This window comes from Hibiscus syriacus, unplaced genomic scaffold (assembly GCF_006381635.1).
Source record: "Hibiscus syriacus cultivar Baekdansim isolate YM2019G1 unplaced genomic scaffold, ASM638163v2 tig00018968_pilon, whole genome shotgun sequence".
NCBI lineage: Eukaryota > Viridiplantae > Streptophyta > Magnoliopsida > Malvales > Malvaceae > Hibiscus > Hibiscus syriacus.
Window position 1 is genome coordinate 1 of NW_024062457.1, and position 63368 is coordinate 63368.

The 63368-nt window shown below is 35.2% G+C and overlaps 5 protein-coding genes across 6 annotated transcripts; 2 read left to right on the plus strand and 3 right to left on the minus strand.

Moving 5' to 3' along the window:
* The first annotated feature begins 1571 nt into the window (after positions 1 to 1571).
* On the plus strand, positions 1572 to 21116 carry LOC120209472 (ferrochelatase-2, chloroplastic-like). Of its 2 annotated transcripts, none has more exons than XM_039208467.1 (11): positions 1572 to 1639; positions 1742 to 1903; positions 1999 to 2278; positions 3262 to 3405; positions 4116 to 4217; positions 5363 to 5466; positions 5569 to 5695; positions 17973 to 18125; positions 19561 to 19661; positions 20032 to 20233; positions 20745 to 21116. In XM_039208467.1, exons 2-11 carry the CDS (start codon positions 1791 to 1793, stop codon positions 20967 to 20969), a joined length of 1551 nt encoding a protein of 516 aa, XP_039064398.1. In that variant the 5' UTR covers positions 1572 to 1639; positions 1742 to 1790; the 3' UTR covers positions 20970 to 21116. The 2 variants fall into 2 exon arrangements, with proteins under 2 accessions (XP_039064398.1, XP_039064397.1); XM_039208466.1 differs by lacking the exon at positions 1572 to 1639 and adding an exon at positions 1644 to 1685 and having other exon boundaries at positions 1716 to 1903.
* A 6827-nt stretch (positions 21117 to 27943) lies between these two features.
* Positions 27944 to 28807, minus strand: LOC120209473. The gene has a single exon (XM_039208468.1). The coding sequence runs from the start codon at positions 28805 to 28807 to the stop codon at positions 27944 to 27946; it is 864 nt and encodes a 287-aa protein (XP_039064399.1).
* A 1893-nt stretch (positions 28808 to 30700) lies between these two features.
* Positions 30701 to 31969, minus strand: LOC120209471 (E3 ubiquitin-protein ligase CHFR-like). The gene is made up of 4 exons (XM_039208465.1): positions 31910 to 31969; positions 31355 to 31415; positions 31053 to 31116; positions 30701 to 30919 (listed from the first exon to the last, which is right to left on the minus strand). The coding sequence occupies exons 2-4, from the start codon at positions 31402 to 31404 to the stop codon at positions 30794 to 30796; spliced, it is 240 nt and encodes a 79-aa protein (XP_039064396.1). The 5' UTR covers positions 31405 to 31415; positions 31910 to 31969; the 3' UTR covers positions 30701 to 30793.
* A 111-nt stretch (positions 31970 to 32080) lies between these two features.
* LOC120209474 (E3 ubiquitin-protein ligase CHFR-like) lies at positions 32081 to 37611 on the plus strand. The gene is made up of 10 exons (XM_039208469.1): positions 32081 to 32123; positions 32230 to 32291; positions 32409 to 32500; positions 32584 to 32707; positions 34107 to 34193; positions 34755 to 34863; positions 36292 to 36399; positions 36766 to 36866; positions 37427 to 37492; positions 37576 to 37611. Exons 1-10 carry the CDS (start codon positions 32081 to 32083, stop codon positions 37609 to 37611), a joined length of 828 nt encoding a protein of 275 aa, XP_039064400.1.
* A 314-nt stretch (positions 37612 to 37925) lies between these two features.
* Positions 37926 to 40545, minus strand: LOC120209470. Its single transcript, XM_039208464.1, has 3 exons — positions 40283 to 40545; positions 39550 to 39700; positions 37926 to 38765 (listed from the first exon to the last, which is right to left on the minus strand). The coding sequence occupies exons 1-3, from the start codon at positions 40332 to 40334 to the stop codon at positions 38657 to 38659; spliced, it is 312 nt and encodes a 103-aa protein (XP_039064395.1). The 5' UTR covers positions 40335 to 40545; the 3' UTR covers positions 37926 to 38656.
* Positions 40546 to 63368: the final 22823 nt, after the last annotated feature.

Below are 63368 nucleotides of genomic sequence, written 5' to 3' on the forward strand. Positions count from 1 at the left end.
GTTCCTTTAGAATAAAGTAGTCCGGATATATCTTTAGGTAGGGCACGAGGCCCTTCTGAGTAACTATGTTTGTCAAGGCCTTAACACTCTTTAGAAGAAAGGGTGGGTTAATTAGGGGTATGATTTCTGATGCAGAAAATTTTGGGGGCCGTAACCAGAGTAGACTAGAGCGGAGTGTGAGCTCCAGAGATACAGAATCCTCAACCGCACCATGATGTCTACCATAGAGTAGAGAGTGAGTATATAGGTATACTCACTAAAGTAGAACAAAATAGACCAGTAGACCTTATAACAGTAGACTTGATAGCTTGAGCATTTCAGTGATAAATTTTTAGTATGTTTTAGTTATTAGTGTGGATGTTTCAGTGGACAGGTTGGTAGATCCAACAATTGAGAAGCTTTAGAGTGATTGAGGTCCAGATCCAGTGCAGAGCGGAGTACGTCATCTAGTTTCTTAAAGTGCATGTATATTCATAAATTCAGCTATATTGAGTTGTAAAGTCAGTTAAGAGTTAATATGTAGGTTTATATATATATTGAGTGCTCTCATATATAAAGAGTCGTTCTAAAGTACAAGAAAGTAAGAATAAATTGGTTATTATTTCGATTATTTCGTGTGACATCTTACATCGGTTGACTGTGTGTCGTACTGGTCTAGGGTTTTACATGCGAGACTCAACAGAGAGCAGAGGTGTTTTATATGTGCCGCTTCAAATACGTTCATCGAGGAGGAAATCAGGTGGCCCACTTCCTGGCAACGGATGGCGACTCTGGTGAAGATGACCGATACTGAATCGAGGAGGCGTCTCAAAGAGTTGAAGAACAGTTGGCAGCTGACTGGCGCTGCTTGGATCCTCCTTAGATGCTTCTCGAAGGAAAATGCTCTATAGGGTCTATGTCTTTGTTTTTGCATCCTTGCTTGGAACGAACATTGGTTTCACCTGAGTGTGCAAGGAGTTGAAAGGTCAGCGTTTATTATACATTTTTTATTCATTGTTTAGTCTTGGAATTCTTTCTGGTGCGATGCACTTGACACATTTATGGTTTTGTTTTGTGGTTTTAATATATTAGAGCTGATATTTCCTAGTAAAAAAAGTCTTTTAATCATTTTTAGGATAATTTTTTTGATGTTTTACAGCTGTCCCATTTAAGTTTTAGGCGTGAGGTTCACTCTAGGACCAGGTTCTTTTACTGTTGTTTCATTTGTTGTTCCCTGTATCAAATGAATTGTTTTCCTAATATGAAAATTTAATAATAATAGTTGGCATTTCGGTTTAAAAAAATAAAAAAATATATTAGATATCTAAAATTAATAAAAGATAATTTAAATTTTTATTAAATTCAAAAATAAAAATTTCAATGTTTATTTTTTCATTAAGCTAAAATTAATTATTAAACCTTAATTCAATCGTTATCATTGAGAGTGGATTTTTTAATTGAGAAAAAATAAAAAAATGGGGAGAATGGTAGGCAATGAATAAAATGGACGGATGAGGACGAGAACGATAGAAGAAGATTATAAAGACTGGTTGTGTCATTCAGTTCTCAAGTGTCCCTCTCCCAACTCCCACCCACTCCTTCCCTTAGGACTAAAAATAGAGGACAACGCTTAATCATTATCTGTCCAAGAAACTAAAAAGCAAGTGATTGGCCTGCTTTGCACCTTTCATCTCTGGTTCCTCACTTACTCTTTGATTGCTTTTGTTTAGGGCTCACTTACTCTTTGATTGCTTTTCTTTAGGGATTTGGGATTCCATTTCTTCGTGTAATTAAAGACTTAATACAACGCAATGAGAAGAGGAAGAATTCAGAGCTCTGCTTCCTGTTCAGCATCATCTTCTTCCACATTCCCTCATCCTTCATGCCTCACCTCTGCTTCTCGCCATTGCAAGTTCCCTCGTCTGTATGTTCTTTTATCCACTTACGTTTGCTTCCCTTTTCTTCGTTTTTACTTTACGCTTACCCTTGTTTTTCCTTTGATACTCTGGATTTTCTCAGATTGTCGCCTCGAGCTCTCTCTGTCTCTCAAAGGGTGTCCGGAAATTGCCTAGTGCCCGAGACGACTCAGTTCTCATTTTCTAAACAGTCTAATATCATTACCAATAAGAAACATTTGTTTCACGCGGGCGTTGGAGCTTTGGAGACTTCAAACACTCAAGCTGTCTCCCCTGGGCCTCTTATTGGCGAGGAAAAGATTGGAGTCTTGTTGCTGAACCTTGGAGGTCCCGAGACCCTTGACGATGTGCAGCCCTTCTTGTTTAACCTTTTCTCCGACCCGGTTTGTTTCATTCTTCGCTCCCGTTTCTTATTCTTTAGCTTCTTTAGTAATTATTATGACCTCTCTTCAACATGATAACAATACAATTGAGTTTATCATGTGAAAAGAAAATAACATAATTGTATAAGAAAACCCCAAAATCAATTGGCAACTGTGGAGATATCCAACATTAATATAAGGCCACGAAAAATCTGAAATGGCTGCATAACAACACTGAAAATTTTGGGTATCATGTTGAAAGTGTAGATCCTTTGTTTCAGGTTTACTTGCTTCCGTGTACTAAGTTCACCATGATAAAAAAAAAATGTTAGTTAGATTGTCATTAACGCTGTGGTGAATCTAGTACAGTATCACTTCTTACAAGAACTTGAAGAGCCCTAGATTCTTATTAAAATAAGGCTTAATACACTTTTAGGTTCCTAAATTATACCTCAAATTGACTTTTGGCGTCTAAAATTTTTTTCGTTACAAATAGGTGGATAATGTTTTCTCCGTTACATTTTTAGGTGCCTACCGTTACAAAAATCGTTAAGTGACATCTGTCACGTTAGATTTTTTTTTAATAAAATATTATTCAAAAATAATTTTTTTAAAAACCTGGGTGTGACATGTGTCACTTAATCCTTTTTTTTAACGGTAGGCACCAAAAGTATAACAAAGAAAATATTAGATACATATTTTTAACGAAAAATTCTTTAGGCACAAAATTCAATTTGAGGTATAGTTTAGGCACCTAAAAGTGTATTAAGCCTTAAAATAAGTAGCGGAAGAGATTAATATTGTGACATTGTAACCTCTATTTACAAGAAGATAAACCCTCCTTATCTATTTCCATGTATAGTTATATGTTTCGGGTTGACCAAATAAGAATCCAAAAACCCCCCGTTAAATGAATTTGGTAATTTCTTTTCCCTCTATCAAGTTAGTTTGACAAATTTTTTCGTTCCATTCTCCTTTCTAGTGTTAATTACCTAATTGGACAGGATATTATACGGCTACCAAGGTTGTTTCGTTTTTTGCAAAGGCCCTTGGCAAAGTTTATATCTGTTCTTAGAGCACCTAAGAGCAAGGAAGGATATGCTTCAATTGGTGGCGGTTCTCCTCTTCGACGAATAACTGATGCTCAGGCATGATTGTTTTTGTTATCATTAGAATTTCTTATGGACACATTTATATGTTATAGAACTACCATTTTGAGTTTACTATGATGCTTTCATTAAGTAATGTGGAAGAGAAAAAGATAAATTGCACCTGAACTATTCTGAAATAATTTTCTGGTGACCGAGTATGTTGCCATGCACAAACATATGCTGTAAACATTCACTTTTCGTTAAATCTTTTATGCTGTCATCTGAGTTTACTTTTAATGGCAATGTTTTATTCCTTTTCCCCCTCATTAAGGGTCTGTCAGAGACATGTATCCTTTATGTTGCAACCTTGACTCAAATAGTGTTCGAAATATTAAAATGAAATTATTTAAATGTTGGAACTGCTAATGGCAACTATCAACCTAGAGAGTAATTCTTCTAGTTTCAACTTTTATAGCTTTGTTCATTGTGTCGACCGATTATTATTGTTTTAAATGTATCGTTTTATGTGTAAATGGAAAAAACGATGGTTCCAGATTACTGAAATTGATTTATTTGTTTGTTGTTGGCTTTTAAAATTTCTGCCTTCATAGAGCAGATATGTATTTGACCTTGTTTTGGCTGATGGTTTGGATGGCTCCTTCGCCAGAAAAACTGGAATATGTAGCTTAAGCAATCTTCATCTCATACATGTTAGTATCTCTTATGTAAGTCCTTGATTTGTATTGCCTTGTCACTATGCATTTCAGGCTGAAGAGTTGAGAAAGTTACTTTGGGAAAAGAATGTCCCTGCTAAAGTGTATGTTGGTATGCGTTACTGGCATCCATTCACTGAAGAAGCAATTGAGCAGGTATTTGTTAACTTTAGTCTTTTTTTACATATATTTTTTGGTGACTATTTGGAAATTGACGTGGATGCCTTTCCTTATTTATCACCGACTTTGTATTGCTTTTCTTAAATGCTTGACATTGGGTATGTCAATGATATATGAAACTTTGTAATTGGCAGAACTTCATTCCGATGGTAATTTACTATCAAAATCTGATTTATCATTTTCTAAATAAGCAATCGCATGATCCTTTGGCATTTCCAATGCTCTTCCTAGATCCTACATATCAGAAACCTAGCTTTAGATGTTCTTCTATCTATTGCCACCCTCTAATGTTTAGAGAGAATGCGTTCTTGGAAATGTGCATTTATCTAGATCTACTTCTGTAGTTTGAAGGTTATGAAGGGGTTTTTAACGAGGCCTCCTATTTTTATCAAAAATCTAGATCCAGCCACTACCATGAGAGACAAAAAGTGAATGGAGCAAAGAAAAGTAATTATTAGATACACTTGTGATAAGTAATGAATATGAAGTTTGAATTGTTATTGAAGGATGGAGGGACTAATCTACATGTTTCCTTGTGCTGCTTTCCTGTTTGTCTGAGGAAGGATGGTCTATATTTAGTTATTACATGTCTCTTGAAGCAGTTAACTCTAGCCTCCGATTCTAAATCATTTGAATTTATTGGATGAGGATATAACATTACATTTTCGATTCTTCGTGAAAAATTTTCAATCTTTATTTAATATTTCATGATGCAGAAGTAAGTGAAACCACCAAAGTGTTGTTTAAGTATTGTAATGCTTCAACTGTAAGTTATCATTTCTATGTGCACATTTTAAACTTTATCGTTTGTTTTTTAAATTTATGGATTGCTACTATATGCTTGCTTTTGTATAATTATATTTAACCGACTTGACTGCTTGTTTTCTTCTATTCCTAAAACGAGTCTACTTTTTCACAGATAATATTGTGTATTTTAAGAGTTCCATTCAGGTATTACTTATATAATCTGCGGGTTTCTTCTGGTCGTTATGTCTATCTGGTGGCTGTGAATGCATCATCGATCTGGGTTAAAGATAATATTTGTTTCCTCTGCCTTCTATTATATGACATTGATTCTAGTTATATATAATTATTTTACTTTCCTCCTAACAATACTGTAGATAAAAAAGGATGGAATAGAAAAGCTTGTTGTACTTCCACTTTATCCTCAATTTTCAATATCAACTAGTGGTTCAAGTCTTCGGCTCTTGGAAAGTATATTCCGGTGAGGAATGAGGAAACTTCTCTTGCATTCCTTGATGTAAATTTGAAATATAATCTTAAATCAATGTTCTTCCTCTGACAATATAACCAATTGGTTCTTCAGTGACGATGAGTATCTAGTGAACATGCAACATACAGTCATACCTTCTTGGTATCAACGGGAAGGGTACATAAAATCTATGGCAAATTTAATTGAAAAAGAACTGCAAAAGTTTGATCATCCTGAAAAGGTATGTCCTTAAAACCTTTGTTGTATTCTTGTTGACTGAATTTTGGCAAATTGTTCTTTCACGGCTGGTCTTCATCTGGATTAATATGTGATGTGGCTATATTTTATGTATTTGTCCCTCTTTTTTTATTTTCACAAGAGAAGAAAGGATGTTGCACCTAAATTTTATATGGAACTGATGCAGTGGTTCTAAGTGAGTTTCTAATTCCCGTCATGTTTTGCTTTACTATATTGTAAACTTGAAAGCTACCTGGTGACAATCCTAAATGGATCTGGTTGACTTCCTCTTATTCTTCAGAAAATTATCCCTTTAAAGTTGGGCAAAACTATTTTGAGTGAGCAAATGGTTTTCAAACTGCTGACCTTTTGCAGCATTGGATTTTAGTATTATTAGACTTGTGTGAATTGCTTGGTTATTTATTGGTTTGTAATGATCTTACACAGTTAGCTTTATTTGTACCAAAACAGAGAAGAAAAAAGGCTTAGGGGGTGTTTGGTTCAAGGATTGTGGATGGGAATCCCACATTCCCATGTTTGGTTGGCCGGGAATCTCATTCCCGGTAATATTTTATTACCAATAGTAGATTTTTTGGGGTATATTACCGGGAATGTCATTACCTCCCTTCCCTTAGGTATTGTAACATTATCGGCATTTTAGACTAAAATGCCCTTGAATTTTTATTTTTTTCAAAAATATCCTTCTTCTGTCATTGAATAATAAAAATTCTACGAAAGTTAAATTACAAATTTATCCTTAAATTATTTTATATTTACAAAAAAAAGTCTATAATTAAAATTTTATATGAAGTTCAGGGGTTAAAAAAAATTTATCCTTTCATCAAACCTTTTTTATATTTTTAATTTTGTAAAAAAATTATATAAATATTATGAATTTAATTTTTTAAAGAAAATATATAAATATTTTACAATTTGTAATATTATACAAATATATAATAAGGACAATTTAGTCAAATATATATTCCAATAATCTTTTATTCCTTTAACCAAACACGGTAATCTTACATTCCTGCTAAACCAACCAAACACAAAATACAACATTCCCAGTAATCCTATTCCCTGGTAATCTTTTGTTCCCACTGGTAATCTTACATTCCGTGAACCAAACGCACCCTTAGTGTATTACTTGTGCAATATGAGGAGGAATATGTCCCCAGGGAATAAAATCTGTCTTTTGTACACAAAAGTCAGATCATTCTTTTGCTTGATTACTGACATACTAAAATAGGTTTCATTGTGGTTCATCTTAGGTATCTGATATATACTCCATATCCTATTTCTTGGGATGCCCATGCTGGTTCAGCTATTTGGCAGTTCAAAAAAGTTTGAAGACATCTTTTTAGGAAAGCTGGTTGGTTATTAGTTTTATATTATATAAATCAATCTTAAGGGTATAGTTGATTTCACCAAAAATATCTACCGCAGAAATTTAACTCATGTTGGAAATTTTAGCTCAAGCATTTGGATATGCAATTTCTGTTTTATACTATGGCCACATAGCTAGAATATTGGTTAGTAATTGATTTCTAGAAGCACATGGTTTAAGTGAATTTTGTAAAATATTGGCCACATAGCCAAACTGTACGCAGCCCGGTTTGAAAAGCTAAGTTATAGCTTGTATGCAAGAAAGCAACTGTTGTGATAAGAAGGAACTTGAGGCAATTGTTATAGTGGTCATGCTTATTGACGTGAAGAATGTGTTTGGAATTTTAAGATATAGTTTTGGGTAAAGAAGGTTTCTTTACGAATTTTGTGGGGTCAATTCTTTTTTTTTTGATAAAAATTGGAGGTCTCATTAAAAACTCCCTTCATATTCGTCCACATACTAACAAGTATGTTAACGAACTTTGGAATGAAGAAAAGAGTACCTCATATTTCATTAAATAAAACACCCAGTACATTTGAAAACATAGAATACCCTCATGCAGGGATAGGCACCATTACAAAAAACTAGAATCACCTAAAACTCTCACCTCAACCACAAAGCCCCATAAACAATCATCCTATTCCTAAGTTACACCTCTAGCAAAAGAAAAACCACCCAACACCTAAAGACATAACAGAACAGTAAAACAACACCTGCAATCGTTAAAACGAATTCATCCGCCTCTGAAGAGAACTCCCCTAAATGAACCATCACTATCCAATGCCACCAAAACGAATTCAGCTCCTAAAGATATCTTCAATGGAATAAAACCAAACTTCCTTCCCAACAATCAATCTGTCCTTGAAACTTTATTCAAAACTCCTTTTGCTTATCTTTCTTCACCACATGATTTCTACTTAATTTCCCAGGGAAAGGGGGCACTGCTGAGTTATCTTCCTGTAATTGTATTGGGTCACCGAGTAGACCATTAGAAGGAAAGAGACCCATCATAAGAACATCTTCCGAGGCCCGGGGGTTGACTCCATCAGAAGGGTCAACTGATTTATCAACTTGATGCTCCATGATATTTATGTCTGAATGATCTAAAGCCTTCATTGAATGAAACCCTGAATCTGAACAAGGGAATGGAGACAATCCTAACCCAACACCGACAAACTCGCTTTTAATTAGATCATCCTCACCAAATTTGTTACTTGAATTCTCAACACCTTTAGCACTCTTCAGGAGTGGAACCTTTTCTAGGTTGTTCGTCAGTGCAATTTAAACAGAGGATTCCTGACTGAGAAGTGTCCGGTGAAGCCCCAAGAGAACAAACAAGATCTAAAGAATCATCGACTTCCTCAAGGACCCAAGGCTTTGGTTTGAAGGAAAGCTCAACTTCATGCACCAGGATTTTAAAGAAATTAGCATCGACCTTCAAACCCACCGACTTATCAATTATCACTTGAGCCTTTGTGAGGATTTGAATTTTTGCCCGATCAAAAGACGAAAGAAATTGAGAGCTTTCGTCGATTGCTAATAATTTCCCCCACCTTGCTACAATGTTCTTGAAAGTACCCTAATTCCAAGTGTGAAAAGGATTCGTTCGCAAACTACCCACACTCGACGACACTCCACCACCAGACTCTCCGACCAATCTGCAACTCTGGAAAACCACTCTGCAAGAGTATCTGATTTTTCATTCTTCACACTTCTCAACGTAACATAGTTTTCAAAAATCAATATAACTACATTCCCAGCAGCTCTCATTAACGAGAAACCAGCGAGGCCTTTGTTTTGCATTTGGCTAGCAAGATTGCCGATTTTGATAAAGTTCTTGCACCACCTCATTAGATAGTTTCCCAACACTTGAAGTTTAGCTTCGTCAACACCACCTTCTACTGCATAGAGATTATTCCTTGTAACTACTTCCATCCCAGTCTTTCGGACGACTGGCGAGGACTTTCTCCAATAAGACTATCGAGGCTTGTATTTAGCCAAAGAGAGACCAATTTTGCTATCATCAATGTGATAACCATTCATTTTTGAGATCACTTTCCTGGCTTCTTCAAATGTTGCAAAGCTTATGAACCTTAAACGAATCCCCTTTGTATTTCTTTTGGTTGGAATGAATGCATCAATTACTTGACTGTGGGTACAAAATAAAGATCCAAACCTCTTCCAATGGATCTTTTCTGGTAAGTTTTCAATGTATAACATATAACATATAACATCCAATTCTGTACCCATTACTATTTTTTGGGTGGCCTTCATTCCACCAATTATTATTACCGATTCTCCCATTTCTTACTACTGCATCAAACTTGTCACCACAACACCCATACTCCATTGAGACACACCCACGTTAGAAAAGACCAAACGGACGCCACCACCAGGTTATAGAGAAGAGCTGAGAGTAGACAGAAAAGCACACGCAAGACGAGAAATTCTTGGGTCTTCTACTGGGACGCTGTGAACCACAAAAGAAAATGTGCAGTGGGGCTTTTACCAGGACATGCACGAGCTATATCTTATGGGTCTTGGACGGGGACAACAAAAAACACCAAAACGCGTCGGAGAAGGTGAAAAGTTGCAGCCTACAACTTGGGATCTACGTCGGAGAAATTTTCATCTATACTCATGTAATCATCATTTTCCTGATACTTAAATTTAACACCAATGCAGAAAGTTAGAGAGAGAGAGAATGAGTTTTCGAAAAGCAAGTTTTCTGTTAACAAGTTTAGAGAGGTCCATGGAGGAGTTTTATGGTCAGCTTTTGTTGACAATCTTAGTAAGCAAGTGCGTCGTAGTGAGTTATGGAACCGTTTTAGTGTTTATGGGAAAGTTATTAAGGTGTTCATTCCTCTTTTTAATAACAGACCGAAGTATAAGGTTAGTACGTTTGCTTTTGTCCACTTCGCTTATAAGGAGGATCTGTGTAATGCAGTGGAAAATATGAACAATGTCCTGTTTGATGGAAGGAGAATCTCAGTGTCTATAGCTAAGTATCAGAAAGCCTCTCCGTTGAGGAGGCAGGTAGATGAGAGGGTAGATGGTTCATCTAGTGGGGCATCAAGGAGGGAAAATGTGGGAAGAGTTTTGTCTAATACTGAAAGGGCTAGGAAGATGGAGTTGATGAGTAGGTTTTATGATGGTAGGACTTTTAAGGATACGGTTGTTGGGGTGAACAAGGTTCCAGAGGTTGTCAAGAAGGACAATTTTTTACCTATGGAGGAGAGGAGAAAACCTATGGATGTTTTTATTCCGGTGGATGATAGGGTTTGTTGAGATCGTCTCTTACCGGGATTTGCAAAGCAATATTTGAAGTAGATTTTGTGCAGAAAGCGTTAAGAAATGAGGGTTTCGATGTTAAGGTCGTTCGATGGGGCTTTGCGAAAAATGCTTGCCTGGTTGTTTTCCAGTCGGCGGAGGAAAAAGGAGGGTGACAGAAGGAAACTGGGAAGCTCTATCTTTCTGGTTTGAGTATTTGGAACCTGTTTTGGATGAAGGTGGCATCCCCCAACCTTTTTGTATGGTTTCCATTATTAGAGTTCTATTAAATTGCTGGTCGTTCCTTTCTTTACTAGTTTGGCATCTAGGTGGGGGGAGTTAGTGAAGATCAAAGACGAAACTGCCCAAAGAGTGGACTGCAGGGTGGCGCATCTGCTGCTTAGGGTCGTCAGTCCTTTTGACATCCCTGACCATATGAGCGTGAACACTTATGGGAGGAAATTCCTGATCAAAATTAAGGTGGAATGTGGTGATGATTTTTTTCCTGAGTTGTCAGGATTGGTGGAAGAGGATGTTCCAGAGGTTCCTGGGGCGGGGAGTTCCGCTAAGTGCAGTCAAGAAGATGTTCAGGTGCAGAATGGTTGGCACGTGGGTTGTCAGGACAAGTCAGGAGCTCATTCTAGGCTGTTGGAATGGGCCCAAGGCTCCCACCATGACAATGTCTTGGGAAATGGGAAAGGTTTCAATGGGTGTTCAAATTCAATATTTAATTCTTCGGTGGACAAGTGTAGAGGAGTGGAAGATGCAGAGGTTGTCTCCACCCAGCATGGAAAGTCGGAAGGCTTTATTGGAGGAATAGAAGGTGGAATGTGTATGGGGGGTGAGTCTCTTGAGCATGATAAAGTTGACTGGGAGAATGGGCTTCGGATAGGTACATCAAGTCCAGTGTTGAGTGGTCTGGACCCAGTTATTGGCCAAAAATTCTGTTCTGCTGCAGATAAGATTAACGATCCAGCTGGGATTGATGGTATGGGGTCTGTTAAAGTGGTTAAGGTGGCAAGTTCATCAGGTGGTTCACAGCCTCGGTCTGCAAGTTCTTTGAAGTCCGGCCCGGTTCGCAGGAAGTTAGTTAGGAGTTTCAAGAGGTTTTACTGCAGGTCTAAGAGAAGAAAGTTGTGGATTAAAGACGTGCAGGCTTGTAAGAAGGGTTCTCGAAGGGAGTCCAGTAAGGAGTTAAGTAGGGCTGCAAGTTCCAAGGGTGGGAATTCTGAAATTCCAGTAGTTGCTGGGTCTTCAGAAAGAGACAATGGTGGTCCAAGGATGAGGAGTCTTAATAGGAGATTTAGAAGATCACTCTTTAGGGAAGCTGTGGAACATGCCAGTGTGTCCACATTATCCTCATCAGCTTTTCCTGTGTTGTTGGAAGAAGCTGTTGCTACATGGGAAATTAGTAAGATTCTGGGTGTTTCTTTCAAGGAAGGGAAGGATGCTTTTTTACAAAAGATTATGGACTTGGAAAAAGGCTCGAGTGCGGTCAGCTGAGGTCGGGGGCAATTCATAGGTTTTTTCTGGTTTTGTCATATAAGTTAGAATGCAAAGGCTTATTATTTTGTCTTGGAACGTTAGGGGGTTGGGTAAAAAAGAAAAGCAGAGAGCTGTTCAGAAATTAATCTCAGAGAAAAAACCATCTTTTCTTTTTCTTCAAGAAACAAAACTTGAGAAGTTACCTTTCGCTTTTTTAAGGAGTGGATTGAATAAGTTGCAAGGTTTTGTTGTGTCTCCAGCAGAAGGCTCTTCAAGAGGTATTTTTAGTTGTTGGGATGAGTCTGTTTTTGTGTTAGAAGAGCATCATATTCATAAGAGTTTTAGCAGTGGTCGGGAAATTTAAGTCCAGCCGACTTAAATGTGGGTTTATAAACGTCTATGGTCCTTCTGTGGAAGAAGAGAAGGCAAGGTTTTTTGAAGAACTGGGACTGTTCATTAATGTTTCCAATGTCCCTTTGTGCGTGGGAGGAGATTTCAATGCCTACTTAACAGAGGATAAGAAGGATGGTATGGCTCAAAATAGGAACTCGATGGAAATCTTTAGGCTTTTTATTCAGCAAACGGGTCTTATTGATTTGCCTTTAATAGGGGGGAAATTTACATGGAGCAGCAATCGGGATGTTCCAACTGTTGTTAAACTAGATAGGTTCCTGGTTAATGTCAGTTTCTCAGAAGAATTTCACTGTATCAACCAATTTTTACTGCCAAAGTCTATCTCGGATCATAATGCTATTGTTCTTGAGAGTGGGGAAGATAATTGGGGAAGAGGCCTTTTAGATTGTTCAATTATTTAATGTCTGAGGATGGTTTTGAAGAGAAGGTGGTTGAGTCTATTAAGGAGTTCAAGGAGGAGAAGAAAAAAGCTGGAATTTTGAGCATTCTAAGTAATACAAAGTCAGCCATTAAGAGCTGGTCTGGGGTAAGGAAACAGTTTCCACGGCTGGATATTGCTGCTCTGGAAGATAAAATTCATCAGTTTGAATTAAGTTTGCAGCAAAATCAGAGTGCCAATGTAGATGTCAATGCGGCAGAGTTGAGGAAATGGAGAAATGAATTGTGGAAACTTTACAGAGTTGAGGAGCAAATTTGGTTTCAAAATTCAAGAGAAAAGTGGGTGAAAGATGGAGACCGGAATTCTAAGTTTTTCACACAAGTGCTTCCATTAGGAGGAGGATGAATTCTATGAATGCAATTCATGTTGATGGTAAAATTATCAAAGATCCGGTTATTATAAAGTCTACTGTCAGAGAACATTTTTTTAAAGCTTTTAATCATCGTTCTACCTTGGAGGTGGAGGATATTAATTTGAACTTCTCAAGAATTTCTCTGGAGCAGAGTCTGTTGTTAGAGAAGGAGTTTACGAAAGAAGAGATTTGGGATACCATAAACTCGTGTGATAGTAACAAAGCTCCTGGGTCAGATGTTGAATATGGGTTTTTTCAAAAAATTCTGGCCTCACTTGAAGAGGGATATTTTGAAGTTTTTCCATAATTTCTTTTTGGGAAAGGAGTGGGAGAATGGCATTAATCATTCTTTCATTACCTTAATCCCAAAGGTTCTAATATTGGGGGTCTGGATGATTTAAGACCTATTTCTCTCGTAGGAGGGATGTACAAGATTCTGTCCAAGTGTCTGTCGAGAAGGTTGAGAGGTTGCATCAAGGATATTAACAGTGACTCACAATTTGCTTTTATTTCGGGTCGACAAATTTTGGATTGTTCTTTTATTGCTAATGAAGGTATCGACTTGTGGAGGAAGAAAGGTTTGAAGGCTTGTGTCTTTAAGGTGGATTTTAAGAAGGCTTATGATACGGTAGATTGGGACATTCTCTTTAAAGTTTTGGATAAAATGGGTTTCGGATCAAAATGGTGTAGCTGGATTCGGACTTGTGTCACTACAGCTTCGATGTCAGTGCTGGTTAATGGTGTTCCTACGGATGAATTTTCGTTGTCTAGAGGTCTTAGACAGGGCTGTTCCCTCTCCCCTTTGTTGTTTAATCTTGTTGGTGAATTGCTTAATCTTCTGATTATCCAAGCAGTCCAGTCAGGCATGTTTTGTGGCCTGACAGTTGGCAAAGACGAGAATGTTGTTAATTTGTCTCATCTGCAATTTGCAGATGATCTCATCATCTTCTGCAATGCATCGAAGACTCAGATTCTTAATGTAAAGAGGGTTCTTCGAGTTTTTGAAGTTATGTCAGGCCTTAAATTGAATCTCACTAAGAGTAAATTATTTGGGATTAATATTTCTGAGGAAGTGTTTACTCAGTGGGCTAATGCTATAGGTTGTTTGGTAGGACATTTCCTGTCCGAATATTTGGGGCTTCCTCTTGGTGCTAAGAGAAATTCCCAGCAGATGTGGGATCCGGTAGTGCAGAAGTTTTACAACAGATTAACAGGCTGGAAGGCTAAGACAATGTCTATGGCAGGCAGATTGGTCTTATTAAAGGCAGTTTTGTGTGCGTTACCAACCTACTATATGTCCTTGTTCAAGATTCCTGTTTCGGTATATGATAAACTCAATGCTATCATGGCTAGATTTTTATGGGGAGGAGAGGTTGAGGCCAAAAAAAATCATTGGGTTAATTGGTTGACAGTTTGCTCTGATAAACGGGTGGGTGGTCTTGGTGTTGTGGATCTTAATTTTATGAATAGAGCTCTACTTGGGAAATGGAGTTGGAGGTTTGCTAATGACTGCGATTCAGTGTGGAAAAAGGTAATCTGCAGTAAATATAAATTGGACTCTAGTTTTTTGTCGTTCAATGAAAAACTACCTACTAATGCTTCTTGGATCTGGAAATCGATGGTTAAGAACCATTTCAATGAGGATCAATTTGGAACTAAGTTTCGAAGTTTGTTTAATGTTAGGATGGGGAATGGTGGGAGTATCAGATTTTGGTTTGATAGTTGGGCGCTTGATGTCCCTCTTAAAGTGGTTTTCCAAAGATTGTTTGCTCTGTCGATAAACAAAACTGGGAAGCTTAATGAGTTTGGGGAGTTTCGGTCTTCAGTTTGGGTTTGGCATATTCAATTGAGAAGGAATTTAAGTGATTGGGAATTGGATCAGTTTGCTGAGTTAATGGATGTTATCCATAATTTCACACTAAATAATGAGATGTCAGATGGTATGGTTTGGAGAGGGAATGGGGAAGGAATTTTTTCTGTTAATTCGTGTTTGAAGTCTTGCTGTCCTGTTTTGACAGCAGATTCTTTTTGGATGAAGCACATTTGGAGGGGTTTGGTGCCTCCTAGAGTGGAGATCTTCATGTGGCAGGTCGTGTATCAAAGGCTGCCAGTTAAACTTGAATTACAGAAGAGAGGAGTTTCAGCAATTGTTGATGTTGTTTGTCCTTTATGTAAGAAGGTGGATGAATCCTCTTCTCATTTATTTTTTACTTGCTCGGTCGCGTGGTCTGTTTGGAATAATTTTTTGAGATTTTGGGGAGTTTGTTCAGTTTTACAAGCTAATGCTAAAAGTTTTTTGTTAGCTTGGGGAGATTTGGTGCCTAGTTCTATAATTTGGTCCTTCATTCCGGGAGTGGTGTTTTGGACAATCTGGAAATGTAGGAATGCGATTGTGTTTGATAAGGGGAGTTTAGATCAGACTGATCTTTTCTTTATGGCAAGATGTCGGCTGGCTGCATGGTTCTTAGCTGTCTATAAGGAGACGTCTATTCTAATGGACTGTCTTATTTGTGATCCTTCGCTTGGAGATTGTTGCGCTAATTCTAGATCTTCAGTCATTAAAATTAAGGCCTGGACTCGGCCTCCAAAGGGCTATATAAAGTTGAATGTGGATGCATCTGTTACTGCAGATTGGAGGAAAAGTGGAGTTGGGGGAATTCTAAAAGTGGAGAATGGCTCGGTGGTGGGGTCTTTTCAAGAGGCTTCTGGTCCGGGTCCTCCCATTTTGATAGAACTAATGGCAATTAAGAAGGGTTTGTTTTTCTTTGCTTCAATCCAGCAACAGTTTGAGGATCGCTTGATTGTTGAAACTGATAGTAAAATTGCGATGGACTGGATCAAGAACTATGATAGATGACCCAATGTATATGTAGACCTTGTGAACGAAATTGTTACTAAGTTAAGAGGTTTGGGAGGCATTATTAGATGGGTTGCTAGGTCAGCTAATGTTGAGGCTGATGCCTTAGCTAAGGCTGGTATTGGCTAGCTTTAAAGTCTTTTGGTTATGTTTGGGTTGTTATTTTTAAGCTATGGGTTGGTGTGTATAGGGAGTCTACATGATTGTTCCCTAAGTATTATGTAATTTATGCGTTTTAATGAATTATAAGGCACTCTTTCCCTCCTTCCGCTGATTAAGGAGCACTTTATGTTCCATTAATCATGAAGGGGTTTTAACGAGGCCTGCCATTCCTATCAAAAAAAAAAAAAAGGTTCAGATTCGGAAACACGGTGAAGAGACGAACCTCCCTGTGAAATTTGGGTTCGAACGACGGTCGGAAAGTGGCGGCGGACGACAGTGAGAAATGTCGGAGGATAGCGACGGCGGAAGACGTTGAGGAGCACTTAAGGGGGACAAACGACTGACACCTGATTCTTATGAGGAGCTAGAAGATCGCCTGGATTCTAGAGAGAAGCGGGAGCTTCTCTCATTTGTGGGGTCAATTATGAAAATCTCCTTACTAACAGTCTTTTATAGTTATGGGATTTCAAAGGTTTTTCATTAAGAATCTGGTGCTACATGTTAAATAAAATGTTTGGAAATGTCATTGATTGAGTCATTACTGCTAGGCATGTGCATTTTTTTTGTAATTAAATATGACTTCTCCAAGGACAAGTCGAATTTCAATGTACAGGTCTCTCTGTTCAATCATCTTAAAGGCTAGGAGAATTGGAAACTCTGATGAAAGTTACATTAGGATGTATGGTGTCCCTCTTGATATCTCCAAAATTGGCCCTCATTCATTATCTTTCTATCTGAGCTACGGCAACTTAGTTATCAGCACATCTTCAAAAACTTTGTAACACCCTAATCTGATCCGACTCAAATTTCGAAAAATCTAGGTATCACACGGAACTACCGAAACGACTAATCATTTTTTTTTCAAAACAATCATCGTATTCATAGATTAAAACCATAGTTTAAAACATAACAAAATTAATTTACAAAAGTGGAGAGTTCCCATAATTTACGTCCCAAATAAAAGTATTAAGTACATCAAAGTACTCCCTATGTGACCACTGGAGATCAAGTTGCAGACATACTTACCAATGGTCTACCTGGTAAGTATTTTCAGAAGTTAACAGGCAAGCTGGGGATAGAAGATATCCATGCTCCCCGCTTGAGGGGAGTGTTAGAGATTAGTTACCTAAGATAAGGAGATTGAGTTGGATTTGTAAATATTCTATTTAGTTAGTATCTCCAACCCTAAGGGATTGTTTTTATTACTAGAATTAGTCTCTTACCTAGTTTAGAAGTTACTTAAGATAAGGCTTAGGCTTGTATATATAATTGTAAGTTTCCTACACATTCAATGAGAGTGAATTACTTAAAAATTCATGGCTTTTGTCACAAATGTTCTTGCTTCTTATCACTAAAACTTTGGTTTTAGTCTTGATTGACCAGTCAATATCATGAGCTCACTGAAAGGTTGACCTTTTCTCGTAATAATCTAAATTTGCAATGGTAGATGTAATTTTGACAACTGAGTTTTCACTTGATTCCTGCTTATTTGGTTACGTAGTTCATGACTTTCAAATGTTCCTGATTTTTTAGAATAATTCAGAACCAGGCTTTAGAATTGCAGGTTAGTTTTCCTGTATTTGTTGCTGGTGTCTAGGGACCTATTCCTTTAATTTCCGTTGCATATTCATTTACATTTGAAAGATACTGTATCACGGTAATAATTTTATATGATGTGTTTCTCTTGATGGTATTTTCTATTAAACGTCTCAAACTTTTAGTGATCTCACTTGGGAAGTTCCTTCAGTTGTTTGAGTGAAGAGGGCCTTGGCTATTATCTTTTTCTTAGATGCAAATCTTTCTTGAATTTGTGTTTCCTTTATTTTCCTGTTATTTAGGAGCTTTTTCCCATACAAATTTTAAAATTTGTTGTCTTAAAAATAAATCAACATATTAATGAGAGTACAGGATACAGGTGGTAATATTTTTTAGTGCGCATGGGGTGCCACTTGCATATGTAGAAGAGGCAGGTGATCCTTACAAGGCTGAGATGGAAGAATGTGTGGACTTGATAATGGAGGAATTAGAGAAGAGGAAGATCACAAACGCATACACTCTCGCTTATCAGGTACTTATTGTTGGCATATTACTCCTTACCAATCTATTTCACTCTCTAGCAGATGGGTTTTCTCTAACTTTAGCAAAAGTTGGTCATAACCTGCGTTGGATTCCCCTGTTGATTTTCTTAAGATGAACGTTGATGGAGCAGTTAGGCTTGGAGGCTCGGGTGGAGGTATAGGAGGTATATTGAGAGATTGGGAGTGTCGTACACTTTTGACTTTTTCAGAGAAAGTTGACCAAGTACTCCTCCTCTAGCTGAATTAAAGGCTATTAAAAGGGGTATTGAAATTTTTCTGGCTTCAGTTTGGGTTTCTGTTGGGAGATTGATTGTTGAGAGTGATTGCAAGTCGGTAGTGGAATGGATTAAATCACCGGCTTTGGTTCCTGTTTTCTACTCGTCTTTGGTTAATCAGATTTTGACGCTTTCAAATGGCAAGGTTCATTCAGTGAGGTGGATTCCAAGAGCGAGCAATGAGGAGGCTGATAGCTTAGCTAAGAAAGGGATAGGTTGACTGTAAAGCCCTGTCACTGGATTTTCTGGTCTAGCTAGACGGTCTATTAGAAAATTGTTGTTAAGTTTTATGGGATGTATTGTTGTGTAGTGTTTAAATATTATGTAAGATTGTATTATCAATAAAGTTTTTAAGGCACTCTTTTCCTTCTTCCGCTGATTAAGGAGCTTACCCCTAAGCTCCTTTAATCAAGAAGGGGTTTTTAACGAGGCCATCCATTCCTATAAAAAAAAAGTAGAAGAAAGTCTCAATATAAATGCTTACAGCAATTCCAATTTTCTCTTCAGAAGATGCTTATGCTGTTAGGATAATGCTGTGATTAAATATAATTTTCCAGTATAACGGAATACAATGGGTAAACTGTATTTAACCTTGAAGTAAATTAAAGTTGCCTTAGGGTTCTTTATCATCTTAGGGCTGTTTGTGTTATATTTCTACTTTATGAGTACAGTATTTTTTGAAATTTGAGCCACTGAGACTTGGTCCAGCAGTTGTTAGTTCTCTTTAGAGTTTGTCTTAGATTCAAACCTTTACTCCCTTTTAGAATTCTTCTCTATGTTTCAAGAAACGACAGAAATTCGTTTGCTGAATTATGGTCTATTTATAGGTTGTTTTGAAAAGTCATTCCGTGTATTGTTGTAGTAGTTACCTTTTTTAGGGGGCAATGTTGGGTTTGGATGAATTTATAGTGAAGCAGGTTAGGTTGGGACTCAGATTTTTTGGATACAACTTAAAATATTTATTGTCCGTAGATATAAATAAGGATAGGTTAGAGTTTTGACGGTGAAGGGTTTTTCCACCTCTGATTCTTGTGTTTATATATCTCTTGACCATCAGTTTTTCCCACATGATTTTACTTGCTAACATATCTTGCACAAGTTCTCTATGATAGTACCTTCTTTTGTTAATGGTTGGTTAATGTTCCTGCAGAGCAGAGTTGGGCCTGTTGAATGGTTGAAGCCCTACACTGATGAGACAATAATTGACCTAGGGCGAAAAGGAGTTAAAAGTCTTCTGGCCGTACCAATTAGGTATTGTATTTTTCACGATGATATCGTGATGGGTAATGAAATCAAATAGCTCCTAGTTAAAATATTTCTAGCTGTGTCTTTTACATTTTACTTATGCCACAACTTCTTGGGCTATTGAACATGTAGCATTGATTATCCAAGCAAAATATGAAAATGTAGTTTCTTTTCAACATTTTGAGGTTTGACTTGTTGCTTCATAGGCCAGTAATTGGAACTCTTGAAGAGATTAATGTTGAGTATAAAGAATTGGTTTTTTATCATCTGATTGTGTAATGACATCACATAGCTTATATTGACTTTTTCTAGTTGCATTTTTTGGTCGACCATCACCTCCGCCTGGGCTGCTAAAACTTTGATATTTGATTCACAGTTTTGTAAGCGAGCATATTGAAACTCTTGAAGAGATTGATGTTGAGTATAAAGAATTGGCTTTAGAATCCGGTATACAAAATTGGGGTCGTGTTCCTGCATTAGGATGTGAGGCAATGTTCATTTCAGACCTGGCAGACGCCGTAATTGAGAGTCTTCCATATGTGGGAGCTATGGCAGTTTCAAATCTTGAAGCTAGACAGGTACTTTAAAGCTTTCCACTATATTCTTATAATTTAATAGAAGTGCCTTTTTTAGAGCATAAAAATATGGCTTGGGTTTATCGAATATACGAAGACTCAAATACGTTTTGTATGTATGCATGTTGCAACTAAGCTTATTTGCATGAAAAAAATGCATGGTTGCATCTTACATGACATGTGATGCCTTGATGTGTTTCATTTATTCACTTGAATGATGGGACTGTAAGGAACTTCAGAGTTCAGACCGTAGTACGGCATTACTGTTTCCTAAAATCACATGGCACCTTTTGAAATCTTGACGGGATAAATTAGTTTAGTTCTGGTACCCCACTGATGGTGCTTTTCTTCTGGTTAATGTTATAAAATGAACTCCCGAGTACGTGAACGATGAAAGGACTGTAATACCTCAAAGAAGAGTTAGGAATAAGATTGGGTTTTGTGGTGATACAAAAGTGACATCGTGTTGTTTCAATTGCAGAATGCCATGGTTTGACATTGTGTTTTTGTGCAGTCATTAGTTCCCCTGGGAAGTGTGGAGGAGTTATTGGCAACTTATGATTCACAACGAAGGGAGCTCCCACCACCTGTGACGGTTTGGGAATGGGGTTGGACGAAAAGTGCTGAAACTTGGAATGGCAGAGCAGCCATGCTTGCCGTGCTTGTGCTGTTGCTACTCGAGGTCACAACCGGAGAGGGATTTCTGCATCAGTGGGGGATATTGCCCTTGTTTCGCTAAATCTGACTGTCTCTCGTAATGAAGATAAGTGTAAATTTTGATATGATAAGCAGCAACTTACATACATTTGTATTGGAGAACATGTTCATTGGTAAAATACGTGGGAACTGGGTGTTGAGATTCAATGCATTAAAATCACACACTGATTCAGGGAATAGTTTTTAAGTCTTTGAGAAAAAGATCTGCATGCAAATTAGTTGTGTGTGTGAAAACTGAAAAGGGAATGTCTTCAGTCAATCTATATTATCTCTCTTTCTTGACAATGGAGATCATTTATCTACATCACATATAAAGCTTTGTTGGTATAACGGGTCAATTTGATACCGAATCAGTTGGTAAATTATTAAAAAAATCTCTATTTTTGAAAACTAATATTATTATAAGGATGTTTTTATCTTTTGGGTAAACTACACAAATGGTCACTAATGTAAGTTTTTGTTTTTTTCAATAAAGTTTTAAAAGTAATAAATCGGTCACTAACGTTTTTTATTTATAACAAATTGTTCACTCAATGTTAATATAGGTGACGGAAAGCTTACCTAGCCTATTAACCGCTTATTTAGACCGTTGATTGCCACGTACTCCTTGTCGACCTGCGCTTAATAACCCTATTTCACCTTCATCTTCCCCCTCCTAACACAACTTTTTGTTGCATTAAAGCTTTAACAAAAGAAACAAGGAAAATAATTGAAGAAGGAATAAGGGAACTTGTTCAGTGGGAGAATCCTTCAAGCCATGTAAACTTGCATGAAATCTTATGTAAAATACATGCTTTATATAGTTAATTGTAATTATATCGTGAGAAAGTATATAATTAGTCTGAGAAAGAGATATTAACTCTTAAGATTGAAGGTGAGAAAAAGAGAAAAGATGGGACCTGCAACAAAGAGTTTGGTGTTAGGAGGGTGAAGATGAAGGTGAAACTGGGTTATAAGCTTGGGTCAACAAGGAGTACAACCTGGCAATCAATGGTCTAAATAAGTGGTTTCATCACCTATAATAACATTAAGTGGTCAATTTATTATAAATCGAAAACGTTAATGACCAATTTGTTCCTTTTGAACTTTAGAGAGAAAAACAAAAACTTACTCAAATATTAGTAACCATATGTGTAGTTTACATCTTTACATATTTTTATATAAATTTTAAATAAAATAAAAATATTATTTGACAGTTGAACATAGGAAACCAATAGATTCATATTAAATTCTTTTATCATTCCACTAATAATTAGGTAGATCTGACTGAAGGAAATGTTGGGTTTCTTTGTTGCTATCATAAGTTGTGTTATGGCAATGGTTTCAGCGGCTGTCCAGGTTTGCTGTTTTCTTCCCAACTTTACTTAAGCAGAGGAGGACCCAATTGGATTCTGTATAATATCATAGCTATCTATTCCTATTAAATATGATTCCTAGTGTTATATACTCTACTTTTTTTGGTTACAAAAAGACGCTGCAAAGCAGTGGAATTAAAACTCTTGGCTTGACATATCCAAATTCACCAACAGCCTACACTCATCCGGAGGTTGGGGAAGCAGGTAAAGGTCGTTGCTGTCTTTACGAGCAGCATGGAAAAGGGCGTCCGCAACCTTGTTGGCTTCCCTGTTAACATGCTGAAGCTTGATGCTCCACAAGCGGTGGAATAACCTGTGAATTCTGCGAATAATGGAAGCCTCGTGAACCAGAGAGGGCTGCTTAGAGAGTCCACGACCTCTCTGCTATCAAATTCCACTTCAAGATCTCTAAAGTCCCGCTCCCAAGCTATGTAGAGACCATCCAAAAGGGCCTAAAACTCGGCATGGAGAGCCGAGCATTTTTCAATGTGACGATGAAGCCGATAATCTGCTGACCGTTATCGTCCTTGAAAACTCCACCAGTCGCAGCGGCCATAGTGTGCGGATTCTTTGCTCCATCAGTATTTAACTTTACCACTCCATTCTTAGGAGTTCTCCATCTTTTCTTAGGGGTTAACATAGGATGAACAGTTTGGCTATCTCCAGCTTTAGCTTTAATGGCATGTGCCCAGACACGAGCGGAGTTGATGATTTCTAGTGAAGACCAGACCCGCCCATTAAATACTAAACAATTACGGAGTTTTCAAAGACGTCAGGCGATAATCCCGAACATACGCCTCCAGAGATAATCTTCTTTATTAAGACCTACATTGGAAGAAATATTAGCAGGAAACCAGTCCAGCAAATTTAAAGAGTAGAAGGGAGCCCTGCGGTTATTAGTAACGATCTGGTCCCAAACCATTCTCGCTGCGGGACAGTCACGAAGGACATGAACGACGGTGTCCTCACTGGTATTACAGACCGGGAAGGTGGAGACTCAAGATATGCCACGTCTAGCACGTTCCGAGTTGGTCATGAGACGATTTTGGATGGCCAGTCAAATAAAATGCTTCACCCTTTGCGGACCATCATAGTCCCAAGCAATTTGCCACCTTTTATCTTTGTTATCCCATGAGCCTCTTTGCATTAAATGAAAAGCTGACATAACAGAACAATCTCGTTTGTCCAACCAGCTCCAAATGGGTTGATCAGCGCCCATCTCGTTACTAGGAGGAGGGATGGCCAGAACCCACTGAATAGTGTCCTCATCAAGATGGTTCCTGAGCTTCTAGATATTCCAGTTGCCATCAATCCCGACGAAATCACGAACCATGACCTGGTTATCATAAGGATGGGCAGAGTTCACCATGGTGTTAAGCGGTTTCGAAGTGTGGATCCAAGAGTCCTCCCAAAAGTTAGTAGCTTTACCGTCATCAATGGACCAACAAATATTCTCACGGAAAATATTCCAAACCCGAGAGAGGGACTTCCAAGTAAAAGAGTAATTCATAGAGACAATGTTCGTAGGACAAAGCTCTTGTACTTCGAACGGAGGATCGTCACCCAGAGAGTATCCGTTTTCATTAAAAGGTTATAACCTAACTTCACAAGGAAAACTTTATTTGGACAGTGTCAGGTCTAAGACCGAGACCACCATGATCGGTAGGTTGACAACAAGTGTGCCAATTGACTAGAGCAACTTTAGGATTATCCGTGGTACCACCCAAAATGAAACGACGAGCGATTTACTCGATTTGCTGGCATATCCCTTTAGGTAACATCACCGTTTGTATAAAATAGTTTGGAATGGCCAATAGCGTTTCTTGAGCGAGAGTGACACGCTCCGCCTGAGAGAGCTTAGTGGCCTCCCAGTTGTTCGGTTTGCTCTTAACCCTCTCGATAATAAACTGGAAAGTGCTTTTTGTGACCCACTTATGAAAAAGAGACATGCCTAAATCACTTCCAAGGTCAAGCGAATGTTGGCATCTTAGTTGTGAACGGATATTGGTAGCAAGGCTCTCCTCAACATTAGAAGAGAAGAAAATTTTAGTCTTATTCGTGTTCACCTTGTGACCCGAAAACCTGCTGAATTGATCAAGAATAGCACCAACAAGATTAGCATATGTATCTGTCGCTTTGTACAAAAATAAGGAGATCGTCGCAAAGAATAAGTGTGAAAGCTTAGGTCCTCCACGAGAAAGAATCATTAATTCCTAGAGGCCAACATCCATAGCATACTGCAAGCTTTTCCCTAGACGTTCCATGCATATAACGAAGAGATAAGGGGACAACGGATATCGTTGGCGCATGCCTCTAGACGGCTTGAAGGCCTTCGAGAGAGAGTCGTTCCACTAGATCCAAAAAGACGAAGTTGTGACAGAGCTATGGATATTTTCAAGGCAACCCAAATCACGAATGGATCAAAGAGAAAACCCCAAGCGACTCTATCATAAGCATTCTCAATATCCACTTTAAGGGTCATCCATTTGGTATTCCATTTATTCTTTCGCATAGAGTGAATAACTTCTTGTGCCACCATAATATTATCCGTTAAAACTGCGACCTGCAATGAAACTGGTTTGGTTAGAAGCAATAATTTTAGGGAAAATGATTTTAAACCTATTGGATATGATTTTCATCACAAGTTTATATAAAAAAGTACACAAACTTATAGGTCTAAAGTCAGTGAAAGAATGAAGGCACTCCCTTTTAGGAATCAGGACCAAAATGGTTTTGCTGAATTCCATGTCCATTTGCGCTCCATTGAAAATATTCTTAACCCAATTGCAGATTGAGTTTCCCACTGTATTCTATTGGTTTTGAAATAAAAGGGCATTCAAACAGTTAATACCCAGAGACTTGAGAGGGTTCATATCAAAGAGCGCCTGTTTAATCTCCTCGTCCATCACTGGAGCTTCAAGCATTTGAGTATCCTTAACGGGAGTTTAGGGAAGGCGTTTCGGATAGGAAACGGCTCCGGGAAAGTACCTTCGTCACGGTAAAGGGACTCAAAAAACGTTGAAGCCTCATTTCTTAGCGTGTCCTCATCATAGCACCACTCTTCGCGGCTGATACAGACAGCTTGAATACGACTGAACTTTTGACAAGCAAAAGCATGATTATGAAAAACCCTCATGTTGCAATCTCCCTCATATAACCAAGTGATTTGAGTTTTCTACTTCCAAAGCATTTCTTCTTGATCCAGAATAACCTCTAATTTAGTGCGTAAATCTATCTCCACCTCTTGAAGATTAGTACTAGCATTCTGTCCATCGCAACTTGAATGGAAGAGATTTGACTCTTCAGGTTCTTCTTTTCTTGACATATATTGTCAAACACTTTCTTATTCCAGTTACGAAGAGCCTTAATGAAACCCTTGATATTAGTCTGCAAATTCCCCGCATTGATGAAATTATCTTTAACAAAGGAATTGAAATTTTGATGTTTTATCCAGCCTGCGAGAAAACGAAAGGGTCTCGGCACAAAACTGTTAGAAACAATGGAAGTACGGAGAAGAATGTATCGGTGGTTCGATTTAAGTTGGGGAGATGGAACATCGTTGTTGAAGGAGCAACATTATTCCATTAATCATTAGCAATAACTCTGTCCAAGCGTTCAAAAGTCCCCCCTCGCCTCTAGGTAAATTCGGGGCCTTTGAATCCGAGATCGAACAGATTGTAATCATGAATAAAGTTTGAAAAGCTTACATCCCGTACCCCGGTGGTTACTCCCCGCCTTATCCAAACTAGAGAGGATGGCGTTGAAATCCCCACTTAAGTGCCAAGGAGTAGCGTTAGTAATCTTTAAGGCAATGATATCCCTCTAAAGGGCTCTTCGCTTCCTTCTTTCAGGGTTACCGTACACGACAGTGAGTAAGAATGGGAAAAACCATGCTTACTAGAAATTTCCAAATGGACAAACTGTGGATGAGCAGCCAAGATTCTAGCAGAGATAGGGGTATTCCAAAGGATCCAAATGTCGCCCGAAAAACCTATGGCCTCCACTCTGTAGCATCACTCGAATCCGAGTTTCAAAATAACCTTATCAGCTTTAGGACCGCTGATCCTGGGCTCCAAAAGAGACACCATTTTTTGTCGTATTTCTGCATATACTCTCTAAAAATACAAGGAAATTTGCAACTACCTATTCCCTGACAGTTCCACGTTAGAAGCGAAAAATCCATGGAAAAGACAAAGGGAGAAAAGTTACCAATTACTGGTTTGTACCAGACAGGAGTTATGAACTTTTACTTTCCTCCGATTGGGAGTGAACTTGGTTTTGAATGTCCAACAAGACTTTATCTATGGCTTCTCGAACCAGAGGTTTGTTAGGATGATTCTTCTTCATCCGAACTCCTTTAGAATGAATGACGTAGGTAATTGTCCTTTCTTTGGCCATCGGTTGACGATGGGCTCTATGAAGCCTCGGGGAAGCCAGATCAGGCGGAGAAAGGCTCAAATGGAAAGAGATCACCTTGTTCATTGATGTGTCAAGGGTCGTCTGCCCTATCCTTCCTTCAACCCCTAGATAATTTTCAAACATGGAATTAAAATTAGTTGAATAATTTAAACCATTAATACTCACCAGGTTGGGAGTTTTGGGCAAAGGAGATTCCAAACGATTAGAGTTTAAGGCCGCTGGGGTCTCATTGCTCGAATTTCCAGCAAGACTGGATGGTGGGGAAGGAATACTAGCGTCGTGAACGTGCATGAGATTGTGCACGGTTGTAGTAAATTGTCACGTGAACCTTATTTGGTCCCACCTCCTTGGTCGATTAGTCTGTGTGTTTGATAGGGGTGCAACTGGACGGGGACGGTTTTCATTCCGTCTCCGACACTTGTGAGTAGGGAATCCCCATTATATTTTTGAGTTTTTATTTTCTCATCATCATTATTTTTGGTTAATCCTCATTTAAAAAAATAAATAAATATTTTTTAAATTAATATAACACCTAAAACTTATAAGATATATAAGATTGTCTCAAATTAGTCTATGTCCATAATATGAAAGTTTCAAACGTCAATATTCATCTAACACTCAATGTATATTTACAATTTTAAATGTTTTTAATTTCAACAAATCAATCTATATTAAATGAGAAAAGATTTAAACTTCAATTTTAATTATAATATATTTTTAAACTTTTGTAAAATATCAAGGATCCTTATAGTTATTCACACGGATACGATTCAGTTATACCCATGGAATCCATTTGAGCTTCGGAGATTAAACTTTCCATCCCCATCTCCGTGGGTAAAAATCTCGGTTATTCTCAATCCTGTCGGTTCGGATCCCTACTGTTTTTGGTTGCCCCAATTGCCACCCTAGTGTTCGGTACGTTTCCCAGATTTTGAAGGAATAGATGGAGAACTTGGACTCGAAGGGGTGTCAAGATTTTTGCCTCTAGGTTTGGAATCTTGTTTCTCTGTGGATATGGTAAGGTTTTCCAACTATACAAGCGTCACTTTATCTTTGGGAATATCCATTGAAGGCGTGTCAGCAACATTCTCTCCCTGAATTTCCTTTGTGCATTGATCGGCTTTCCTTTGAGGGTGGAATTATCATTTAACACATCGAATATGGCTCCGGATTTATCGGATCCTTTAGAAATTTCCCTTTTCTTGTCCATCCCCGTGGTTTATCACAGGCTTTGCCGTACAACGACCATCCAAGGGCCATACAGTTCTTCTTCCACCGACTTGTTTGTGATAACTGGCGAGTTCTCGAAGGAAGTCGAATGGGGATTATTAGGAAGAGGTGACGAGACAAGGTTGGTAGAGGTGATATCCCCGTTTGTATGTTCAAGGATGGTAAACGGGCATGCCTCTTTCATATATCCAAACCTCCCGTACGAAAAACAAATTTGTGAGTGGTTTTCATACTCCACTTTTTGAATTTCATTTTCAATGACCACTTGGGACACTAAAGGTTGCTTCAAACCCACATACACAGCTATACGGGCGAAACGTCTTCTGTTATTAGTGTCTTTGTGGAAATCGAGTTTCACCACCTTTCTAATCAGCTTACCCATTCCCATTAAAATGAATTTTTTGTACATGAACTCTGGAAGACCTGGAAGCCGAATCCAAGCAGGATACGGCTGTGACGTACTGAAATTGAAGGACCAAGGTTGGACCGTCAGGTATTGTCCATAAATGATCCAAGAACCATCTGTTAAAACCTTCCTATAATCTTCTTTGGATTGAAATCTAGACAGAAAGTAGTCATTCTCAAGATCCATAAAAGGTTGGGAAGGACGCCAGAGCGCAAAGACTTTATTAGTAAAGGCATTCAAACCAATATTGCGGCCAAGAAGTTTCAAAACAACGGTATTAGTCATGCTTGCTTCCATCAATTTGTATGGTCGTTCAGAGAATCGGATGGAGGGTAAGTCATGTTGTATCCCGGTGATGATATCGTCATCCATGATATCTATATCCTCTTCATCCTCCTTAGCAATAACGAAACTACCAGAAGCTTCATTAGGTTTTCCAGGTTGCAGCATAAGATTTCAAAGAGGGCTCTTGGTTGTCAATCATCATTTTTGCGTCTTGATTAGCTTCATTCTCCGTAGGCTTGAGACGAACCTTTCTGGTTAGATCAGAGTTCGTCGGAGGAGACCAGTCTTCAGTCATTTTTGTTAATTTTGTCTTCTAGACACTTGATTCACCCATCTTTCTTTTCTTATATTCTCTACTTTTACTTTAGATAATAAGGAAAAGTTTTAATTAAGTCATCAAATGTAATATATATTTTTCTTGTAATTTTTTAGAACTTGATGTGGGTTGTTACAACTAATGTAGTATAATTGATTTATAATTTATTTTAGTAAAGTCAAGGGATGATATTTAGAATTATTATTTTTTGTCGATCAAGTAATATAGTAAGATACACTTGACGGTAGAGTTTTTTCTCACTATGAATCTTTAATAAAAAGAATAAACTATACGGGTGACCACTCAACTATGAACCAAAAAACCACACCAAAAAACCACTAAACTTTAATTTCTCATCATGCGTCGATTTTAATTTCAATTGCACTAGTAGATTATTAAAATACAAACGGTGTAATAACATGGAAAAAATTACATCATATGATGAGGTGCCTAATACAATGTTTAGACACTAGGCTTGTAAACGAATTAAACGTTCAGTGAACTGTTTGTGAATCGTTTAGCGGGAAGTTCGTTTATTTATTGAATGAACGAACATGAACAATATTTTGTATTCGTTTAATTAAATGAACAAACATGAAGAGAGAACTCTTTCGTTCATTTACGTTCGTTAACGTTCGGTAATATATTCGTTTATGTTCTTTCATTTATGTTCGTTCGTTTATGTGCGTTCATTTATGTTTAACCCAATCTCTCTAGACACATTTAAGATATTAAAGTCCATTAAATTTTAATATGAAACTCATAAATATTTTAAAAATCAATTAATTTTAAGTACAAATAAAAAAAAACTCAAAATTATTAAATAAAATATAATCCTAAAATTTTTAGGAAGGAAAAAATCTATTTTCATTTATGTTCATTTATTGTGTTCGTTTACATTCGTTCGTTTGTGTTCATTAATATTCGTTTATTGTTTTCATTTATGTTCGTTTACATCCATTTGTTTATGTTCGTTTATCATCTAAATGAACGAACATGAACACACATGAACAAACTACATTCTTTAAAGAACAAACATGAACAAAAAAAAAATTGTTTATGTTTGTGTTCGTTCATTTGTTTTGTTAAACGAACGAACATGAACATACTCTCGTTCATATTCATTTGGTTCATTTACAGCCCTACTAGACACTAAATATTATGAATATATCAATTTTATCACTAAAATTTTGAACAATTAACTTTTTAGCATTGCTCATTTTTTTTACACAACAAGATCTATATCAAAACATCCATATTTCACTTATCTTTATTTTTATAAGACTCACTCAAAATCGACAAAATTAGACAAAATTAAACAACCGTTGTAATCTATTATCTGCTTAATTACGTTGGCAGAGATGGTGGTGACAATAATGAGTCAAAGAGCCATAAATATAAGGGAGCATGTGTTAGTAACCACAACTGTGGTATGGTGTATAGGAACGAAGGTATTTCAAATGGCAAGTGCCGAGGCTTCCGCCGCCACCGCTGTTAGAATGTCCACTGCTTCGTGCTTCTGTTTCCCTTGGATGAATAAATAAAAGTACCCCTTAGTACTTGTTTGAAGAAAATTGTCGAATCATGCATGCATGATTCGGTTAAATAATAACATCCCACGTCCCATACTCATCTCAAACCAATGTGGCGCATGCAATGCAAACTACTGTCATGGGATTTAATGAAAGTTTTATAAATCAGAACCAATATTGAAACTGTAAAGGCTAAAAAATACCCTCTGACTTGAGTAAACAAAACGAAGAAACATGAGCAGTAAGAGCATATATGTTGATAGGAGGGCCTAAGTTTAATCATCGCAAGAAAGAAGCTACATACTAGCTTCCCCTTGTAGGACGACACACATGATTTCTTTTCCTAGCATGTTCTTCATTTTGGTGTTGTGTTCGACAAGCATGTCCATACCAGCAGTCCTCCCTTTGCGATGCATCAGGCAGTAGGTGCTATAATCATATGTCGAATCAGCAGTGAAGTAAGAAGAAACCAGTTAGGAAAATTAAACCAGCACCACAAAATCAATTATCTCAGATCTTATAATTTCATAATTATCAACTTGGGAAATAAAAAAATGCTTACATAAATGGGTAAAGATATCCGGTACCAATACAAAAGAAAGGAGACCAACTTTTCGTAGCAAGTGCTGCATTCAAAAAAGAAAACCATACACCACCACTCTCAGAGAAAAAAAGATGGTCAACCCTAGTCCCTAGAATATAATACGTAACATATATTCGTATTTATTTATATGAAAAGAATCAAATATGAGCTTTTGCAGGAAACATGTTGGTCCTTTGGGTATTGTTGACAATGGAAGGTGTAGGATAGGATCCCTTAAAGATGAAGATTTCGAACCACACTTTAATTGACTCAAACATTACCTGCAAACATGAGTTTCTGCAGTTATCCTCTCAGCGTGATTGAGTGGCATCCTTGTTCGGTCTGCAAGCAAGCAAAATTATCTTCACAAACAAAACTAGAGAAGTTTAGGAAAATCAATCATGGAGCAAGTGAAACCCAAAAGTAACAAAATTACAATAATATATAGAAGTTAAAAAAAGTATTGAGGTCAACTATTTGAGTGTTGTTTGTACATGATTTATAGTGCTGTATCCATAGTGTTATTACATGCTGATGAGAACAGTATGCATAAACTTAATCTCGTTTAATACTTTATTGCTGGGACCAGATCTTTTTCATTAATATACCAGCCTGTTTCAGTCAATTTGAACCAAAACTTTTTCCTCGGTAATTTGCAGCACATAATGCTAAAAGATAAGAAAGGTTGGAACAAATGAATAGAGATAAGAAAGGTTAAATTACTAAAAGATAAAGATTAAGATGACGTACCAATAGAACCTTTGTTACTTGGACAGCACACGAGAATTAAGCATCCAATTTTGGAGCAAAAAGAATATGATAAAATATTAACATACCAATTTCCCTATTGTTTAGCTTTCTAATCCATTCTGCAACAACTTCCTGTAAGGTTCTGCCCGACTACAGAACTTGTAATTTTTTTTATTATAATTATATTAAATAATAGCAGTAGTTTTTAAAATGATGTTACATGTGCTGGTTGGTTAATTTCATTATTTTTATTGTCCATGAGCCAATATGCACCATTTATACTGAAAGATTTCATATTTGGTACAGCAGAACTTCTATATTTTTATTAAATAATAGTAGTAGTTTTTTAAATGATGTAACATGTGTTGGTTGGTTAATGTCTTAATTTTTTTCTTGTTTCTTCCAGAATACTTGAGCTACATATTTAAACTGATCCCTGGTCAAGAAACCTGCAAAAAACAATTGAAGGTGGATCACAGATATCATCTTTAATATTTTTCTCTCTCATGGTCAGTGTTATCAATTGATTTGCTTATAGCATATATACACACACACATATATTTTCTTTTCGTGGCATTTTCCCAGATCTGTATAGATGTTGAGCATGCAAAATGCAGCATATGCTTGAATATATGGCATGATGTTATCACTATTGCTCCTTGCCTTCATAACTTCTGGTATGTAGTTTATTTGTTGATTGTTTCAGTAATGTAGATTGCTACAATTGATCTTAGTTCTAACTTCCTTCTATTGCCTTTAGCAACGGATGCTTTTCTGAGTGGTTAGAGAGGTCACAGAAGAAACATTCAAGAGTTTTATGCCCCCAGTGTAGAGCTGTTGTACAATTTGCTGGAAGAAACCCATTTCTGCGCAATATTGAGGAGGTAACATTTTGAATTTTTCTTATTTTTATTTTTATTTGGGAATATGGCTTGAATCCCCAATTAGTAGCAGAGTACCATCTAAAGTAAATGAAAAAACACCCATAACTGATGACCGAAACGAATGACATGGTGGTGCTGCAGTTATCATGTCAGTAGCTTCAAACTGCCAACATATATTAGAGGCAATATAGTGTAAGCAGTTAATATTGTGCTACTTACAGATATGCCTGGTTGCATTTTTTTTACTTTTTTCTCTACTTGTTGGTGATTAAGCAAATGCTAGTGAATTTGAAATTGGGAGGACTAAAACAAGAGAATTTGTAGATTACTTTTGTTAAAGTCAATTGATAAAACTCCAAAGATTTTACTTTTCACCTTAAGAACATGTTTTTATGGGTGAAATAGGAATAAATAGCATGAACAATCCTAATTCTAAGTTGGTTACATTATGGGCCGTAACTGTTAAATTTTGTTATTGATCCTCAACCCTATTAAGTGGCTCTGGTCTTTCTCAGTTTTCGGCCCCTAAGATCTACTGCATGACAAGCAATTAGAAAATGTCCGTGCAAGCAAGGACAAAAGATAGGAATATTATATATTTTTTAAAATGAAAATTGAAATCACATAATTTTTCCTGTTTTTTATTTTTAATTAACATGAACTTTAAAGTGACTACAATGTATACCATAAAGAAGTTAGCTTTTGAATTTAGGATGTTATAGTTATATCTCCCGACAAAAAATGCTATGGATAGGTTAGATTTCTATATTAAAATGGAAAATATTCAAATGACTCCTAAATTAAAATTCTTTCATTTGCAATATGGATATTGAATTTCTCAGTCTGATGCAGTTAAATTGAAGGAGTTTTACTTTAAATTTTCTGTTAAAGAATATTTATAAACTTTTAGTTTCACGTAGCATTTTTATATATGAAATTATTTATTTAATCTAAGATATTGACTTGACAACTTGTTTGAAGAGAAAAAAGTGATCTTAGGTTGCAAAAGTAGTCACTTGAAAATCTTAAATGGCCCAAAACTTGTTCGAACAGGAATCATCTGAGCTATGATCTGAACCAAATCTAGAACTATTTGAACCCAATTAGAACTCGACTCAAACTTGCTATTGGCCATCTCTGGATATAACGGGAAAGCTTTTATTCACAAATCCCTTCTGTGTTTCCAGTTTATTGCACGTCTTGAAAGTTAGTGATATCTGTTCTTTGGGCCTCTTCTGTATGCATCGAGGTCTCCTTATCACATCTTGCTGTTATTATTGTTTCTATGTATGAGCATTGAGCACTTAAAGGGTTTGAAATCTGTGTCAATTTCCTAGAGTAGGGTGTGATATTATTTTGATTTTCTCATTTTTATCTAGTTGACTGCTTTTTTGTTCAGGAGATCCTGCAAGCGGATCCTTCTTTAAAAAGTTCAAATGAAGAAATTGCACTTATAGACTCTTATGCGACGATAAGATCAAATCTTGTGAGTAGTTGCACTCTGAATTTTTGTAATTTATTTTCTGGTTTGTCAATGAGAGAACTTTACTATGATAAATTGCCTTGACTATTGATGCTCTGGGTAAGTCAAATATGACATGTAATGACTAATGATTAACATGCAGATATTGGTTGTGCATCCTAACCTACAGTTAGCTCCCAATGCTATAGTTAACTTTTGTTTTGTTATGTTGTGTGGTAACAAGAGAAATTTTCCATGTTTAGATGTCTTACAGTAGCCTAACTGTTGTTTTCAATTATAATTAATTACCAGACTTCTAGGAGTTCTCATTTTAGTTGGGAAATCACTGAGCATAACCTTCAAGACTATCCTCAGTTAGTAGTTTAAAATGCTAAAGCACCGCAATGTATCAGTGTTGCAAAAGGCTCCTTTCGATTGAGGTCCCCTTAGAATTAATTTCTTTCTTATAACATCCATCCTCAGAAGTTAGCCATATTTGTTGTACTGCATAAGTTATTTAGGTATAATCTACTTGTGATGTTTCTCTTTTTTCTCCTCCTGTCACATTGTTTGTACTGGTGCTAGGTCATTGGGACTGAAAGAGGTAGTCAAAGGAAAAGGGGTCCGGCATTTGTTAGTGATGAATATGATAGTGAAGAAAGTGATGACGAAGGACCTCAATGCCCTCAATGTGGTGAGATTTTTATCTTCTTCCGTTTTCCCCAAATTCTCGACTTCTTTTTTCTTTCTTCTCTTTATATTATGCAATGCCCCGACTTCTCTTTCTCGGTCTTTAATGGTTCTATTTTGCATTGCATTCAAAAGAAGAAAAAAAGAAAATAGAAAATAGAAAAATGGATAGCAACGAGATCTCTCTATTCTTTTCGTACCTTTAGTTGGCTTTTCTGTCTTCTACTTACATGCTTTAAATAATGAACTTACAACACATTTGGGTCATTTAATAGAATAGATGAGGAATGAAATATATATTCGGTAGGGAATAGAATAGAGGGAGAATAAGTATCACGATGTTTGGTTCATTGAATAGAATAAATTAAAAATACATAACTTTTTCTCCAGAAAAAGTACTATTTACGTTGTTTGGTTGTTGAAAGTAATGCTGAAGAAACTGCAAGGAATATGAACAAAATAACCATTTTATTACCCATTGAATTGAATAATAAACATTATTAATATTTTATGTTATTATTTAAATATTCTATATATAGTAATGAATTATCAAATAAAAAAATAAAATTATTTTTTTAAGATTTTTAAAAGTAATATATGAAATCATTTAATGGTTTTTATTTAAGTATTATGCTTAAAACTATTTTGGAAAAATATTTGAATGCATATATTGTTTAATATAAACAATTAAACATACATTGTTTGATATGATTTCTTATTCATATTATAAGTAGCTTTACTTTAATTTTTGCCATCCATTGACTAGAAAAACACTGCACAAATAACCCTCTTTTTTTCATCCGTTGCCAAATTTTGGCATGCTCATCTCTTGACACTCCTATTCATCCTCCCCAAATTTGAAGCCCTAAGCCCCTAAGGCTCAAAACATTCTCTTTACCCAAAACCTTGAAGAGAGAAAATTGTTGTCTTTGCATTACTTATTTATTGCGTCATTTGAGAATTTTTTTTTGGGTTTCTTGGCACTTTATCTCTCTTGTAGGAGCTGCTTCTATTGCCAGCTCTACCTGGATAATCTGGCATCATTGTGCTCTTTCATTTACTTCTCAATTTAACCTTTTTTCTTTATTTCCTCCTTTCTCCACTATCTACTCTCATTTTAGAAGGGAAAATGGGAGGTTTATTTTCTGGCTTTCCATACTAAATGGTGTAGGGCATGAATAACAAAGCCAAGAATAGCTATTATAGCCTCAGTGATGAGGTTGTATTGGCTATTACATTGAATAAACATTCTGTGAAGCAAACATCTGCATTAGCATTGGGGAGTGTAATGACTATTCTCCCAACCAAACACTGCATTAGCATTGGGGAGTGTAATGACTATTCTCCCAACCAAACACTGCATTAGCTTTTATGTACTTTTTGCCTAATTCTTTCTTTTTCTAATAGATGTTCATTCAACTGCAACTTTCAGGCTCTGAAATTGGTGGGTTTCAATGCAACCAGCAAACAATCCATTTACAATGTCAAAATTGTGGTGGAATGATGCCTTCTAGGGCCGATACACATGTACCACAACATTGTAAGTACTGGTATGCGGGATTGATGGAGGAAAAACAATGTTTGTTACCGAGTGTTAAAATTTGTCTCTTTCTGATGATTCTTTCTGGTTTACCCTCATTTTTCTGTTGCCTTCCAATTTCCTCTGTTTCCCTCTAGTTTATTTTGTCCACTTTGCATTTTCTCTCTATAACTTCTTTCCTCATTCTACCCTGGTAGTAATTGACTGGGTTCTTGCTTTAAATGCCATTCCACCACTCAATTTATTAAAATTTCAATATAGTCCCTATCCAGTTGTATGTAATTTTAAATTTGGGAACCTCTCGGGAATGTCTCTTGACATTCCAGATCAAACCATTTCTTAAGAATCTTTAATTCATTTTTGCAGGTTCAGGATGTGATGGAACATTTTGTGGTGCATATTGGCACGCTCAAAGGGTTACCAGAGGTGAATTTTATCCTGTGTGCAATCATGAAACATTTAGACCGGTACATAGTGATCTGATGTTCATGTCTATTTTTTGTAGACAGTTCCCAATGTGTCACTGTTTTCATTGTTCTTGTCGCATGTGGTGTTTTCTATGGATGACCGATGTTGCACATTTCATTAAACATGCCTTTCACTACAAGCAAGCTTACTTTGACGCTCTGTCCTGCAATTGTCAAATTTTGCAGCCTTTTGAAATAAAATATTCCAACATGGGCAATTTTGTCAATCTGAATGAGCAACTTGGTTTGACAATATGTCACATCTGGAAAATGATCTATGATATTGATAATAGCTCCCTCATTTTCTGTTATCTCCCTCTCTGGGACCCTGCTTATGATGCCTTTCATTTGATACAAGTAAATGATTTTCTTGAGTGGTATTCTGGTTTTTGAGTATTATTATGCCCCACTATAATTGCTGAAACTTAAATTGTTTGAAAAGTTCCTCTTTTACTCTGTTTGCAAGACTGCTGTACAATTTTAAGTTGCCAACATTCTATTTTGGGTTCCAATGTTATGACATACAAAATTTGACTTTTACTGATAAATTTGTCGTACAGATTTCTCAACACACAATCACTAGGATTCCTTTCTTGGCACACGAAATGAACAGACAAGAACAAGATGTGTGGTCTTCCTTTAACATATCATTATTTTATTATGCTGCATTACTGGTAAAGTTCTGATTTGGTGCACTTTGTTTCCATAGATCACGGAAAGGTGTATTAGACAGTATGAAAGATAAATTCTTTCAGGCAAAAGGGTAGAAATGGTGCATGTTGGCTCATGGACAACATGATTTATATGTTTGCCTTTTAACAGAAAAACACGGATGGTTGTCAATTTAAATTATACCCAGTAAAGCAGCACAGTAATAGAGAACAAAACAACAATACAGTTTAAAGAGGAGGATAAAAGGGGAAAAAATAAGAAAAAGGTAAGATGGTAAGTTTGAGAAAATAAACAAACAAATAGTCTAATCAAGATCATAACACTCGTCAACCATAGCTTCAAAACTTGTAATAAAATTCCATCCACCAAAGCTACTGCACTAATTATCTAAAGCCAATTATCCAAATATGACAATGATTTTTCAGTTCCAAAGGTCCTTAATGTGACATATATAAAACAATATAAAATTTAGACAACACATTTTTTGAAAGTATTGTGGTAGCTGGTAAGTACCATTTTTGCCAGTTTATTTTGGAGTATAACAAATAAGGCTGAACTTGTTTATAAGCAGAAAAATCCAAATTCAGAAAAAACAAAATGATCTGTATTGATCAAGATGTAAAGAGTTCCTAATAGTGATAACTTCTGTTTATAAAATTATGTAGCAGCAGGGTATGAAACCAACAGTAAACTCCAAAAGGCATAGCATATTATCCATGAAGATGTTTCCCTCTCTTATAACCTTTTTGTCACACTAAACAATATTCAACTCAAACCATCACCTTTTGAGGGAAGAGAGAACCCCTGACCCTCGAGAACAATGTCCAACTCCCTCCAGTCGAATGATAAAAACTTAAGAAAATGATAGTGCCCTCATTTTCAATAGATACTAAACTCACATGTCCCTTTAATTTGAAAAGGAGAATCAGAAAGCAATCGCAACACTTCACAATCTAATCATTGATATCGATTGGCAACTTTAATCAATGAGATGCACTTTGAATAGATTACTATCTAAATCAAGAAGATAAACAATGTAAGGAACAAGTTACAGAGTGATCTACTAAAATGATTCAGTCATAAACAAGGCAGTTATGGAAAAAGAACAATCAAATAAACTAAAGCTGACCTTCTCTATTAAGACCCAAAACTATTTCAGTGCCAGATTTGATTTCAATGACATCTCCGCTTTGGACAACAGCATCATCAACAAGCATATCATTTGAACTGCAGTAGCTCAATGCATAAGTAGAAAAGAGAAACAAGTTAGAAAAGTTGTTTACGTAGTAATAATAGGTGAAACAGAATACAATATTTATAATGGAAACCACTATACAGATATGCCAGAGCTACTGAAACCCTGTCCTAATTAATGTTACCTGGTTCGCTGATCAGTCCGGTACAAGGAACAAAAAATAGAACGTAATTCAATAGGGGTACTCTGCTTTGGTTCATTTAGTAGGATCGAAATACAAGTTATTGGAACATAAAACGTTTTTCTGGAACTTATAAATATAAGTTTTGTGTTTATATAAACTCACAACTCTAAATATATAACTCTAAAATTGGTTAACTGTCAACAATTTTATGATAAACTATATATCAATGGGATCATTAGTTTTACTGAATTGGATCACTAGTATTCCCAAATTCGGAAGGAGTACACCAATTCGAAATTAGCTTGGGAGATAGTGATTTCAGGTGACAGAGGTCCTAAAGTTACTTTGATGATTCATTTCATTTGATATCATTTGTTAGTCCTACTCTATCTCTGTAACTACTTTGTTGCATCATATAAACTTCTATGGGCCAAGAAATATATAGTTTCCACTCTCCACGAATAACTTCATTAAAATTTTCTCAAAGCAAAAAAGGCAGGTAGAAAAGTCTGGTTGTGTGCACATTTTTCTTTCAGAATGACAATAAGACCAACGTTTAGAGATTATAATATAACCTTCATAGCTACCAGAAAAAGGAAGTAGACAAAGGTTAGTGAATGATTTGTAGATACCTTTTATTTTGCATCATCGCGGATAACATATTCACATTCCTTGTTATTTTGCACCAGTCACGCTTCACTTGGGAAGAAAGTGTGATCTGAGAACTTACTATAATCTCATCTGAACATATCTCAATATCCGACTCTTGCACACCTAACGGAACTGCAAAAATTAAAACTTTATGAATAGCCAGAGCCATATTGGAAAAGAAGTCACTAAAAATCTACAGTAAAATCCTCATTCAAGTATTCCATCACAGGCAAAAGAATCTTCATGTCGAAAAACCATTTTTGTGTCAAAGTCCGACATTTGATTCTTTGAGAGATCCTCATATCAGAAATTATCCTAATTGTATCAATAATTGTCGCAATGAGAGCTACATAATATCCAACAAAAATGGTGCATTTTAGCAATAAGACAAGAATGTAAGGCAATGAACTGCTTAACAGAAAGTATGCTCGTTAAAGAGTCTATTTGAAATCATTCGATCAATAGTTTCAAGATTGAAACAGCATGCTCCCAGTCATGATTTTACTTGGGGTTAAGCCAGAATAAACTTTTTTTTTCACATTTCGGTACAATATACCCTCTAAATACAATCTAACTTATAATTCCCAAACGAACGCATAAAAGGGAAAAGACAACGCAATAGACTGACGATTGAACAACGAAGAAAAGTTACTTCTTTTTTTTGGAAAAACAAAAATGAAAGAAGAATGGGAAATTGGGTGGGGAGGGTAATACCAAGCTTAGCCCAAATTTGGGAGGCAGAAGAACATTCCCCAACTTCTGCCATGAATCAAATGGAGGTGCTATCATATAAAACTGCAGCCTGGGACTGGGTTGTTGTGGTTTTAGTTTCAGAGATATATAGTGTTTCGTTTCTTCTATGAACATTAGAAATTTTAGTATTAAATAATAAACAGAAAAGCTTGCTGCGGAAGAGAGCGGCTGACATAGAAGCGAAGCACACGGAGTCAAAGGTCAACACCAAAGTATCGTATCGGCGAGGGTCGTATGTCGTGGGGAGTACGCTTTTCCTAAATGTCATAGGTTAAACTACATTCATGATCGTTTATTATCATCTATTATAATTATTTATTTTAATTCTAAATTAAAAATATTCTAGAATTTAAATAATTAACTATTATAAAAATGATTATCACACTCTACAATTAGGTGACAATAAGTTTCAAAAGTAATTCTTTTTTAAAATGTTTGTATGTAATTGATATAAATTTTTGTATAACTTGTAAAAGATCAACTTTTATCATTAAACGACAACTTCCATTTCTGGCCCAAAAGGAAAGAGACGAAAGCAATCCCTTGTTCCATCAAAGGAAGCTAATGGGTCGCCCTTTTAAAATTATGAATCTTGAACCTAGTGAAGGTAGTCGAGGAGGGGAATAAGTTTTTTTATATATAAAAAAATTTAGGTTAGGGGAGGCTTCCCTAATCTATAATTAGGGTATACTTAAGATATAATTAGAATTTTTATAGATATTACATATTGCCCTCTAAGAATGACAGTGGTAGGATTCGAATTTGACCTTACAAGCTCGAATTCCTAATCTCAATCACTTGTACCAACACCCGTTGATGATGAGAGCAATAAGTGGTTTCCAAAGGGGAGAGTTATTTTATATGTGATGTTATATCTGTATCAGATGGATGCCTTAGCTACAAGATAGAAGGCTTTTCTTTCGAGTCTTCTTTTATTTGATCGCCTAAGTCCTTGACTTGAACACTTAATAGTTTAACTTTACCAATTATCAAGCGAAATTTATCACAAACTAATAAAAAAAATTGTTTTAACAGATTGTCACAATTTTCTCGACTATAAATAATCACTTAATTTGTCTTATATTCAATGTAATTTATTTTAATTAAAAATCATTTATTTTAAGAGTTAATTGCACCATTCGTCCTCAAACTTGTAACACCCTTAACCCGTACCCGACCCGGATACGAATTTGAGGTATCACATTAACTTTTCAAAACAGATGTAATTAACAAATAAGAACAAATTAAAATTTTTGATGAAGATAAAAAGGTATAAACTTTAACTTAATTAAGATAATAAGTCCACATTCACATTTACATAAAAGCTTTGACAATTTACATAAATACCAAATATATGGTTTTAAAAAATCGATCAGAACATTTCAAATTAAACATATAATACATGCCAACAGTTTATAAAATTAACAAAACCTACATTTAATTTGTCCTGATCTGATCTTCACGGGGTATGTTATCCTCAACCAATTAGTCTTCAGTTTTCTTCAAACCTACGCGTGAGGAAATCACACGCTAAGTCGATGACTTAGTGAGGCAAATACTCATAATGCTAACTTAATACACGAAATCTTTATTGGTTTTTATCGAAACATTTTATAGAGAATTTCAACTTATTTTCAATATCAAAAAGGTATACTTTTGTATATTCTTCACTTTGTTTAGCTTTGTTCCAAATGCCTAATGTATACTACTGAGAACACTAGGTATTTGAGTATTATGAGGTTGTGCACTAATGTTGTCACCACAGCTCGTAATTTGCATCGAAGTGCCACATAATTGTCCCGAAGGACCACATAATTGTCTCGAAGGACCACATAAACCCTCGACTCTTGGCATGCCAACTATACCTCTAATCCTCATACATATACATTGGGCTATTAATCACATAATTATTTTCAATCACTATTCAAAGTGTCTATTATTCACATAGAGTCTTTTCAAATACACTTGTTCAAAGTTCATATTTCCATAATCATATAATCATAAAACTTAGCTTATATAATATAAATTAAATAAAACATTGCAATGTAACATGAAGGAAATTGTAAAGTTTTCGATTGAAAACAATGAGGTTGGCTTATCGCAAGCTTTCCCCAATTATGTTACAAAACCGAGAAGTTGCACTCACTGAAGTCCTAAGTGAAATCTTTGACACTTTTGAATATGTACTTATAACGTCGAGCTGACCGGAAGTTGATTATGTTCAACAACTACACAAAACAATCGAAAATCAATATCGCACTTCGAATCATTTATATCCAATCAGAATAACTTATGATTAAAGAAACACTTAATTTCCATTTCATGCCTAGAAGTATCGATACTTCCCTTCAGGGGTATCGATACCTCCTTAAGGTGCCAATACAATTATGAGGTTCTAGAATTGTATCATGAAAATAGTATTGATACCATACCATGGTATCAATACTACCAACTCAGTATCGATACACTCTTCAACCGGTATCGATACTACCCCTTAGAAAGCCACAGATTTAACCTTGAAGTATCGGTACTGTTCTAACGATACCGATACTCCACGCCTAGAATGAATATTTTCACTTAGAAAATAAACCAAAATCTTTCTAAATCTCTTATATTTAACACACATTAATCCTCTAATCTCACCCTAATACATCCAAACCAACTTATAATCATTTACTACTCTTAATTATCCAAAATCTTTTGTAAACACTTGAATCTCAAAATCATACCAAAATTTCAAACATGTTCTTCATAATTTCCAATACTCCTACCTTCTTAATTAAATCATTGACAAGTCAAATATTCAAATAAAACTTCAAAAACTACACTATATCAACAATTCATCTCAATACCCATTTTATAAATTCATTTCGAATCTACTTCTCTTGATGTTTTAATCCTATATAAGCTTTCCTTAAGCTTATATAACATCCAAACTTTCATTACCAAACCAAAAATTAAAGGAAATCCACAAATTTTCATAATCTTACCTTTGATGGAGGAGTACACGGCAAGAAGAAGAAGAGAAAGAAGGAGTTCCAGATAACTCCAAATCCCACGTGTTTATCCATTAAGTAAAGGAAAATAATTATTTTTAACAAGAAAAGACCATATTGCTCTCTCCGCTAAACCAAAATTTCCATCAAGCCCTATACATAAATTCCACCATAAATCCTTGAATTTATAAAATTATTCTAATTCAACTACTGAGTTTAAAATTCTTACATTTTGGACACTGACCCGATGGTTGGGATGTTACAAATCCCCCCCTTAAGAAAATTCGTCCTCGAATTTTCATTGCACAAAGAGGTGGTGATATTTCTTCTTCATATCTTCTTCACGCTCCCACACAGCTTCTTCTACTTTATGGTTTCTCCAAAGAACCTTAACTAGTGGAATCATCTTATTCCACAACTGCATGTTCTCAAAAGCTATAATCTGTACCGGTTCTTCCTCATATGTCAAGCCAGATTGAACTTCTATCATATCCGAAGTTATAATGTGTGCAGTATCTGATCGATATCTTCTAAGCATAGACACATGGAATACATTGTGGATCTTTTCCATCTCTGGCGGCAACACTAACTGATATGCCACTAGTCCAACCCTTTTTAGAACTTCATAAGGTCCAATAAACCTAGGACTCAATTTTCCTTTACTCCCAAAGAGAAGTACTTTCTTTCAAGGTGATACTTTTAAGAATACCTTATCACTTACTTGAAATTCAATTTCTTTTCTTTTTAAATCGGCGTATGACTTTTTTCTGTCAGATGCCACTTTCAAATTGTGCTGAATAACTTGAACCTTTTCCCCCACTTCTTTAATCAAGTCTGGACCATGAACTTCCCGATCCCTTAATTCATACCAATTTATTGGTGTTCTGCACTTCCTTCCATATAATGCTTCATACGGTGCCATCTTGATGTTGGATTGATAGCTGTTATTATAGGCAAATTCCACAAGCGACAAATACTTTTCCCACGATCCAGCAAAATCAATCACACACGTTGTCAACATATCTTCCAGAACCTGAATTGTTCACTCAGATTGACTATCGGTTTGAGGATGAAAAACAGTGCTAAAATTCAATCGGGTACCCAAAGCTCCTTGCAAAGACTTCCAAAATCTCGAAGTGAATCTAGGATCTCTATCAGAAACTATTGAAATTGGAACACCATGAAGTCGCACTATCTCCTTGATATAAAATTCAACATGTTTTTCTATAGAGAAATACGTTTGCACAGGAATGAAATGCGCAATCTTCGTAAGACGATCCATAATTACCCAAATCAAATACTTTTTTCTCGGCGATAAAGGTAAACCTATTACGAAATCCATCGTAATGTTATGAAATCCATCGTAATTTTTCCCATTTCCACTGAGGAATTGAGATCGGTTGCAACAATCCCGAGGGTACTTGATGTTCAGCCTTTACTTGTTTACAATCTAAGAACTTTGATACAAATTCCGTAATGTCTCTTTTCATTCCTGACCATAAAAAACGCTCTTTCAAATCTTGATACATCTTGTTTCCTCCTGGGTGCATCGTTAAATGACTACAATGTGCTTCATTCAATATATCTTTTTTCAAGTCGTCATCATTAGGAACACAGACTCAATTTTTGAAATATAAACACCCATCCTACTTTACTTCATAATCCTTGAGTTCAACATTCTCTACTTGTTCGAACCAAGCTAAACATTTATCATTATTTCTTTGTAATTCCTTAATATGCTCTAACAATAATGGTTTCAAATTAACTCAGCCATCAATGCACAATTTTACATTAACACAATTCGAGCATCCAAACTGCGCAAAGCGGAAAAAGTCTTCCGGCTAAGAGTGTCATCTACGACATTGGTTTTCCCGGTATAATAATCAATAATTGTATCATAGTTCTTAAGTAACTCCATCCATCTTCTTTGCCTCAAATTTAACTGCTTTTACGTTAGTAAATACTTCAAACTTTTATGATCGGTGAAGATGTAGCAACGCTCACCATACAAATAGTACCGCCAAATTTTCAATACAAAGACCACAACTGCTAATTCAAGGTCATGCGTCGGATAATTTTTTCATGAGGCTTAAGTTGTCTAGAAGTATAAGCAACTACTTTTCCATCCTACATTAAGACGCATCCCAAACTATTATGAGAAGCGTCACTAAAAATCATAAAATCCTTGTTCGATTCCGGTTGTACCAACACCGGGGCTTCCGTTAAAACTTTTTCAATGCTTCAAAACTTTTTTAAAAATCAGGAGTCCACTCAAAATGCACATATTTTCTTAAAAATTTGGTTAAAGGCAGAGATATCATCGAAAAGTTTTTGACAAACCTTCGATAATAACCTGTGAGACCCAAGAAACTTCGAACTTCCGACACATTGTTCAGAATATCCCACTCTAACACAGCTTTAACTTTCTGAGGATCTGCACGAATTCCTTCAATAGAAACCACATATCCAAGGAATGCCACTTCCATTAGCCAAAACTCGCACTTAGAAAATTTTGCATAAAACTTATTATCTTGTAACGTTTGGAGAACCACACCAAGATGGACATCATGCTCCTCCTTTGACTTTGAATACACCGAGATGTCATCAATAAAGACGACCACAAATTAATCAAGGTACGATTGGAAAACTCTATTCATCAGATCCATAAACACTACATGTGCTTTAGTTAACCCGAATGACATTACTACAAATTCGTAATGACCTTACCGAGTCGTAAATGATGTTTTTGGAACATCTTTTTCTTGTATCTTCAACTGATGATACCCTGAACGTAAATCAAACTTTGAAAACACTGCAGCTCCCTTGAGTTGATCAAATAAATCATTAGTCCTTGGAAGAGGATACTTGTTCTTTATGGTCACCTTGTTAAGCTGACGATAATTAATACAAAGGCACATCGAGCCATCTTTCTTCTTTATGAATAACACTGGAGCACCCCAAGGTGACACACTAGGACTAATAAATCGTTTATCTAAAAGCTCCTGCAACTGAACATTTAACTCTTTCAATTCATTTGGGGCCATCCTATAAGGATCCATTGACATCACTTTAATCTGAAACTCAACCTCCTTATCTGGAGGTAATCTAAGTAATTCATCCAGAAATACTTCTGGAAACTCTTTGACTGTAGGGATATCTTCAAGTTTCTTTTCTTTAGCTCTCGTATCGATTACATTAGCAATATACGCTTGGCACCCTTGCAGCATTAACTTCCGAGCCGATATTAATGATATCACATTAGCTAAGGGATTTATTTTTTCAATGACCACACTAACCTCCAATCCATCCAGACTTGTTAACATAACTTGCTTAAGTCGACAATCAACGTTGGCATGATAATGATACATCCAATCCATTCCTAGAATAACTTTAAACTCATCAAAGGCTAATTCCATTATATTAGCAGGGAATTCAATTCCCTGAATCCATATGGGACACCCTCGACAGATTTGTCTCACCCGAGCACTATGTCTTAATGGATTAGTCACAATCTTCTTATTACGAATAGGTTCTAACAGAATTCTCAAGTCTTTAACTAGTTTACTACTAACAGAGGAATAATTCGATCCAGGATCAATCAAAACTAAAACAGATTTACCAGCTATCTAAAAAGTATCTGTAATGATTTCAGGATCATCACAATCTTCACTGGTCTTTAAAATGTATACCCGAGCGGTAGAGCGTACTTCAGGTTGAGCGGTCGACACATATTGATTCCTTCCTCTACCTTGACCTCTTCCTCTCATAGGTGCAGCCATGGATCTTTCTGTTTGGGCAGGCTCTCCCGTAATTAATGGGTAATCTTGAATAAAGTGTCTTGCCTCTCCATACTTAAAACAAGCTCCGGAGACCCTTCGGCAAACTGCACTATGGTTTTTCCCACAATGCTAATATTGTTTCGGCTTGTCCACTCTGGATTCCACCGAATAAGTTTATCTTGCTCTTCCCGTATTTAATCCTCTACCTGAGGATGCTGTAAACTTTTTTCTAGTATGAGGTCGAAAACTCGAACCTCTACTCTTCTTTGATTGATAAGCACTGGATGAAGCACTAGCTCTCATACTCCACTGTGATATTTGCTCCACAAACCTCTCGTTTTGAGCTTGCTCCAGGGCTTTAGCTCTATTCACAACCTCTTGAAATGAAGAGAGGTTAAGTGCTAACAATAACTCTTTCAGTCGGGGCATAAACCATCCACAAACAAATCACATGAGTCATTCTCTGTAGGGACCAACTCTGTAACAAATCGACTCAACTTGTTGAATTCACACTCGAACTCATATACCGTGTGATTTTCTTTTTAAAACTCATAAATTCTTGCTTCATCTTCCTGATGAACTGATCCCCTATATATTTATTCTTAAACTCCTCCAGAAAGAAGGGCCAAGTCATCTGATCCCTTGTATCTCGCATCGTCACATTAAACCACCAAATTCTAGCTTGACCCCACAATAAAGAAACTACACCATCCAATTTCTCTATTTCAGAACAATGGAGATTCTCTAGCATAATCTTCAGGTCATTAATCCACATATCACCAACAACTGGACTTTTTTCAGCTTCTCCCCTAAATTTTGGTACTCCAAGGCTTCTAAGTTCCTCAGGGACATTCATCTTAGGGGTTAAAGGAATAGACGGTTGGAAACACATTAAATTGTGTCCAATGTCTTGAAGAGGGTCCATCTGATCTTGAACATGCACTCCCTGTTGTGCCTGCTCCTCACCCTGCCTGCTAGGGCAGGTGAGTTACTACTCTCTTCCATTCTATCTCCTGTTTCACTTTGAGAGCCCTAAAAGTTCGACATCTATTAATATCAATTTAGTAATGTATTAGCAAGGATATCATACTAATCACCTTATCAGATCAGAAAGACTAATTAAAAGTTGGCATGCACACTTTTTAAAACAAAAACGACTTTATTTCGAACTTAAAACCAATTAAACCATAGATCTGATACTATTAAATGTAACACCCCTAACTCGTACCCGACCTAGATACGAATATGATGTGTCACATTGACTTTTCAAAACAATTGTAATTAACAACTAAGAACAAATTAAAATTTTTAATCAAGATAAAAGAAAGGTATAAGCTTTAACTTAATTAAGATAATAATTCCACATTCACATTTACATAAAAGCTTTGATAATTTACATAAATACCAAATATATGGTTTTACAAAATCGACACAAATCTTATTTGTTTTTATCAAAATATTTTATAAAGAATTTCAACTTTTTTTCAATATCAAAAAGGTATACTTTTGTATATTCTTCACTTTGTTTAGCTTTGTTCCAAATGCCCAATGTATACTACTGAGAACTCTAGGTATTTGAGTACTATGAGGTTGTGTACTAATGCTGTGACCACAACTCGTAATTTGCATCGAAGTGCCACATAATTGTCCCGAATGAGGACATATAGGTTTGCACCGAAGTGCCAAATAGGTTCTATGAGGTTGTGTACTAATGCTGTGACCACAACTCGTAATTTGCATCGAAGTGCCACATAATTGTCCCGAAAGGACCATATAGGTTTGCACCGAAGTCGACTCTTGGCATGCCAACTATACATCTAATCCTTATACATATACCTTGGGCTATTAATTACATAATTATTTTCAATCACTATTGAAAGTGTCTCTTATTCACATAGAGTATTTTCAGATACACTTGTTCAAAGTTCACATTTTCATAATCATATAATCATAAAACATAGCTTATATAATATAAATTAAATAAAACATTGCAATGTAACATAAAGGAAATTGTAAAGTTTTCGATTAAAAATAATGAGGTTGGCTTATCGCAAGCCTTTCTCAATTATGTTACAAAACCAAGAAGTTGCATTCACCTTTGCCTCACTGAAGTCCTAAGCGAAATCTTTAAAACTTTTGAATCGACACTTAATATGTCGAGCTGATTGAAAGTTGATTATGTTCAACAACTACAAAAAACAATCGAAAACCAATATCGCACTTTGAATCATTTATATCCAATCAGAATAACTTATGATGAAAGAAACATTTAATTTCCATTTCATGCCTAGAAGTATCGATACTACCACTACAATACCAATACTTTCCTTTAGGGGTATCAATACCTCCTTAAGGTACTGATATCATTCTGAGGTTTTGGAATTGTATTTTGAAAATGGTATCGATATCATACCCATGGTATCGATACTACCAACTCAGTATCGATACCCTCTTCAACCAATATCGATACTACCCTTAGAAATCAACAAATTTAACTTTAAAGTATCGATACTGTTCTAATGGTACCGATACTCCACGCCCAGAATGGTTATTTTCACTTCAAAAATAAACACAAATATTCCTAAATCTCTTATATTTAACACACATTAAGCCTCTAAGCTTACCCTAATACAAACCAACTTATACTCATTTATTACTCTTAATTATCCAAAATCTTGAGTAAACACTTGAATCTCAAAATCATACCAAAATTTCAAACATGTTCTTAATCACTTCCAATACTACTTCCTTCTTAATTGAATCATTGACAAGTCAAATATTCAAATAAACTTCAAAAACTATACTATATCAACAATTCATCTCAACACCCATTTTATAAATTCATTTCGAATCTACTCCTCTTGATGTTTTAATCATATATAAGCTTTCCTTAAGCTTATATAAAATCCAAACATTCATTACCAAACCAAAAATTAAAGGAAATCCACAAATTTTAGAATTTTACCTTTGATGGAGGAGCATATGGCTAGAAGAAGAAGATAAACAAAGAGTTCCATATAACTCCAAATCCCACGTGTTTATCCCTTAAGTAAAGGAAAATAATTATCTTTTAAAAAGAAAAGATCATATTGCCCTCTCCACTAAACCAAAATTCCATCAAGCCCTACACAGAAATTCCACCATAAATCCTTAAATTTATCAAATTATTCTAATTTAACTATTAAGTTTAAAATTCTTACATTTTGGTCACTGACCCGATGGTTGGGATGTTACAAAACTATGATCCCATTCTAAATTATCCCCAAACTTTTAAACATTCTAATTTTATCCCTAAACTATGACTCTCATTCTAAATTAGTTCCTACAATTTTAAACATTTTGAATCCATCATCAAACTATGATCTTCATTCTATATTTATCCTAAAATTTTGAATATTCTAATTTTATCCCCAAACTTTTGAATGATTTAGGGTAAGTTGTTGGAATGTTCAAAAGTTTGAGGACTAATTTAGAATGAGAGTCATAGTTTGGGGATGAATTTGGAATATTCAAAAATTAAAGAATCATTTTAAAATGACAATCATAGTTTAGGGATGAATTTAGAATGTTTAAAAGTTTATGGACTACTTTAAAATGAATGTCATAGTTTGAGGATGTATATTGCAATTAATATTTAGTTTAATTGAAAAGTTAATTTAAAGATTTAAAATTATTTTTAAACGATAAATTATTATCTAACTTTATATATAATAATTTGGGAGAGATCATAATTGATTGCAACAATTTTCCCAATATTAAATAACAATATATCAAATCTCAAAATTTTTTTATTTTGAAACATTCATTAGTCATCAGCTACATGTGATTCATGGGCAACAATAAAGGCCACCGTAGGTGATGGAATGTCAAATAGCATCTCTCATAAAAGGTTGTCCATGATATAATGGGAGGTTATGTTGTGAGGCACCTAAAATAAGATTAAAAATGGTGTGATCGATAAGAAAGGTTATCGGTTTAAAGTGCAACTGACAATGTTATAATCTAAAACCGAAAAATTTTCTATTTGGAGTAACATGACATGTTGCAATATAATGTGTTACAAAGTAAGAAAATAAGTTATCAAAAAGTAAATTATGAATATATGAACATTTTAGGTTGCGTCGAAAATGTTATCAGAGTTTAAGCTGATGGAGCGTTATATTATCCCAGTATAAGAAAATATGTTTAAAACTGAAAAATATTATGAACATATATAAGAAATATGGATGCATCCAATAATTTCATGGTTCAATAATAAAAGAGGTTATAATCTGGAATGTTAATACTTTTAATAATAAAACAGGTTGATTCGAAAATGTTATCAGAGTTTAAGCTGATGAAGTCTTGAGTTATCCCAATATAAGAAAATAAGTTTAAAATTGAAAATGTTATGAACATACATAAGAAATACTATTTCTCAATAATGTCATGGTTCAATAATAAAAAAGTTGTAATATGGAATGTTAATAATTTTAATAATAAAGTAGGTTGTGTCAAAATTGTTATCAGATTTTAAGCTGATAGAGCGATGGATTATCCCAATATAAGAAAATAAATTTAAAACTAAAAAAGTTATGAACATATATAAGAAATATGGTTGTGCACAATAATGTCATGGTTCAATAATAAAAGATGTTGTAATCTGGAATGTTAATACTTTTAATAATAAAATAGGTTGCGCCAAAAATATTATCACAGTTTAAGATGATGGAGCATTGGATTATCCTAGTATAAGAAAATAAGTTTAAAACTGAAAATATTATTAGCATATATAATAAATATGATTACGCCCAATAATGTCAAGGTTCAATAATAAAAGAAGTTGTAATCTGGAATGTTAATACTTTAATAATAAAATAGGTTGCACTGAAAATATTATCAGAGTTTAAGCTGATGGAGCCTTTGATTATCTCAATATAAGAAAATAAGTTTAAAACTGAAAATGTTATGAACATATATAAGAAATACGGTTGCGTCCAATAATGTGAATGTTCAATAATAAAAGAGGTTGTAATCTAGAATGTTAATACTTTTAATAATAAAATAGGTAGTGCCGAAAATGTTATCATAATTTAAGCTGATTGAGCCTTGGATTATCTCAGTGTAAGAAAATAAGATTAAAACTGAAAATATTATGAGCAACACACTCAATAATGTCATGGTTGAAAATTAAAATAGGTTGTAATCTAGAATGTTAATATTTTTAATAATAAAATAGGGTTGCGACGAAAATGTTATTGAATTTTAAGCTGATGGAGCCTTGGATTATCCTAGTATAAGAAAATAAGTTTTAAAACTTAAAATGTTATGAACATATATAATAAATACAGTTGTGCCAAAAAATGTCATGGCTAAAAAATAAAACAGGTTCTAATATGAAATGTTAATATTTTAATAATAAAATAGTTTGCACCGAAAATATTATCAGAGTTTAAACAGATGGAGCCTTGGATTATCCGAGTATAAGAAAATAAGTTTAAAATTAAAAATTTTATGAACATATATAAGAAATATGGTTGCACTCATTAATGTCATGGGTCACCAAGAATTATATTGCGCCCAATAATATCATGGTTAAGTAAGAAAACATGTTGCAATCTGAAATCTTAATAATGTTAACAATAAAATAGGTTGCACCTAAAATATTATCAGAGTTTAAGTTAATGGAGCCTTAGATCCCACGATAGAAAAATAAGTTAAAAACTGAAAATCTTTGTACATACATAATAAATACGATTGAACAAAAAAAAAGATCGAAATAGTAAGTATTGATACGTAATATAATAGTATCGATAATTTTAATTATTGAAAAAGTTGAAGATAATATAGAATATTAAAAATATCGATATTTATTTGTTCATGATTGATTATTTTAAAAATTGAAAATGAAAACGATGAGAAAAATATCTAAATTTAAAATTAAAATGTATGAAAAGTCGTATATTGTTTGAAAAGCCTCGCCAATGAAAAATTGGAAAAGTTGATAAAAAAAAATATCAATACTTTTGAGAAATGGTGGGTGAATCGTCAACTGGGAAAGGCCAATGAAAATAAAAATATTAAATCGTTTTATACTCAATTAATGGAAATTTTTTATGTATGTGGCGTGTAATTCAATCATCGATTTCAACAATATTCGGTTGAGTTGCAAGACTATTTTTGAAGCTTCGAAGCACGACTACATCTATCACAACGTTTCAATGAAGAATATTGACATCATTCCATGGACTCAAACCGAGATAAGTTTTCAAAAAAGATGCAAAGCTAGTAATAATCCTGAAGTGTTATACATAACAGACTTGTATGTTTATTTTAGAGGAAAAAATCAGGAGTACAATTTGCATTGTTCTGAAGAAAACAACCGATAAAAGTAATAACAAAGCCATATATATCTATGGCATGTTGCAAATATGTTATGGGGTTCAAGAGTTAAGAGAATAAGGACTTCAAATCGTGAAAGCTTTGGATCCTGCAAATTATAAGAAAACACATTTCAAAGGTATTTATTAAGATATTCGAAGGTTTGTATGCCTAATGTCATGGTGCCACAACAAGAGCGAGGTTTCCGGTCTAAAACTAATCGATTGCAATTGTGATATGAAGAACTATCCTCGTAACTCAGTCGACCAAGTTTGGCAATGAAGGGTAAATCTCTACAGTTGTTATGGTTATTGTTTTTAGAACCATGAAACAACTTTATTTTGTAATTTGTTACAACTTGAGTTTGAGTTTTAATTTAAATAAATATTGGGGTTGTTTGTATTAGTTCCAAGAAATAAAACAACAATTATTATTAATTTAAAAATGAGGAACATAAAATAGTAAAATAATTATTATTACAGAAGATAAACATGTTAGAGTTATTAACCCGTTTTGTATAATTGTTGCATAAAAAAATTATTTGAAAAGTGTAGTCCTAAGTTAAGATTCTTAACGATTGACAGTTAAAGAAATGTGCATTCTATAATTTTATACTTATAAACCTATTTTTTCTTACTTTCGCATTAAAAAATAAAGGTTTCTAACATTTAATGTAAACGGTTGACAATTAAAAAAGGTGGTACTTATAATGTTATAGTTATATACTTGTTTTTGTTATTGGTGTACTGTTTTGCAGGATCTGTGTAAGTATAATGGCCACAAGTTGGATGGTTCTTCAACCAATGTGTAAGTGTAGGTAAATTAAATTAAGGTAGCACTGGTATATGTCTCTCTTGTACCAAGGTTAACTTGTATCTATGCATATTAGGTTTTGAAGCATTAATCTTCCTTGAACCAGTAATCTGGTGAATTTTGGATTAATTTAAAAATGTATAGATGCCTATATTAAAAATTATTGGTACATTGTTAGTATAGTGTATTATCTCAACATTCGAAGTAAATTGGCTCAGACTAATCATGAAACGTATCGATATCATAAAAGTGAACATAAATTGAAATGTTGTATTAAAGATACAATTCCATACTTTATCTATGTTTATCATTACTCTATACATAAATATAATATATATAGACTTATACGCTTATGATAAACAATTCTTATTGTTTATCATATGCAACTTGAGTTTAATCTACGGTGAATGTATGATCTTAGAGGCGTAAATGTATCATAAAGCGTTGAACAATTAGGAGCCAAGCGTTGAACAATTAGGAGCCAAGCGTTGAACAATTAGGAGTCATGCGTTGAAAGAAATTAGACATTCTTCACATATTCATTCTTCCACCTTATGCCTCACGATAATGGACATGCAATACATTTGAATAGAAAAAAGAGGATAAGATATATGAAACCCTTTCCTTACATGTTTAAAGTCGGGAGTAATTATTTAACTAAGTTTGGGAGGAATTTTCCCATGATTTTCCGGTTGATTGGTCGAGAGATTTAACTGACTGGCTTGTTGATTGGTCTATATTTTTCGATGACTGACTGGTTGATTGGCCCACATTTTTGATGAGTTGTTTGTTGATTTCTCCATATTATGAAATATTGATTCAAGAAGAAGGTTTGTTTTAGAAGAACTCTTTGTGTTCATAGAACGAGGGGAAGAAACTTGTGTTAACTCCTTAGCAAGAGAGGTCACAAGGCAGAATGACTTATATGTGTGCCTACATAAATAAAAAAATTAAACCGACCAAAATCGATATTACTTTTCCCAATTAATGAATCGATATTACTTGTAAAAGTATCGAAACATGATAACGAAATTTATGTGCACAACCAATTGAAAGTTTTTGTATCAGATGTTCCTGCAAAAGTTTCGATATCTTACTATAACTTAAATTTCATAAAGATATTCTAATTATAACAATTTGATACGTACGATTTGCAAATTGATAAATTACAAATTCCACAAGGTTACTAACATTATTCAAATATAGTCAACCATAGTAGACTTATAAAAGTATGATACTTATTATATGCATATCGATACACTTAACCATTTAACTACATTTGTATTGATACGTTTTGTAATAGTATCGGTATTTCTAAGACTACACCATTGTCTTCGTGTTAAATGAACACACACACCCCAACCATTGTGCTAACAAATAAATGGTATAGTAAAACTTCAACAACCATGACATAACTCCCTATCTAATTCGACAGGTAATGTAACACCCCCACTCCGTATCCAATCCGGATACGAATCCGAGGTGTCACATTGACTTTTCAAATCTTTTACTTTTAAAAGATAGTTGAAAATTTAAACTTTTATTTGTATAAAAATAGTGGAACCATTAATCAAAAGTAAATAAAGAAGTTCGAACCTGATTTGAAAATATAAACTTAATAATTTACATAAATACAATAAAGTTTGTTTACAAAACTGATCAGAGCATATATGATTCAAACATTTAATTACATGCCAACCAAATTCAGTATAACAAAATACATACGGTTCAATTCGTTTCTGATCTAATCTTCGGGAAGGATAGGATGTCCTGACTTGCCTAGCTTTGATCTTCTTGCTTCTTTGTACCTACGTGTGAAACACTCACACGCTAAGTCTTTAACTTAGTGAGACATATAATGCATAAATAAAACATTAAAACATTTAATCATATACTTAACTTTTATAAACATCATAGGGTACATAAACCATCATACATTTCACAAAACAAGAACATATAACATCATGCACTGTCATTTATGTTATTCTTTTAATAGCCCAATGTACATCATTGAGAACTTAAGGCATTTGAGTGCATTGAGGTTGTGCACTAATGCAGTCACCACTGCTCATATAAATTGCACCGAAGTGTCGCGTAGAATATGCACTGAAGTGCCACATAGAAATGTCTCGAAGGACCTTATAGTATTGTCCTGAAAGACCGCATAGAAATGTCCTGAATGACCACGTAGAATTGTCCCGAAGGACCGCGTAGAACCTTCGACTTTTGGCATGCCAATTATACCTTTAGCTCTCATATCACATACTTTTGGGCTTTATCATTTATAACTTTTCACATAGCTTATATAACATAGACAAATAATCACATAGATCATGTCACACAGCTTCTATCACATTTTCATATAATCACATAGTTCAATATCACATAGCTTATATCACATTTTCACATAATCACATAGATCATATCACATAGCATGAAATATAAACAATGCATGTTCACGTAGTAACAAAATCAAAACTATGTTTATATTCATGTAAACATATAATCATATCATATCATGAACTTTCAAACATTATTTTAATCAATTATCGGAAATAGACTCATCGCAAGTCTTCTTTCCATAAGACAATACATATAGTACTATGCACTCACCTTAGCCTCACTTAGTCAAAGCAAAACTCTTATATCTCTCTTGGTCAATCTTATATCGTCGATTCGTCCTAAACTTGCTTTCGTTTAATATCTACACAAATATACGATCGATATGAATATCGAAATTCGAATCACTATTAATCAATCATCAATAACTTAAGCTAAAAGAAACACTTAATTCACAATTTCATTTTGAATAATATCGGTACCCAGGCCCAGTACCGATACTTCTTCACTATGATATCGATACTATACTTCAGTATCGATACCCATTCATCATTCTGGAATTTCATCTCTAAAAATGGTATCGATACTTATCCATTAGTATCAATGCTACTCCTTCGGTAAAAATACTGTTCTTCCAGTATTGATACCCAAACCCAGTTTTCACCTATTTTTGCTTTGAAGTATCGATATTGTTCATTCAATACCGATACCCCTTGCCCAAAACTTACTCATTTCAACTTGAAATTTACCAAAACTCAACTAAATTTCCCATTTTACTCTCCTTTTATGCATTTAAACTCAACTTAACTTTTTAAAACCAACTTACATCACTTTAATACACCTAAACATCCAAAACACCATTAAAACATTTGAAACTAAAAAACATACCATTTAATCAACACATCCCAAATTCTTTTCCAACACTTTAATCTTATTATTCTTGCTTATGACAAGTCAAATATAGCTTCAGATTTCATTATCTAACCAATTCTTATCAATTCACTCAAAAACCCTCTTTACAAATTCATCTTTAATTCACTCATCTCTTAACTTTAATCCGCCTTAAGCTTTCCTTAAGCTTATATAACACCCAAAGACCAAAACTAACTTAAAAAACTCAAGAAATAAATAAGTCAAAGATCCCTTACCTTAGGTATGAAGACACGGTAGAGAGGAGGAAGAAATGACGAAGAAAAAAGGAGAAAATTATGGATTCCTTTAACTCTTCTCCACGTGGATATATAATACCCCACTAAGGAATTTTAAATTCATTTCTTGTTTATTGACCCTTTTCTCATTCCTTCTTTCAATTCTTACTAATCAACCTACACCAATAATTTCCAATTAAATCCTTGAACTTTTCAATTTATCTAAATTGATCATGAAGTTTTAAAATCTTAAACTTTGGTCACTAGCCTGATATTTGGGACGTTATAGGTAACTAATGAAAAAATTACCTATAATATGAAAACTGAACTAATGATAAAATGAAGAAAACATAAATTTCTTGATTCCTTAGAGGGGCCAATATATATTAACTATGGAAAGTAATGCATACGCAAAGAAAATAGAAATTTCTAAAGAACTACTTTGTGTAGATGCTTCTGACAAGTTGGTGGGGTACTATTTTTCTCTCGTTATCAAGCTTGGAGTTTTATAGACAATACGTAAAGAAGCATGGATTTAGTGCATGATGAGGAATAATACGGTTGGATAAGGAAGTCAACGTGAAGTCAAAAGAATTTTGTTGTTTAAAACAAAGGTTTCATAAATCTAAAGTAAATAATGTTGCTCATTAACGTACTCATCGGGCAGTGACGAGAATCAGATGCAATGCTAGAATAGTAGTTTATGCAATAGAAACTGAAGATCAATGGGTTGGCAGTAAAACTATTACTAACAATAATCATGAATTATGCACACCTCTCATGACACAATTTTTACGTTCAAATAGAGATGTCACTGTCGCTGATCTGGAAGAAGCAACTGTTTTGAAAGACATTGGTGTTGGGACATCATAGGTCATGAATTATTTATCGCACCAAGCAAGGGGTTATCATAATGTGGGCTTCATATAGAAAGGCCTCTATAATGCACTTGAAAGGGGTAAAACAAAATAAATTATTGATGGCGATGCAAATGAAGTAATATCCTACTTCGATTTCAAGAAACAAGATGATCCTAGCTTTTTTATGACTTATTTAGTTGATGGATCAGGAGCTTTGCACAATCTTATATGGACTGATTCAACATCAAGATCATACTACACCTGTTTCGATGATGTAATTGCTTTCGACATAATTTTTAAAGATAATTTATATGGTCGACCAATAATGCCTATTATTGGTGTAAATAATCATCATACCAAAATAGTATTTTCTACCTGGGTTGCCTGTTTTGTGATGTTTAATAATTATATGAAATGTTGGAATTCCTTAAATTAAGCAGATTTTCTACCTTAGTTCTAGGAATTTCCTTGTACTATTAGCCATAATCTAATTACTATTTTTTAGGGATAGACTAATTTCTAGAGATTATTTTTTTTTATTTTTCTGCTATTTTTTAAAAAGGTTGTATTCATATTAGAAAAAAACAAAATTATTTCTTCTTCCTAAACGTGTTCATGGTATCAGAGCTTTAGGATTCATTCGATCCTACTCATTCGTCTCTCTCTCTCCTAAATTTTTTTAGTTTTCCTTCTCTCATGGGTGATATAAATGAAACCCTGTCTGAGATTGAGATCTCACAGATAACTCAAAATCACAGCCAATGAATCTCTCATGCTGACCTTAACTATTCTCTTATAATCACAAATCATAGGTTAGATGGAAAAAATTTCCTGCAATATTCACAATCTGTCCTTATGGTTCGTCATGGCCGAGGAAAAATTGGGTACATTAATGGAGAAATTCCTCGACCAGCATCAACAGTCTCTGGTTATGCAACGTGGGAGCTTACCAAGGATGAAAAAGTACTTGTTGAATTTTCTACTTTTGGTTTTGTGGTTCAGGAACATGAATCAGGGAAGATGATTTGCACTGTTAAAGTTGATGATGACTTATATGTTTGGAACAAAAACAATTCATAAGAAGGGATGGCCTTATCTACATCAAAAGAAGATTCTATCATGCTATGGCACCGTAGACTAGGACACCCGAATTTCATGTACTTGAAGAAACTGTTTCCTCTACTATTTCTAAATAAGAAAAGAAGTTCCTTGAATTGTGAAGTTTGCCAACTGTCTAAACATACTCGTGTCCCTTATCCTTTAAAACCTTATGTTTAATCTCAACCTTTCTCTTTAATCCACAGTGATCTATGGGGAGCTAGTCGAGTAAAAACATCACAGGGGCTAGGTGGTTCATAACTTTCATTGATGACCACACTAGAGTTTGTTGGGTCTATCTCTCAAAGAAAAAACCGAAGTCTCTAGAGTCTTCCAAAATTTTCATTCAATGATTCGAACCCAGTTCAATTCCAAAATTCACACTCTTCGAACTGATAATGGGAGAGAGTACTTTAATTCTATCCTAAGTCCTTATCTTTTTGAGCAAGGAATCATACATCAAAGTTCTTGTCTTGGCACCCTTCAACAAAACGAGATTTTCGAGAGGAAAAACAGACACCTTGTAGCCGTGGCTCGTGCCCTTATGTTTAGTATGGGTGTACCAAAGTATTTATGGGGAGAAGTTCTCACTGTTTGTTATCTTATAAATCGACTCCCATCAAAGGTATTAAACTTTCAAACACCTTTACATACTCTTCAAAAAAAATTTCCCTTGTTTCGTGTTCCTAATCTCCCAACCAAAATTTTTGGTTGCAAAGCATTTGTCCACAACCATCAACCTAACCGATCTAAACTTGGTCCTAGAGCCGACACTTGTGTCTTTATTGGTTACTCACCTACACAAAAAGGTTACAAGTGCGACTCTCTAACCTTACACTGGATGTTTGTGTCCATTGATGTTACTTTCTTCAAAAACGAGCCATATTTTTTAGCCCCTCATCTTCAGGGGGAGATATTTAGTGAAGATGAGACCTTGAACAATCTTCTCATTATACCTCAAGACTCTATCAGCCCTACCACCACTACAAAACCTGCTGAAAATCCTACAACCATTATAATTCCTGCTTTGGACCCTATTTTTCCTATCTCCACTATACAACAACAAGAAACAAGGGTGATTAACCATACTAATGAAGAAAAAAACCCTCTCATTCTGAAAAACAATAATAAAAAACTCGGCTGGTTCATGTATACTCTCGGAAACATCAGCTTCCAGAGACTGAAACAGTAGTTCCAATGCCATCTTTACCCGAGGACTGCCCTGGGGAAGAAGTCTCACCTCCTTCACCTTCCATTATCTTCCAATTGCAATAAAAAAGGGCACTAGGAGCTACACTTAACATCCTATTTCTCGGTTTGTATCCTATGGAAACTTATCTAAATCCTACAATGCCTTTGTTTCTAATGTTGACTCTGTAGAAACTCCAAAGAACATAGAAGAGACTCTTAAGTCAACCAAATAGAGGCAAGCTATGTTGGAAGAAATAAAGGCTCTTGAAGACAATGAAACTTGGGAAATATCTAAACTACCTACTGGGAAGAATACCTTGGGTTGTAAGTGGACTTTCACTACAAAATTTAAACCAGATGGGAGCATTGATCGATACAAGGCTAGACTTCTGGCCAGGGGTTTCACTCAAACATATAGGTTGGACTACGAGGAAACATTTGCACCAGTGGTCAAACTGAATACTATTCGAGTGCTTCTCTCAATTGCTGTCAACTTATAATGGCCTTTGATCCAATTGGATGTAAAGAACACTTTTCTCAAGGGAGAATTAAATGAAGAAGTCTACATGGATTTTCTGCCCGGATTCGAAGGAAGCAAGAGCCAAGTATGCAAGTTGAAGAAGTCATTGTATAGACTAAGCAATCCCCTAGGGCTTGGTTTAATCGTTTTGCCAAAGCCATGACTAGTAGACATTATATTCAAGATCAAGCTGATCACATTTTATTCTACAAACACTCGGATAATGGGAAGTGTTGTATTCTCATTGTATATGTAGATGACATAATATTGACAGGAGATGATTCTATTGAAATTGAAAGACAAAGAGTTCTTAAGTCTCGAGTTTCAACTTAAAGACTTGGGGAATCTTTGATATTTCTTGGAATGAGATAGCAAGGTCAAAGGCATGAATTTCAATCTCTCAAACAAAGTATGTTCTTGATCTACTTTTTGAAGTCGGACTGTTTGGTTGCAAATCAGTCGAGACTCCTATGGAACCCAACCTTAAATTAAGAACTGATAAGGATGGAAAAGAGGTAGACAGGGGGAGATATCAACGGTTAGTGGGAAAACTTATCTATCTTTCTCACACTCGTCCAGACATAGCTTTTGGAGTAAGTGTTATTAGTCAATTTATGCATGCCCCTAGGGAGAAACATTTGGTAAGGGGTTGTATTTCAAGAAAGATGTAAATCGAAGCATAGAAGTCTACACTGATGCAGACTAGGCATGTGCTGTTAATGACAGACGCTCCACAAGCGGTTACTACAGCTATGTTTGGGGTAATCTCGTGATGAAGGAGTAAAAAGTAGTCTGTTGTGGCACGCAACAGTGCTGAATCTGAGTATTGAGCTTTGTCGCACAGAATATGTGAAGGAATGTGGTTACAACGACTAATGGGAGAACTAAAATTATCCTATACAAAACCTATAACATTATACTGTGACAACCAGGCAGCAGTTAGCATAGTTTATAACCCTGTACACCATGACCGTACCAAGCATGTGGAAATTGATCGCCGCTTTATTACGGAGAAAATTAACAAAGGGGAAGTTTGTGTTTCATATCTACCTACAAGACAACAAGTAGCAGACGTGTTAGCCAAAAGCTTGAGCAGAAAAAGGTTCGAAGAAAATGGGCAAGCTGGGTTTGATTAACATCTACACTCCAGCTTGAGGGGGAGTGTTGGAATTCCTTAAATTAAGCAGATTTTCTACCTTAGTTCTAGGAATTTCCTTGTACTATTAGCCATAATCTAATTACTATTTTTTAGGGATAGGCTAATTTCTAGAGATTATTTCCTTTTTTATTTTTCTGCTATTTTTTTAAAAAGGCTGTATTCAGATTAGAAAAAACAGAATTATTTCTTCTTCCTAAACGTGTTCATGAAATTATTTTATGATCAAGCTAATTAGTTACACATCAGGAAGAGAAAGGACACACCTACATGATGATGGATTTGATTCTGTCTTTAAATTGGTATGGTCAATGAGCCCCAACCTATGCTTGTTATGTGAAGGCTCACTTTCTTTTTCATCTATATCTTTTATTCAAATTTTTATGTTTACTTTATATGCTGCAAAATTTTAAATTGTGCATATTTGAACTGCAATAATGTTGCTTTCCTTATATGTTTTTGGCAGGTTTTATTATGATGTGCCCTCAACTTTTCATAAACTATAAGCTTAAGTCTGTGGCTCATTTACCCCGGAGGCAGATGACTTACAAGTTCCTCAACACCATCATTGATGATCTCTTTGCATTCGTCATAAAAATGGCAACACTTCATCGACTTTCTGTCTTCCGTGATGGTAAGATATAATTCTTCTTGTTTTGTTTTATTTTTTAATTCTCATGATTTGCTTGGTTTGGAGGATGCAAAAGAGAAGAGGAAAAGCTTTTAACCAATGGTTAAGCTACGAAATAGGAAGGTGGTTTTAAATGTAACCATTACAATACAGAA

Bases quoted from the DNA above. Each gene is read 5' to 3' on its own strand.
- LOC120209473 (XM_039208468.1), bottom strand. From the start codon at position 28,807: ATGCTGCAACCTGGAAAACCTAATGAAGCTTCTGGTAGTTTCGTTATT.
- LOC120209471 (XM_039208465.1), bottom strand. From the start codon at position 31,404: ATGCCACTCAATCACGCTGAGAGGATAACTGCAGAAACTCATGTTTGC. The intron at 31,117-31,354 runs GTAATGTTTGAG...TTTTGAATGCAG, and splicing joins GCAGAAACTCATGTTTGCAG to CACTTGCTACGAAAAGTTGG. The intron at 30,920-31,052 runs GTAAGCATTTTT...ATATGATTATAG, and splicing joins GGATATCTTTACCCATTTAT to CACCTACTGCCTGATGCATC.
- LOC120209470 (XM_039208464.1), bottom strand. From the start codon at position 40,334: ATGGCAGAAGTTGGGGAATGTTCTTCTGCCTCCCAAATTTGGGCTAAG. The intron at 39,701-40,282 runs GTATTACCCTCC...TAATTTTTGCAG, and splicing joins CCAAATTTGGGCTAAGCTTG to TTCCGTTAGGTGTGCAAGAG. The intron at 38,766-39,549 runs GTATCTACAAAT...GAGCTACTGCAG, and splicing joins GCGATGATGCAAAATAAAAG to TTCAAATGATATGCTTGTTG.
- LOC120209474 (XM_039208469.1), top strand. From the start codon at position 32,081: ATGAGCCAATATGCACCATTTATACTGAAAGATTTCATATTTG. The intron at 34,194-34,754 runs GTGAGTAGTTGC...TACTGGTGCTAG, and splicing joins CGACGATAAGATCAAATCTT to GTCATTGGGACTGAAAGAGG. The intron at 36,400-36,765 runs GTAAGTACTGGT...TCATTTTTGCAG, and splicing joins TACACATGTACCACAACATT to GTTCAGGATGTGATGGAACA.
- LOC120209472 (XM_039208467.1), top strand. From the start codon at position 1,791: ATGAGAAGAGGAAGAATTCAGAGCTCTGCTTCCTGTTCAGCATCATCT. The intron at 3,406-4,115 runs GCATGATTGTTT...TATGCATTTCAG, and splicing joins GACGAATAACTGATGCTCAG to GCTGAAGAGTTGAGAAAGTT. The intron at 5,696-17,972 runs GTATGTCCTTAA...TACAGGATACAG, and splicing joins AGTTTGATCATCCTGAAAAG to GTGGTAATATTTTTTAGTGC.